This window comes from Leucoraja erinacea, unplaced genomic scaffold (assembly GCF_028641065.1).
Source record: "Leucoraja erinacea ecotype New England unplaced genomic scaffold, Leri_hhj_1 Leri_1093S, whole genome shotgun sequence".
Lineage (NCBI taxonomy): Eukaryota > Metazoa > Chordata > Chondrichthyes > Rajiformes > Rajidae > Leucoraja > Leucoraja erinaceus.
The window spans coordinates 1-53,731 of NW_026575334.1; the positions used below are offsets into that span (position 1 = coordinate 1).

At 48.3% G+C, this 53,731-nt stretch overlaps 2 protein-coding genes across 2 annotated transcripts; one reads left to right on the forward strand and one right to left on the reverse strand.

Annotated features, from left to right (window-relative positions):
• Positions 1-8,692: 8,692 nt before the first annotated feature.
• On the forward strand, positions 8,693-16,899 carry LOC129715280 (nucleoside diphosphate kinase homolog 5-like). The gene is made up of 5 exons (XM_055665142.1): positions 8,693-8,895; positions 9,743-9,948; positions 11,607-11,707; positions 14,589-14,725; positions 16,843-16,899. Exons 1-5 carry the CDS (start codon positions 8,758-8,760, stop codon positions 16,897-16,899), a joined length of 639 nt encoding a protein of 212 aa, XP_055521117.1. The 5' UTR covers positions 8,693-8,757.
• Positions 16,900-20,144: 3,245 nt separating this feature from the next.
• Positions 20,145-29,510, reverse strand: LOC129715281 (carboxy-terminal kinesin 2-like). Its single transcript, XM_055665143.1, has 8 exons — positions 29,502-29,510; positions 25,749-25,922; positions 24,678-24,845; positions 24,041-24,179; positions 21,650-21,789; positions 20,771-20,844; positions 20,615-20,690; positions 20,145-20,280 (listed from the first exon to the last, which is right to left on the reverse strand). The coding sequence occupies exons 1-8, from the start codon at positions 29,508-29,510 to the stop codon at positions 20,227-20,229; spliced, it is 834 nt and encodes a 277-aa protein (XP_055521118.1). The 3' UTR covers positions 20,145-20,226.
• Positions 29,511-53,731: the final 24,221 nt, after the last annotated feature.

Below are 53,731 nucleotides of genomic sequence, written 5' to 3' on the forward strand. Positions count from 1 at the left end.
TGGGCTTGTTCGGCAACTCAACGTCCAGGAGCGGAAAAGAATGCAGAAAGTTGTGACCACTGCCCAGTACACATCATCGGCTCTGACCTCCCCACCGATCGAAGGGATCTATCGCAGTTGCTGCCTCAAAAAGGCTGGCAGCATCATCAAGGACCCACACCATCCTGGCCACACACTCATCTCTCCACTGCCATCAGGCTATTAAACTCAACTCAAACAAACTCTGAACTATAACAGCCTATGGTACTTTATCTGTTTATTTATGTGGTGTATATATGGTCTATGCTATAAAGGCACACTGAACTGTTCTGTATTTATGCTTACTATATTCTGTTGTGCTACAGCAAGCAAGAATTTCATTGTCCTATCTGGGAGACATGACAATAAACTCTCTTGACTTGACTATATATGTGTGTGTGTGTGTGAGTGTGTGTCTAGGAGGGGGACCAGTGGCTGAGGGTACAGCAACGGATGGAAGCTGGCAGAGAGCACAGTTGCAGAGTGAAGGATGCAGTTTCACCTCACTGTTGTTACCATCAGTGTGTGGAGAGGGAACACACACGAGGTGTCCACGGGGACTCTGGAGACCGTCCGTGAATGCTGGTCGCCGCGGGAGGTCGTGTGTTTGTTGATCAAGTTGGCATCATATTAATTTGATGAACTGTCAACATAGGCAGCCTTTGATTGTGTTAATACTGTATCTTTATTTGTAGTTTTTGAATAAAAGTATTTGTGTAATAAAAAATAAAAATATATAAAAACCCACCACCCCGTGTGCGCGCGCGTGATTACCACCTTAAATAACCCCAGGGGCACCCGTGACCACCACCTCTGGTCAGGACATGAAGGGCCGAATGGCCTGGACCTGCACCTGTTGTCTATTGTCTACCCAGAGCCGAAGGTTATGTACAGTGCGTGGCTCACCACCAGGGGTCGCCACAAGAGCTTTGTTGAGACTAGTGTAGATGGGACATGTTGGCTGGTGTGGGCAAGTTGTGCTAGGGCCGAAGGGCCTGTTTCCACACTGTATCACTCTGTGACTAGTGTAGCTGGGAACATTGTTGGCTAGTATGGGGCAAGTTGGGCCGAAGGGCCTGTTTCCACTCTGTATCACTAGTGTGATTAGTGTAGTAGCTGGGCTGAAGGGCATTGTTGTGACTAGTGTAGTATTGGCTAGGCAAGTAGGGCCCAAAGGGCCTGTTTCCACACTGTATCACTCTGTGACTAGGGTAGATGGGGCATGTTGGCTTCTATGGGCTAGTTGGGCCGAAGGGCATGTTTCCACACTGTATCACACTAGTACTGCGCCGCAGAAAGCATTTTATCTGTAGGAAGGAACTGCAGATGCAGGTTACATTGAAGAAGGACACAGAATGCTGGAGTAACTCAGCGGGACAGGCAGCATCTATGGAGAGGAGGGATGAGTGACAGTTGAGCACTGTGCACACAGCCCAGACCATCGCGCAAACCAACCTCCCCTTCCATTGACTCTTGGTCATAGAGTGATACAGTATGGAAACAGGCCCTTCGGCCCAACTTGCCTACACCGGCCAACATGTCCCATCTACACTAGTCCCACTTGCCTGCGCTTGGTCCATATCCCTCCAAATCTGTCCTATCCATGTACCTGTCTAAATGTTGCATAAACAATTGGATAGTCCCAGCCTCAACTACCTCCTCTGGCAGCTTGTTCCATCCACCCACCACCCTCTGTGTGAAAAAGTTACCCCTCAGATATCTTATCTCTTTCACATTGAACCTATGTCCTCTGGTCCTCGATTCCCCTACTCTGGCCAAGAGACTCTGTGCATCTACCCGATCTGTTCTTCTCATGATTTTGTACACATCTACACTTCATGCTGCCTCGGCAAGGCCACATTTACATTCCCCCTGGTTTTATTTCCGCGCTCACTGGGGTTTGTTTCACGACGCGGAATTTGGGAATTAAATGGGAGCCGTTCGTTCAGCGCCGACCTGTTGTCCACCGGGTTTCTGCCCCACAGCCCCTGAGCCCCGCTTCTGACGCCGGTCCCGGGACCCGACCCTTTTACACACCCGGAGCGGAACCTGAGCAGATTCTCAGCCACTTGTTTAAATCCCAATTCCTGAAGAAAGGATAAAGTTTCTCTGTGAATTTATTCCCAGTGAAGGTGTGGAGATGGGACTTGGTGTCCGCGTTGTAAAATGAAACTGTCCCAGACTCGTAACTGAGATAAACTCCCACCCTCCCGGGGATGGGACGGGCGGGGAGAGGGAATGGAGGGGTGGTGAATGCATGAAACCCGTCACCCCACTGCTCGATGCTCCAGACTCCAGTCTCCGGGGTCAGTGGGACCCGTCTCTTCCTCTCCACAGACTCTGCGGCGACTCCCAGCCTCCAGCGCCGACTCCCCGCCATCTCCACCTCCCAGTAATGTCTCCCCGATGTGAATCCCTCCGATCCCAGCACACACGGCCAGACTGTAAACCTCTTCCCGGTGTCAGGGAGACTCCTCCCGGTCCAGGTCCGTCTCACCCTCTTCCGATCCTCAGACACCTCGAGCTCTGGATTCGCTGTTTCCACATCCAGGGTGACGGAGACTGGGGGGAGAAGCAGAGAATCAGAGAGTCCCCGGGAGTCGGGGGGAGACTCGGGCAGCGCGGCCCCGGGACCGGGGGAGAGGCCGCTCAGCCTCAGGCACAGGCGGGCGGATAACTGGACGATATCCCGGCGTTTTCCCACCCACCAACATCCCATGGACTAAAACATGTTTCATGGAGTTTCCTAATTGGGGTGGAAGTGGACGGGAAGCGGGTAAACGGTGAGAAATAAAAACAAACTGCTGGAGGAAGTCCGTGGGTCAGGCAACACACGTGTAAGGAAATGACAGAACACGTCTAGGGTCTGGACACTTCTTCATTCTCATGCTTCCCTCTGCTCCCTCCGTAGAAAGAGACAGGGGAAGGGGTACAGCAAAATACTCTACTCGTAATATACATATACATACGGGGGCGTGCGGGGATATGGGGGGGGGGGGGGGGGGTGGTGGTCGGAGTGTTGAGTGGAAGGGTCGGAGGAGGGGGCGGGGGTTCGGCTGTTTGACACCCTTGCCCCCCCCCCCCCCCCCCCCCCCCAGGCCTAAAGCTGTTCAAGGAGCCGAGCACCAAGTCCAACCGGCTGATCCTGCACAACGCGCTCACCTACTGCTGTCTGGCAGGGAAGGTGAACGAGGCCCAACGGGACCAGGTCATCGAGGTGAGTCCCCCCTCCCACCGTCTCCCACTCCCCCTCCTCCCTTCTCCCCCCTCCCCGCTCCCCTCCTCTCTCTCTCCCTCCCCCCTGCCCGGCCCACTCCTTACTCTCCCCTCCCCCACCCTGACCTCTCCTCCTCCCCTCTCACCATCTCCCCCTCCCTTTCCCGCCAACTCCCGCGGACCAGCCCCCACCCCTCTCTCTTCCTCCCCCCCTCCCCGGCCCACTCCCTACAAACCCCCTCTCCCCGCCCATTTCTTCCCTTGGGGTGCGAGCGATGGGGGGGGGGGGGGGGGAGTTAAGGGGGGGATTGGGATTGGAGGGGGATGGTTCAGGTTGCTGGGCACTGGGTGCTGGGCCGGGTTGGGGTTACTGGCCGCTGGACCAACTCTCCCAGTGACCGCTCCCCTCTCCTCTCCTCTCCTCCCCACAGGAGCAAAGATTATAGAGAAGCAAGATAGACCACTCCTGGAAAAACGCGTAGTATCACGTGTGTGATCGTCGACGCCATTTTTTGAGGCATTTATTGGGCTTCCCCCACACTGTCATGACGTCCTTATCTAAATTTCATCTCACTGCTCTGCTATCAAGTATTCTAATCGTAAATCTAAACAACCCGACCTGTCATTCTTTAGGTTCCCGCTATAAAAAAGAAACGTGAGAAAATATTTTTATTATTTTCAGTCGCTATTCTGTGGTGAAAATGTTATTTTCTGTTCTCCCCTCAACGGCCTTTGGGAAACTGGGTTTGTTGGTACATTAGAAAGTTATTAGACTTATTTTTAATATATCTTTACTCACCACAATAATAAAGACAATAATTTTAACACTTCTGTACGTTTTTGGTTTTGATCTTGTAAGGGATTGGTCTCCACAATATGGCCCGCGGGACACATTAGGCCCAGTGACCAGGAGATTTTTCGAGCTCAGATTCGTGTCCGGGAAGGAAGGCGGTGGCTGTTACCCGTTATGTCCCTCGAATTGTCGAGACATCACAAGCAAAGATCACAAGCCCGCCATGAAGAAGGGTGCAATCAAATATTATATAACTCTGCTCTATCATCTTTGGGTGCAATGGTGGGTCGGGGGGTTCGGTGGCGGCGGCCGCAATCAAAGATACTAGTGGAGCTCTGCTCCATAATCTTTGGTCGTAATGGGACGGCTGTGCGTTATAATGTGCTATCGTTCCACTCTCCCTCTCCCCCTTCTCCCTCTTCCACTCTCCCTCTCCCTCTTCCCCCCTTCTCCCTCTCTCCCTTCTCCCTCTCCCCCTTCTCCCTCTCCCCCTTCTCTCTCTCTTCTGTCTCCCCTCTCCTTCGATCTCTCTCTCCCCTCTTTGCTCTCGATCTCTCTCTCCCCTCTCTTCTCTCGTTAGCTCTCTGTCTTCCCTCCCTTCCCTCTCTCCCTCCCTTCCATCTCTCCCTCCCTTACCTCTTCGTGAGAGTTGGCAGCTCTGCTATGCCTTGGGTCCAAAAGAGGATAGATAGAAAATACTTAATGGTCTTTGTAAGAAGATTTTAATAAGCTCTTCTACATTTAAGGTAAATTGACATATTAGAGGCAAAACGCATTTTCAATATACAGGTCTCTCCACACAACTGAAAACAATTGCATTTAAGTGATATATCATCCATTGTTCAGGCAAGTAGCACTAGGTTACAATAAACTTCCTACATATTCCAGGAATTCATCTCATAAAAATGGGAGAGGCTTAAATGCATTGTAAAATCATAAATCCATGTTGACTTGGACTAATCCTTTTACTGCTATCCAAATGCCCCATTATTACATCTTTAATAATTTACTCCAGCATCTTTCACACCACCAAAGTCAGGCTAACTGGTCTGTAATTCCCCGTTTTCTCTCTCGCTCCTTTCTTGAAAAGTGGGATAGCATTAGCTATCCTCCAATCCACAGGAACTGATCGTAAATCTATTGATCGTTGGAAAATAATAGAAACATAGAAACATAGAAATTAGGTGCAGGAGTAGGCCATTCGGCCCTTCGAGCCTGCACCGCCATTCAATATGATCATGGCTGATCATCCAACTCAGTATCCCGTACCTGCCTTCTCTCCATACCCTCTGATCCCCTTAGCCACAAGGGCCACATCTAACACTCTTAAATATAGCCAATGAACTGGCCTCGACTACCCTCTGCGGCAGAGAGTTCCAGAGATTCACCACTCTCTATGTGAAAAAGGTTCTTCTCATCTCGGTTTTAAAGGATTTCTCCCTTATCCTTAAGCTGTGACCCCTTGTCCTGGACTTCCCCAACATCGGGAGCAATCTTCCTGCATCTAGTCTGTCCAACCCCTTAAGAATTTTGTAAGTTTCTATAAGATCCCCTCTCAATCTCCTAAATTCTAGAGAGTATAAACCAAGTGTATCCAGTCTTTCTTCTTCATAAGACAGTCCTGACATCCCAGGAATCAGTCTGGTGAACCTTCTCTGCACTCCCTCTATGGCAATAATGTCCTTCCTCAGATTTGGTGACCAAAACTGTACGCAATACTCCAGGTGTGGTCTCACCAAGACCCTGTACAACTGCAGTAGAAACTCCCTGCTCCTATACTCAAATCCTTTCGCTATGAAAGCTAACATACCATTCGCTTTCTTCACTGCCTGCTGCACCTGCATGCCTACTTTCAATGACTGGTGTACCATGACACCCAGGTCTCGCTGCATCTCCCCTTTTCCTAGTCGGCCGCCATTTAGATAATAGTCTGCTTTCCTGTTTTTTGCCACCAAAATGGATAACCTCACATTTATCCACATTATACTGCATCTGCCAAACATTTGCCCACTCACCCAGCCTATCCAAGTCACCTTGCAGTCTCCTAGCATCCTCCTCACAGCTAACACTGCCCCCCAGCTTAGTGTCATCCGCAAACTTGGAGATATTGCCTTCAATTCCCTCATCCAGATCATTAATATATATTGTAAATAGCTGGGGTCCCAGCACTGAGCCTTGCGGTACCCCACTAGTCACTGCCTGCCTAATGAAGAACTCAACCATATTATGGTAACTCTTGCCCAAGGGGGCACGTACAACAAGATTGCTAACTAACCCTTCCTCATTACTCAATACCCAGTCTAAAATAGCCTGCTCTCTCGTTGGTTCCTCTACATGTCAATCATATGTATAAATATATATATGTATGTGTATATATATGCATGTATGTGTATATATGCATGTATATGTATATGTGTGTATATATATGTATATATATGTTTATATGTGTGTATGTATGCATATAAATGTATCCATATGTATGTGTATTTATGTGTGCATATGTATGTGTATACGTATGTATGTATGTGTATATATGTGTGTGTATATATGTATGTGTATATATATGTGTGTATAAATATATATATATGCATATATATATTATTACTATATAATTATATATATAATTGCCTTTATGGTTTATGTATATCATCTTACAAGACAAATAAATTAATAGTGATTATTTAAATCAAAGTTGCTTCTGATCCATGAGAATAAACTTAATTATCTCTAACTTGCCTCTCACACACAGACACACATTCATATAAATATATATAATATGTATACGTTAAATTTAATTTTGTGCAGTGTGTGTTAAAGCAATACAATGCAAGGGAAACTACGCAAAGGAGGGGGCTGTTCCCGCTACAAGATACTCGAGGATCTTTGCTTTGGATCAAAGATTATAGCGGAGCTCTATAATCTTTGCTTTGGATCACAGCGGGTGGAAGTCGCGTGTCGCATTGAAAAATGGCGGCCGTGACGTTCTGTCACGTACTACACGCCAGTCCATTGGATTTCGAAGGAGTGGTCTATCTTGCTCCTCTAGGATCTTTGATTGAAACTGCACCAACAGTGACAGGCCTGGATAGAGTGGATGTGGAGAGGATATCTCCAACAGTGGGAGAGTCTAGGACTAGAGGCCACAGCCTCAAGATTACATTATGATCTTTTCGGAAGGGGAATTTCTTTAGTCAGAGAGTGGTGAATCTGTGGAATTCATTTCCACAGAAGGCTGTGGAGGCCACAAGTCAGTGGGTATGTTTATAGCAGAGGTTGATAGGTGGATGGTCAAGGGAAAGGGGCGGAACGTGGGCAGGAGGGACTAGTGTAGATGGAGCATCTTGGTCCTCCATGGGCAAGTGGATGAATGAATGAATGAATACATTTATTGGCCAAGTATGTACACATACAATGAATTTGCCTTGGTGCTCCGCTCGCCAGTAACAACACCACATGCAGTGACAATTAATGAATGAATCATTGTAGTTTAAACATGTGAATTAAATAAAATACCAGAATGCGACAATTGGGCCGAAGGGCCTGTTTCTGTGCTGTATCATCCAAGGGAAGAGAATGGGATTGAGAGGGAAAGGTAGATCAGCCATGTTCGAATGGTGCAGCAGCGCGATGGACCGAATGGCCTAATTCTGTCCCATGTCTTATGGTCTCACAGAAGGAGATGGGAACTGGAGATTAAACCCAGATCCATGAATGACCGGTATCTCCTTGGCTCCCAGACCAGAGAGTGACCGGCACCCCCAGACCAGTGAGTGACCAATACCCCAGACCAGTGAGTGACCAATACCCCAGACCAGTGAGTGACGGGTACATCCCAGACCAGTGAGTGACCAATACCCACAGACCAGTGAGTGACCAGGGTACCCAGATCCCAGAATACCCCAGTGAGTGACCAATACCCCCCCCAGACCAGTGAGTGACCGGTACATCCCAGACCAGTGAGTGAGTGACCAATACCCCCAGACCAGTGAGTGACCAGTACATCCCCAGACCAGTGAGTGACCAATCCCAGACCCAGACCAGTGAGTGACGTGAGACCAGTGGTGACACATCCCAGACCAGACCAGTGAGTGACCAATACCCCCAGACCCAGTGAGTGACGGTACATCCCAGACCAGTGAGTGACCAATACCCCCCAGACCAGTGAGTGACGGGTACAGTCGGGGTACATCCCAGACCAGTGAGTGGTGACCAGCTCTGTGGGGGGGAGACGGGAAGGTCTGGACCCAGGGTGAGGGTTGGGGGTCACTCGGGTCCAGGGGGGGGACTCAGGGGGTTGGGGGTCACTCGGGGCGGGGGTCCAGGGGGTGGGGGGGGGGGGGGGGGTCACTCGGGTCCAGGGGGGGGGGGGGTGGGGGGCCATTCTCGGGCACCGCCATTCACACTCGGGTCCAGGGGGGGGTTGGGGGTCACTCGGGTCCAGGGGGGGTTGGGGGGGTCACTCGGGTCCAGGGGGGGGGGGGGTTGGGGGGGGGTTGGGGGTCACTCGGGTCCAGGGGGGGGGGTTGGGGGTCACTCGGGGGGTGGGGGTCACTCCAGGGGGGGGGTTGTTGGGTCCAGGGGGGGGGGGGTCACTCGGGTCCAGGGGGGGGTGGGGGGGTCACTCGGGGGGGGTTGGGGGTCCCCGGGGCCAGTGCGACCCCACCCCGGACTGTCGTGTTTCCGTGGCCGGCAGGTGGACGGACGGACGGACGGACGGTGGTCAAGGCGCGATGGCAGCCGAGGCAGTGGACACGGAGCTGATCCGGGTGCTAGTGGAATGCACCCTGGCCATCATTAAACCCGACGCCGTTCACAAGGAGCTGGAGATCGAGGAGATCATCCTGCAGTCCGGTTTCCTCATCGTCCAGGTGCCGCCCGGACCCGACCCGACCCGACCTGACCCTTCCCTCCAACCTGCCCCCCTCTCCACGGAGCCACCTCCACCCACTCACCAACCCGCCCCGCTCAAATATTCTAGCAGCAAAATGAGACCATTCGGCCCCCATCAAGTCCACTCCCCCATTCAATCATGACTGATCTATCTCTCCCTCCCAACCCCATTCTCCTGCCTTCTCCCCATAACCCCCGACACCCGCATTAATCAAGCATCAATCTATCTCTGCCTTAATATTATCCACTGACTTGTGGCCTCCACAGCCGTCTGTGGCAATGAATCCCACAGATTCACCACCCTCTGACTCAATACATTCATCCTCATCTCCTTCCTAAAACAACGCCCTTTAATTCTGACTCTCCCATGAGTGGAAACATCCTCTCCACGTCCACTCTATCCAGGCCATTCACTGTTCTGTATGTTTCCATACAGAGTGATACAGTGTGGAAACAGGCCCTTCGGCCCAACTTGCCCACACCGGCCAACAATGTCCCATCTACACTAGTCCCACCTGCCTGCACTTGGCCCATATCCCTCCAGACCTGTCCGATCCATGTACCAGTCTAAACGTTTCTTAAACGTTGGGATAGTCCCAGCCTCAACTACCTCCTCTGGCAGCTTGTTCCATACACCCACCACCCTCTGTGTGAAATAAATACTCCTTAGGTTCCTATTAAATGTTTCCCCTGTCAACATGAGCGTATGTCCTCTGGTTCTCGATTCCGCTGCTCTGGGCAAGAGACTAAGACTCAGGTAGGGAGGAGGTTGCCGGCCAGCCGGGGGTCGGGAGCAGACACTGACCAGATCTCTCTCACCCCCAGCGGAGGAAGCTGCACCTCAGCCCCGAGTTGGCCAGCGAGTTCTACAGCCAGCAGAGCGGTCAGCTCTCCTTCCCCAGCCTGACCGCCCATCTCTGCTCCGCGCCGCTGGTCGCCCTCCTCCTGGCCCGAGACTCCGCCGTGCAGCGCTGGAGAGAACTACTGGGACCTGTCGACAGTCAGCGCGCCCGGGAGACCCACCCCAGGAGGCGAGTGTGTGTGGGGGGGGGGGGGGGGGGGGGGGGGGGGGGGGAGATGGGGGGGAGAGAGATGGGGGGGGAGGGGGGAGAGATGGGATGGGGGGGGAGAGATGGGGGGGGGGAGATGGGGGAGAGATGGATGGGGGGGGAGAGATGGGGGGGGGAGAGAGGGGGGAGAGAGATGGGGGGGGAGAGAGATGGGGGAGAGAAGGGGGGGGGGAGAGGGGGGGAGAGATGGGGGGGGAGAGATGGGGGGGGGGAGAGAGGGGAAAGGGGGGGGGGAGGAGATGGGGGGGGAGGGGGGGGAGAGAGATGGGGAGAGATGGGGGGGAGAGATGGGGGAGAGATGGGGGGGGAGGGGGAGAGAGATGGGGGGGGGAGATGAGAGGGGGGGGGAGAGAGATGGATGGGGGGAGAGAGAGAGATGGGGGGGAGAGATGGGGGGGGGGAGGGGGGGGGGAGAGGGGGGGGGGGGAGAGGGGGAGAGGGGGGGGAGAGAGATTGGGGGGAGAGATGGGGAGAGAGGGGGGGGAGAGATGGGGGGGGGGGGGGGGGAGATGGGGGGGGAGAGATGGGGGGGAGAGGGGGGAGAGAGATGGGGGGGATGGGGGGGGGGAGGGAGGGGGGGGAGAGATGGGGGGGGAGGAGAGAGGGGGGAGAGATGGGGGGGGGAGAGGGGGAAGGGGGAGATGGGGGAGAGAGAGAGGGGGGGGGAGAAAGAGAGAGAGAGAGGGGGGGGAGGGATGGGGGGGGGGGAGAGATGGGGGGGGGAGAGAGATGGGGGGAGATGAGAGATGGGGGGGAGAGATGGGAGGGGGGGAGAGATGGGGGGGAGATGGGGGGGGAGATGGGGGGGAGATGGGGGGGGAGAGGGGGAGGGGGGGAGGAGAGAGATGGGGGGGGAGATGGGGGGGGGAGAGATGGGGGGGAGAGGATGAGATGGGAGGAGAGATGGGGGGGGAGAGGGGGGAGAGATGGGGGGGGAGAGGGGGGGGAGAGAGGGGGGGGAGAGATGGGGGGGGGAGAGATGGGGGGAGATGGGGGGGGGGGAGAGGAGGGGATGGGGGGAGAGAGAGATGGGGGGAGAGATGGGGGGGATGGAGATGGGGGGGGGAGAGATGGGGGGGAGAGGGGGGGAGATGGGGAGAGATGGAGGGAGAGATCTTTTATAGAGCGAATGTCCATATTGTCCATCGTCAGAGAACGCAGTGACTTAGAGAGAGAGATGGGGGAGAGAGAGATGGGGGGGAGATGGGGGGGAGAGATGGGGGGGAGAGATGGGGGGGGGAGAGATGGGGGGAGAGAGGGGGGAGCAGAGATGGGGGGGGAGATGAGGGGGGGGAGAGAGATGGGGGAGAGAGATGGGGGGGGGGGGGGGGAGAGATGGGGGAAGAGATGGGGGGGGGAGAGATGGGGGAGAGGGGATAAGAGAGAGAGGGGGGGGGGGGGGGGGAGAGAGTATCGGTGGTGGCCGGAGCAGGTGCGAGATGGGCTGGAAGGGGCGGGTAGGGGGTGTGTGTGTGACCAGGGGCAGGAACGTGCTTCTGGTCAGTGTGAGTCCGGCCATGGTGTCCGGGCTGTGGGGGGGTCAGTGGGTCCGGAGGGTAGAGGGAGGGGGGTCAGTGCGAGTCCGGCCACGCTGGTACTCACAGCCACCTCTGCTCCAGTCTCAGGGCGATCTATGGGACGGACAAGATCAGGAACGCGCTGCACGGCAGCGACTGCTTCACCGCGGCCGAGCGAGAAATCTCCTTCATCTTCCCCAACAGTGAGTGTCTGGGCAAGGGCAGGGAAATACATTAAAGATGGACCCCAGGCCAAGGACCAGCGCTGAGGGTGATCGGCATCGGCAACCAGCTGCCACACGAAGATACAGATAGAAACATAGAAAATAGGTGCAGGAGTAGGCCATTCGGCCCTTCGAGCCTGCACCGCCATTCACTATGATCACGGCTGATCATCCAACTCAGTATCCCGTACCTGCTTGCTCTCCATACCCTCTGATCCCTTTAGCCACAAGGGCCACATCTAACTCCCTCTTAAAAATAGCCAATGAACTGTGTGGCCTCAACTACCTTCTGTGGCAGAGAATTCCACAGATTCACCACTCTCTGTGTAAATTTTTTTTTTCTCATCTCGGTCCTAAAAGATTTCCCCCTTATCCTTAAACTGTGACCCCTTGTTCTGACTTCCCCAACATCGGGAACAATCTTCCTGCATCTAGCCTGTCCAACCCCTTAAGAATTTTATAAGTTTCTATAAGATCCCCCCTCAATCTTCTAAATTCCAGCGAGTACAAGCTGAGTCTATCCAGTCTTTCTTCATATGAAAGTCCTGACATCCCAGGAATCAGTCTGGTGAACCTTCTCTGTACTCCCTCTATGGCAAGAATGTCTTCCCTTAGATTAGGAGACCAAAACTGTACGCAATACTCCAGATACAATTACAACTTACAGATAAATACAGGAAGGGTTTAGAGGGATATTATCCAAATGTTAAATATGATGTCTTCAAGAGAGAGTTAGATTTAGCTCTTAGGGCTAACGTAGTCAGGGGATATGGGGAGAAGGCAGGAACGGGGTACTGATTGGGGATGATCAGCCATGATCACAGTGAATGGCGGTGCTGGCTCGAAGGGCCGAATGGCCTCCCCCTGCACCTATTGTCTATGTTTCTATGATTAGATTCATAACTTACTGAACAACAAACATCTTAATCCCTGGACAGTCGCTGTGTTAAAAATCTGAGCTCAGCAAAAAGCATTTGAGCCAGAGAAGTTGGCTTAGTGTGTGTGAATGTGTGTATGTGTTTACGAGTGCGTCTGTGTGTTGTGTGTGTGCATGTGTGTATATATATATATATATATATATATATATATATACCATATTATGCTTATATATATTATCAGAGATAATATATATAAGCATCTGGATAAACAGGGTCTGATTAGGAACAGTCAACATGGATTTGTGCCTGGAAGGTCATGTTTGACTAATCTTCTTGAATTTTTTGAAGAGGGTACTCGGGAAATTGATGAGGGTAAAGCAGTGGATGTTGTATATATGGACTTTAGTAAGGCCTTTGACAAGGTTCCTCGTGGAAGGTTGGTTAAGAAGGTTCAACTGTTGGGTATAAATGCAGGAATAGCGAGATGGATTCAACAGTGGCTGAATGGGAGAAGCCAGAGGGTAATGGTGGATGGCTGTTTATCGGGTTGGAGGCAGGTGACTAGTGGGGTGCCTCAGGGATCTGTGTTGGGTCCTTTGTTGTTTGTCATGTACATCAATAATCTGGATGAAGGTGTGGTAAATTGGATCAGTAAGTATGCAGATGATACCAAGATAGGGGGTGTTGTGGATAATGAAGAGGATTTCCAAAGTCTACAGAGTGATTTAGGCCATTTGGAAAAATGGGCTGAAAGATGGCAGATGGAGTTTAATGCTGATAAATGTGAGGTGCTACACCTTGGCAGGACAAATCAAAATAGGACGTACATGGTAAATGGTAGGGAATTGAAGAATACAGTTGAACAGAGGGATCTGGGAATAACCGTGCATAGTTCCTTGAAGGTGGAATCTTATATAGATAGGGTGGTAAAGAAAGCTTTTGGTATGCTAGCCTTTATAAATCAGAGCATTGAGTATAGAAGCTGGGATGTAATGTTAAAATTGTACAAGGCATTGGTGAGACCAAATCTGGAGTATGGTGTACAATTTTGGTCGCCCAATTATAGGAAGGATGTCAACAAAATAGAGAGAGTACAGAGGAGATTTACTAGAATGTTGCCTGGGTTTCAACAACTAAGTTACAGAGATAGGTTGAATAAGTTAGGTCTTTATTCTCTGGAGTGCAGAAGGTTAAGGGGGGACTTGATAGAGGTCTTTAAAATGATGAGAGGGATAGACAGAGTTGACGTGGATAAGCTTTTCCCTTTGAGAATAGGGAAGATTCAAACAAGGGGACATGACTTCAGAATTAAGGGACAGAAGTTTAGGGGTAACATGAGGTGGGACTTCTTTACTCAGAGAGTGGTAGCGGTGTGGAATGAGCTTCCAGTGGAAGTGGTGCAGGCAGGTTCATTGGTATCATCTCAAAATAAATTGGATAGGCATATGGATGAGAAGGGAATGGAGGGTTATGGTACGAGTGCAGGCAGGTGGGACTAAGGGAAAAAAGTTGTTTGGCACGGACTTGTAGGGCCGAGATGGCCTGTTTCCGTGCTGTAATTGTATATGTGTGCGCGTGTGTGTGTACGCATGTGTATGTGTGTTTTTTTGTGTGCGTGTGTGTTTTTGTTTGTGTATACATGTATGTATGTGTATATATTTGTGTGTCTATATATGTGTAGGTGTACATATGTGTGTACATGCGTATGTGTGTGTGCGCGTGTGTGTGCGCGTATGTACAAACACACACACACACATATCTGTAGGTTACGATTAAAGTTTTTCCCGCACCTCCTTCTACCGAGGGAGCAGATAAAACATATTGTGTATGTTTCTAAATACAGGCTGTCCTGTAGCTGGTTGGGCCATGGCCTTGTCAGCACGGCCAGGGTGGGCCGAAGGGCCGGTTTCTGTGTTGTGCTTCTCGGTCGGGGTGGGGGGGTGAGTGAGGCCTGTGTTGACCCGGCTTTGTCCGTCCTGCAGCCACTATCGAGCCGTTCCCCAGTAGACAGGCGGCTGAGAACTATCTGAGCAAGTACGTTAATCCCACCTTGCTGAAGGCGCTGACCCAGCTGTGTAAACTCAAGCCCACCAACCCTGTGGTAAGTGGCGCCTGGCAGGCGGGGGGGGGGGGGGGGGGGGGGAAAGAGAGAGGGAGGGGAGTGTGGGGAGAGAGGGGAGTGTGGGGAGAGAGAGGGCTGTGGGGAGAGGGGAGTGTGGGGAGAGAGAGGGCTGTGGTGAGAGAGGGGAGTGTGGGGAGAGAGGGGGGTGTGGGGAGAGAGGGGGGGGGGGGGGAGAGGGGGGAGTGTGGGGAGAGAGGGGGTGTGGGGAGAGAGAGGGGGTGTGGGGAAGAGGGAGGGGAGTGGGGCGTCACAGCGGTAGAATGCTGCCTCACAGTGACAGAGACCCAGGTTCGACCCTGACTACGGGTGCTGTCTGTACGGAGTTTGCACGTTCTCCCCATGATCACGTGGGGTTTCCCCGGACATTCCGGTTTCCTCCCACACTCCAAAGACGTGCGGCTTCATTGAGTTGTAACTTGTCCCAAGTGTGTGTAGGGTTGTGCTTAAATGCGGGGGATCGCTGATGGGTGCGGACTCGGTGGGCCGGAAGGCCCCGTTTCCCTAAACTAAACCAACAGACCTAAACCTGCCTCGTCCCTCTACCCTCACCCTGGCCCTCTCCTTGTTCACAGATCTGGTGGTGTTAGGTAAATTGATTGGATTAAAGGCCGATAAATCCCCAGGGCCAGATAGGCTGCATTCTTCTTCTTGGTTCTTGGGTCCTCCAAAATATTCCAACTGGAATTTAAACTGGAGGTGGTGAAGGGAGGGATTAAGCCAGAAAGGGTATAAAGAACACACACTATAGAATTTGACATAAAACATCCCCATACAGCAGAATCAAAGTTTCCTACTGTGTGGGAAGGCACCAAAGTCAGTCTCTTCCTCCACTGTTCCTCGTGGTCAGGGCCTCCCCAAGCCCTCCGCTGTTGCAGCTACGGGCAGCCCGATGTCCAGGACTCTCCCCCCTCAATCTCCTAAATTCTAGAGAGTAGAATCCAGAGCTCCACGATGTTTGAGCAGCGGCCCAACACTCCGGAGCTCCAAACTGCGACCCAGGTAGGCATCGCCCGCTCCGCGGTGACTCCAGCGCTGTGCCCGCCGCTGCAGCAACCCTGGTCCGGTTCCCGGTCCCCGGCAGGAAAGGCCGCTCTGATCCAGCTGGTAGGCCACGAGGTGGGGGGCGAGGATGCGACTTGGAGAAATAGTCGCGTCCCCGCCAGGAAGAGACTGGGAAACGGTTTCCCCCCTTACCCTGCCCCCCTCCCCCACATAGAAAAGTTAAAGTTTCCCCCAACACAAAACTTAAGACTTAACTAAAAATAAAAAAGATTGAAATAACACAGGCTATAGGTAGAGGCTGCTGCAGTGCAGCGCCCCCTCCGGTTCCCCAGAGTACTTAAGGAAGTAGCCCCAGAAATAGTGGATGCATTAGTGATAATTTTTGAAAACTCATTAGATTCTGGAGTAGTTCCTGAGGATTGGAGGGTAGCTAACGTAACCCCACTTTTTAAAAAGGGAGGGAGAGAAAACGGGGAATTACAGACCAGATAGTCTAACGTCGGTAGTGGGGAAACTGCTGGAGTCAGTTATTAAAGATGGGATAGCAGCACATTTGGAAAGTGGTGAAATCATTGGACAAAGTCAGCATGGATTTACAAAAGGTAAATCATGTCTGACGAATCTTATAGAATTTTTTGAGGATGTAACTAGTAGCGTGGATAGGGGAGAACCAGTGGATGTGGTGTATCTGGACTTCCAGAAGGCTTTCGACAAGGTCCCACATAAGAGATTAGTATACAAACTTAAAGCACACGGTATTGGGGGTTCAGTATTGATGTGGATAGAGAACTGGCTGGCAAACAGGAAGCAAAGAGTAGGAGTAAACGGGTCCTTTTCACAATGGCAATCACAGTGACTAGTGGGGTACCGCAAGGCTCAGTGCTGGGACTCCAGCTATTTACAATATATATTAATGGTTTGGACGAGGGAATTGAATGCAACATCTCCAAGTCTGCGGCAGTCATACATATAATACAATACAATAAAACAACAATAAACACATATTAACATCCATCACAGTGAGTCCACCCAACAACTCCTCACTGTGATGGAGGCAAAAGTCTTAGATCTGCAATCTCTTCTCCTCTCTGCGCTGGTGCGATACTCCCCAGGGCGATGTTAAAAAACAGTCCCGTGGCTCAAAAAACACCGTGGCCCGGGGTGGTTGAAGCTGCCGCCCACCAGTTCTGCAGACGCAGCCGCTGGCCCGCGGCCGAACCCCGGACTCAGGCCACCGCCGCCAGAACACCGTCCCAGCCACCCTCACGTGAGTACCGCACCGTCTTCAGCCTCGGGGACATGGGCGTCGCTTCTTCCCCGGGCTGGGCTGCACTGACTTGGGCGCCGAACCTCCCTCGGGCTGCGAGCGCCGCACCTCCCCTAGCTCGGCCACTCCGATGGGAGCCTCGTTCCACCCTCGGACTGGCCGCCCTCACGGGAGCGTCCCAAACTCTTCCAGCCCTGAGCCCTGAGCCGGACCACCCTCACGGGAGCGAGCTCAAAGCAAGTCCTGGCGGGCTCTGCCTCCGGAGCCTCGAGGTCGTCAGCTCCATTAGACCTCATCGCAGACGGAGGCAGAGAAGGGGAATACGACAAAAAGGTCGTATTCCCCCGCAGGGAGAGACTGCAAACCCCGTTTCAACACCCCCCCCCCCCCCCAAAAACACAAACTAAAACCAAAAAACTAGACTAACCAAAACAAAATAAACAACATAAAAAACACAAAACAACGGGACTGCCGGTAAGCCGCTGCAGCCAGAGCCGCGCCGCCACTCCAATTTTGTTCAGACTTCGGTCTGAATGACAATAAAAGGCTATCTATCTATGACACGAAGCTGGGGGGCAGTGTTAGCTGTGAGGAGGATGCTAGGAGGCAGCAAGGGGACTTGGATAGGCTGGGTGAGTGGGCAAATGCATGGCAGATGCAGTATAATGTAGATAAATGTGAGGTTATCCACTTTGGTGGCAAAAACAGGAAAGTAGACTATTATCTAAATGGTGGCCGATTAGGAAAAGTGGAGATGCAACGAGACCTGGGTGTCATGGTACACCAGTCATTGAAGGTAGGCATGCAGGTGCAGCAGGCAGTGAAGAAAGCGAATGGTATGTTAGCTTTCATTGCAAAAGGATTTGAGTATAGGAGCAGGGAGGTTCTACTGCAGTTGTACAGGGTCTTGGTGAGACCACACCTGGAGTATTGCGTACAGTTTTGGTCTCCTAAACTGAGGAAGGACATTATTGCCATAGAGGGAGTACAGAGAAGGTTCACCAGACTGATTCCTGGGATGTCAGGACTTTCATATGAAGAAAGACTGGATAGACTCGGCTTGTACTCGCTAGAATTTAGGAGATTGAGGGGGAATCTTATAGAAACTTACAAAATTCTTAAGGGGTTGGACAGGCTAGATGCAGGAAGATTGTTCCCGATGTTGGGGAAGTCCAGGACAAGGGGTCACAGCTTAAGGATAAGGGGGAAATCCTTTAAGGCCGAGATGAGAAAAACATTTTGCACACGGAGTGGTGAATCTGTGGAACTCTCTGCCACAGAGGGTAGTTGAGGCCAGTTCATTGGCTATATTTAAGAGGGAGTTAGATGTGGCCCTTGTGGCTAAAGGGATCAGGGGGTATGGAGAGAAGGCAGTTACGGGATACTGAGTTGGCTGATCAGCCATGATCATATTGAATGGCGGTACAGACTGGAAGGGCCGAATGGCCTACTCCTGCACCTATTTTCTATGAAACACAAACAGAAGCAGGATGAGGCCATTCGGCCCTTCCACCAACACTGCCATTCAATATGATTATCCAAAATCAGTGCCCCGTTCCTGCTTATCCTCCATATCCCTTTAGCCCTCAGAGCTAAATCTAACTCTTGAAAACATCCAGTGAATTGGCCTCCACTCCCTTCTGAAGCAGAGAATTCCACAGATTGACAACTCTCTGGGTGAATAAGTTTTTTTCCACATCTCAGTCCTAAATGGCCAACCCCTTATTCTTAACCTAATTCTATTTGTGTAAACCAGCGATCGCTGCCCTTGCACGGACCTGGCAGAATCCTCTCAGCCTGCTGCTTCTTGGCTTGGGTCACCACCAAAGATACCAGAGGAGCCTTTGGTCACCACTAACTGACCATAGTTTCTCACATGGCAATCTGCAAAGCCACACACACACAGAAATCCAGTCCAGTCCTAATGGCCTCTGGGAAGAAACTCCTTCTCAACCTCTCCGTTCTCACAGCATAGCAACGGAGGCATTTGTCTGACCATAGCAGCTGGAACAGTCAGTTGCATGGATGGAAGGTCTCCCATAATCATATTGGCTCTGGAGTTGCACCTCCTGATGTATAGTTCCTGCAGGGGGGCGAGTGAAGTTCCCATAGTGCGTTCGGCCCAAAGTACTACTCTCTGCAGAGCCTTCTTGTCCTGGGCAGAGCAGTTCCCAAACCAGATGGTAATGTTCCCGGACAAGATGCTTTCCACCGCCACTGAGTAGAAGCACTGGAGGATCCTTGGACACTCTGAATTTCCTCAATTGCCCGAGGTGGTAAAGGCGCTGCCTTGCCTTACTCACGAGTGCGGAGGCGTGTGATGCCCATGTCATATCCTCAGAGATGTGGACTCCCAGATATTTAAAAAGTTCACCTTATCCACAGGATCCCCATTTATCCTCAATGGAGTGTACGTCCTCGGATGATGTGCCCTCCTAAATTCCATGATCAGCTCCTTCGTTTTTTTGATGTTCAAGAGGAGGCTGCTATCCTGGCACCAGAGTGCGAGATCAGCCACCTCCTCCCGGTAGGCCTTCTCGTCGTTGTCTGAGATCAGGCCCACCACCATAGTGTCATCAGCAAACTTAATTATTGAGTTGGAGCTGAACCTAGCCACACAGTCATGTGTGTACAAGGAGTACAATAGGGGGCTGAGGACGCAACCCTGGGGCGATCCTGTGCTCAGGGCGAGGGACTTCGATGTATTCCCTCCCATCTTGACTACCTGGGGCCTGGTGGTGAGAAAGTCCAGGACCCAGGCACACAGGGGAGTGTTGAGCCTCAGTTCCAGCAGCTTCCCGGCCAGTCTGGTGGGGACTATCGTGTTGAAGGCTGAACTGAAGTCTATGAACAGCATCCTCATGTAGCCCCCCTTCTGGCTGTCAAAGTGAGAGAGAGCGGGGAGCAAAACCTGGGAGACTGCATCGTCCGTGGATCTGGTCGAATGGTATGCGAATTGTAACGGGTCCATGTTGCGAGGGAGGAAGGCGCAGATTTGTTTCTTCACCAGCATCTCAAAGCATTTCATGACTACCGAGGTAAGGGCCACACACAGGAGACGGTAGTCATTCAGACAGGCTGGGGCGGTATTTTTAGGTACCTAAAAATGGTACCTTTAATAACACTTTATTAGATTAAAAAAACCCAGATTAAAGCGATAGATACAAAGACATATAAATACGAGACTGGATCAGCAGCCCAGCTGGACACAGGACGGCTCCTCTCCCCCTCATAGGACACGTTTACGATTCATTTGTGCTGTCCCGATGGTACACTCGTTCACCTGGACAAGGACAGAGAGCAGTTAAGTCAGTAACCTGCTTGTTCCCTTGCTGCACCAACTCTGAGATCAGAGATAGATGGTAGTAGTCACACAGCCGCCGCCAGTGGCCACACACACAAAGCAGCCAGTGGCCACACACACACACACAGTGGCCACACACACACACACAGTGGCCACACACACAAAAGCAGCCAGTGGCCACACACACACACACACACACACACACAGTGGCCACACACACACACACACACAGCCAGTGACGACACAGCCATGTTGCAGCCCTGGTACAGCTCACTGCCGCCCCAACAACCACACATTGTCACACTCTGCCTACCTGACTGGCAAACCGCAAAGTGTTGAGGGATTCATGGAAGTCTTCTTCCAGCGGCGACACGTTGACAAACATCAACCTGCGGGACAGACGGGTCAGTTACAAACTAGGTAGCGTCCCAGGGCACAAGTTACAGTAGAGGAGGAGATGACTACTCACGTCTTTGAATTTCCTCCCAAGCTGTTCTGCAGCAGGTGGGTCAGCTTACTATTGCGGTAAGGGATGTGAGCTTCCTGGAAGAGAGAAGGGAGAGAGGGGTCAGTCACACAGGGTCCCCCTCACAGACCCACAGGGGTCCGTCACACACAAGCCCCCCCCCCACCCACACACAGGGCCAGGAACATGGTGAGCATCTCGGCAGTCCGCATGGAGCGGCTGGTACAGAGCAGCCTGCCCAGCCCTGCTCCCACACGCAGATCCGTTGACACAACCGTCCCCTGCCCACAGCCCCGTAAGACACCTCACCCACACACTGGCACAGTGCAGTCCAGCATTGTGTAGCTCCACACCCCAGCACAGTGCAGTGTGTACCTCCACACCCCAGTACAGGGTACAGTGTACAGTGTACAGTGTGTAGCTCCACACCCCAGTACAGGGTACACAGTGCAGTGTGTAGCTCCACACCCCAGTAGAGGGTACAGTGTACAGTGCAGCAGTGTGTAGCTCCACACCCCAGTACAGGGTACAGTGTACAGTGCAGCAGTGTGTACCTCCACACCCCAGCACAGTGTACAGTGCAGTGTGTAGCTCCACACCCCAGTACAGGGTACAGTGTACAGTGTGTACCTCCACACCCCAGTAGAGTGTACAGTGTACAGTGTGTAGTCCACACCCCAGCACAGTGCAGTGTGTAGCTCCACACCCCAGTACAGGGTACAGTGCAGTCCAGCAGTGTAGCACAGTGTAGTGTGTCACTCCACACCCTCACCACAGGGTACAGCCTGCACACACAGGTAAACGGCAAACACGGTTGCTAAGGCAAGCCAGCCAGCAGTAGGTGTGAGCACAGGCCCGTCCCACTGGTGTGCTGGGCCTCACCTTGTTGGACAGTGACAGAATGACGAGTCCGAGGCAGGACAGGCTGGTGTTGATGGCCTGAGCCTCCCGCAGACGGTCCCCAGTCGAGTGAGATTTATCCAGGTGCTCGCTGCCCGCCAGGTCCACCAGGCACAGGGTTGCTAAACAAATGTAACAGGGGCGTTAGTCAATTATTGCACAGGACCCTCGTGTAGCAGGGCGACTGCTCTGGACAGGGAGCGGGCAAGCTCTCTGGTCCTAATAACAGGGGCATTAGTACTTTACACACGGCTCTCATGGAGCCAGGCGACAGTTCCGGACAGTGGATATTTTGAAGGCAGAGATAGATAGATTCGTGATTAATGTGGGTGTCAGAGGTTATGGGGAGAGAAGGCGGGAGAATGGGGTTGAGAGGGAGAGGTAGATCAGCCGTGATTGAATGTTGGAGTAGGGCCGAATGGCCTCATTCTGCTCCTATCACTTATGAAGGGGTCACAATTTAAGGATAAGGGGGAAATCTTTTAGGACCAAGATGAGAAAAACATTTTTCACACAGAGTGGTGAATCTGTGGAATTCTCTGCCACAGAAGGTAGTTGAGGCCAGTTAATTGGCTATATTTAAGAGGACGTTAGATGTGGCCCTTGTGGCTAAAGGGATCAGGGGGTATGGAGAGAAGGCAGGTACAGGATACTGAGTTGGATGATCAGCCATGATCATATTGAATGGCAGTGCAGGCTTAAAGGGCCGAATGGCCTCCACTCCTGCACCTATTTTCTATGTACCTATCTAAATGCTTCTTCAACATTGCGATAGTACCTGCCTCAACTATCTCCTCCAGCAGCTCGTTCATATACCCAACACTCATTGTGTATAAAAGTCACCCTGTATTTGAAGAAGGACATTCTTGCTATGGAGGGAGTGCAGCGTAGGTTCACCAGGTTAATTCCCGGGTTGGCGCGACTGTCATATTCTGTAAGAGAATGGAGGGGCTGGGCTTGTATACTGGAGTTTAGAAAGATGAGAGGGGATCTTATTGAAACATATAAGGTTATTAAGGGTTTGGACACATTAGAGGCAGGAAACATGTTACCGGTGTTGGGGGAGTCCAGAACCTGGGCCCACAGATTAAGAATAAGCCATTTAGAACGGAGACAAGGAAATACTTTTTCTCACAGCGAATTGTGAATCTGTGGAATTCTCTGCCTCAGAGGGCAGTGGAGGCCAGTTCTCTGGATACTTTCAAGAGAGAGCTTAATAGGGCTCTTAAAGATAACAGTCAGGGGATATGGGGAGAAGGCAGGAACGGGGTACTGATTGGGCATGATCACATTGAATTAGCCAGCCCCAGATCATAATGTGTAGGCCTCGACACAACCCCTTACCACCTGGCCCCCAGGAGCTTCACCTGCTCCCTGTCATATAGACAATAGACAATAGGTGCAGGAGTAGGCCATTCGGCCCTTCGAGCCAGCACCACCATTCAATGTGATCATGGCTGATCATCCCCAATCAGTACCCTATTCCTGCCTTCTCCCCATATCCCCTGACTCGGCTATTTTTAAGCGCCCTATCTAGCTCTCTTGAAAGCATCCAGAGAACCGGCCTCCACCGCCCTCTGAGGCAGAGAATTCCACAGACTCACCACTCTCTTGAGAAAACGTGTTTCCTCGTCTCCGTTCTAAATGGCTTACTCCTTATTCTTAAACAGTGGCCCCTGGTTCTGGACCCCCAACATCGGGAACATATTTCCTGCCTTTAGTGTGTCCAAACCCTTAACAAACTTATATGTTTCAATGAGATCCCCTCTTACCCTTCTAAACTCCAGAGTGTACAAGCCCAGCTGCTCCATTCTCTCAGCATTTGACAGTCCCTCCCATCCCGGGAATTAACCTTGTAAACCTACGCTGCACTCCCTCAATAGCAAGAATGTCCTTCCTCAAATTAGGGGACCAAAACTGCACACAATACTCCAGGTGTGGTCTCACTAGGGCTCTGTACAACTGCAGAAGGATCTCTTTGCTCCTATATTTGATTCCTCTTGTTATAAAGGGCAACATGCCATTCGCTTTCTTCCCTGCCTGCTGTACTTGCATGCTTACTTTCATAGACTGATGTACAAGGTCCCCCAGATCCCGTTGTACTTCCCCTTTTCCCAACTTGACACCATTCAGATAGTAATCTGCCTTCCTGTTTTTGCTACCAAAGTGGATAACCTCACATTTATCCGCATTAAACTTCATCTGCCATGCATCTGCCCACTCCCCCAACCTGTCCAAGTCACCCTGCATTCTCATAGCATCCTCCTCACAGTTGACACTGCACCCAGCTTTGTATCACCCACATTGGTTCAGCCAGGTGGGACTGTTAGCTCACAGTCGGTGCCAGCCACTCACAATGATGCAATTACTCACATCTACACACCAGGCCGTTGGCAGAGTTACTCCCTTCTATGTAGAGCTGGAAGACACTGTGGCTCCTTGATGATTGATGGTTGCTGGCTGTCGCTGCCACTGAGCGGTTCGTTTTGGCAGTGGCAATCAACTTGTTGACCTATGGGGAGAGCACAAGCACTCAGTCCAAACCCAGAAGCTCAAACTAACACTGACCAAAAGGGAAGACAGAGTGCTGGAGTAACTCAGCGGGTGTCAGGCAGCATCTGTGGAGAACATGGATAGGTGACGTTTCACAGAGTGCTGGAGTAACAGCGGGTCAGGCAGCATCTGTGGAGAACATGGATAGGTGACGTTTCACAGAGTGCTGGAGTAACTCAGCGGGTCAGGCAGCATCTGTGGAGAACATGGATAGGTGACGTTTCACAGAGTGCGTGAGTAACTCAGCGGGTCAGAGTGAGAGAACATTGATAGGTTTGTATGCGTGAGTGAGAGCGTGGGGGGGCAGGGCAGGATAAAATATGGTATTGCTTTATAAATGGCACTGTATTCAGTGAGGGGGATGGAGGGGAGGGATGAGGAACAGTGGAAAGTGGGCCTGTTCCCACGGATCTGTGGGCAGGGCAGGGAATAACGTTTACTAGGGGCGGGTACCCACCTCCTCCACTGTGCCGACAGTGATGTACTTCAAGTTGGTGACGTATAGCTCCTCACTCTTATTACTGCGTTGCTTGATCTCATACACGACAGCCTTCTGTGCTTTGGTCACCAACAGGTCACGGATGTTTTCGTTGTAGATCTCCAGAAAGCTGGCCGTGAACTTGTACTGAAACCAAAGCAGAGCAAGCTGAGGGGAACAGCAGAGCTGCCGGTCACTCCCAGGAATATTTAACTCATAACCAGACAACAAGAAACAGTGCTGGTGCAGCTCCCACAGGGCAGCAGCCAGAGCCCAGACAAGAGGCTGCCACAGGGCCCAGAGGCAGAGGCTGCCACAAGGCCCAGAGAAGGTGCTCTCACAGGGCCCAGACAAGGGGCTGCCACAGGGCCCAGAGGCAGAGGCTGCCACAGGGCCCAGAGCCCAGAGCCTAGAGATGGGGCTGCCACAGGGCCCAGACAAGGGGCTGCCACAGGGCCCAGAGAAGGTGCTCTCACAGGGCCCAGACAAGGGGCTGCCACAGGGCCCAGAGATGGTGCTCTCACAGGGCCCAGACAAGGGGCTGCCACAGGGCCCAGAGGCAGAGGCTGCCACAGGGCCCAGAGAAGGTGCTGCAACAGAGCCCAGAGCCTAGAGATGGGGCTGCCACATGGTCCAGAGGCTGCTACAAGTCTCCAGAATCCAGACAAATGCTGCCACAGGGCCCAGAGAAGGGGCTGCCACAGGGCCCCAGAGGCAGAGGCTGCCACAGGGCTCAGAGCCCAGAGGCAAGGGGATCACTTGTGTGTGCAGTCAGGCGGTGGTGCCTGCAACAAGCTACTAGTGGGAAAGCTGTGCCCAAGGCAGAGGGGCAGACAGGGACATCATGTAACAGCTGCACCAGGCCACTCCAGGCCTGACAGCAGTGAGAGCTTGCACTTAGCCAGATACCAATCTCAGGGTCACAGGTACAGAGATGGAGATGTCCGTTTACACAGGAACAGTGGGTTGGGATAGAGCTAGAAGGCTCCCACCAGTTGTGAAGGGTTCGTGTCTAGACTCCTGCCTGCTGGCTACACTGCAGATACTCACCAGCCATCCCATGGTCTCGAGTCTACGTGCAGTGGCGAAGATCTGATCGACTGCGCGTGGAATCATCCCCTTGGTGTCACACGTCAGCTCATCAGGCCCCTCCATGGTGTAGGTCTTGCCACTGCCTGTTTGACCGTAGGCAAAGATACAAACGTTGTAGCCATCCAGGGCAGACTGGGAAAAGAAAGGCAGGCAGTGTCACGACAGGAGAGTCTAACCATTCATAATGCCCACAACCTCTTTGATGCCCATGTCAACCATTCCAAGACAGTGGTGACAAGACAGCATCCGTTACCCACCCACCTGACAAAGGCTGGGAGCTGAACATCCAGGGATATTCAATATTCAGGAGGGATAGAGAGAAAGGAAAAGGAGGTGGCGTAGCGTTGCTGATCAGAGAGGAGATTAACGCAATGGAAAGGAAGGACATTAGTTTGGAGGATGTGGAATCGGTATGGGTAGAGCTGCACAACACTAAGGGGCAGAAAACGCTGGTGGGTGTTGTGTACAGGCCACCTAACAGTAGTAGTGAAGTTGGAGATGGTATCAAACAGGAAATTAGAAATGCGTGCAACAAAGGTAAAACAATTATAATGGGTGACTTCAATCTACATATAGATTGGGTTGAATCAAATTGGCAGGGGTGCTGAGGAGGAGGATTTCTTGGAATGTATGCGGGATAGTTATCTAAATCAAAATGTAGAGGATCCAACGAGAGAGCAGGCTATTTTAGACTGGGTATTGAGTAATGAGGAAGGGTTAGTTAGCAATCTTGTTGTACGTGCCCCCTTGGGCAAGAGATAGAGTGGACCATAATATGGTTGAGTTCTTCATTAGGATGGAGAGTGACATTTTGGGTGTATTCAAACAAAGAAACAATGGTTCTGAACTTAAAGAAAGGTATCAACTTTGAGGTGTATGAGACGTGAACTTGGCCCAAGATTGACTGGCAATTAATTCTAAAAAGGGTTGACGTTGGATTATGCAATGGAAGACACTTTAAAGACTGCATGGATGAACTACAAAATTTGTTCATCCCAGTTTGGCAAAAGAATAAATCAGGGAAGGTAGTACATCCATGGATAACAAGGGAAATCAGGGATAGTATCAAAGCGAAGGATGATGCGTACAAATTAGCCAGAAAAAGCAGCATACCGGAGGACTGGGAGAAATTCAAAGACCAGCAGAGGAGGACAAAGGGCTTAATTGGGAAAGGAAAAATAGATAATGAAAGAAAACTGGCAGGGAACATAAAAACTGACTGCAAAGGTTTTTATAGATATGTGAAAAGAAAGAGATTAGTTAAAACAAATGTAGGGTCCCTTGCAGTCAGAAACAGGTGAGTTGATCATGGGGAAACAAGGATATGGCGGGACCAATTGAATAACTTACTTTGGTTCCGTCTTCACTAAGGAAGATATAACTAATCTGACGGAAATAGCAGGGGACCGCGGGTCAAATGAGTTGGAGGAATTGAGTGAAATCCAGGTTAGCCGGGAAATGGTGTTGGGTAAATTGAATGGATTCAAGGCTGATAAATCCCTCGGGCCAGATAGGCTGCATCCCAGAGTACTTAAGGAAGTAGCCCCAGAAATAGTGGATGCATTAGTAATAATCTTTCAAAACTCTTTAGATTCTGGAGTAGTTCCAGAGGATTGGCGGGTAGCAAACGTAACCCCACTTTTTAAGAAGGGAGGGCGAGAGAAAACGGGGAATTACAGACCAGTTAGTCTAACATCGGTAGTGGGGAAACTGCTAGAGTCAGTTATTAAAGATGGGATAGCAGCACATTTCGAAAGTGGTGAAATCATTGGACAAAGTCAGCATGGATTTACGAAAGGTAAATCATGTCTGACGAATCTTTATAGAATTTTTCGAGGATGTAACTCGTAGCGTGGATAGGGGAGAACCAGTGGATGTGGTGTATCTGGACTTTCAGAAGGCTTTCGACAAGGTCCCACATAAGAGATTAGTATACAAACTTAAAGCACACGGCATTGGGGGTTCAGTATTGATGTGGATAGAGAACTGGCTGGCAAACAGGAAGCAAAGAGTAGGAGTAAACGGGTCCTTTTCACAATGGCAGGCAGTGACTAGTGGGGGTACCGCAAGGCTCAGTGCTGGGACCCCAGCTATTTACAATATATATTAATGATCTGGATGAGGGAATTGAAGGCAATATCTCCAAGTTTGTGGATGACACTAAGCTGAGGGGCAGTGTTAGCTGTGAGGAGGATGCTAGGAGACTGCAAGGTGACTTGGATAGGCTGGGTGAGTGGGCAAATGTTTGGGCAGATGCAGTATAATGTGGATAAATGTGAGGTTATCCATTTTGGTGGCAAAAACAGGAAAGCAGACTATTATCTAAATGGTGGCCGACTAGGAAAAGGGGAGATGCAGCGAGACCTGGGGGTCATGGTACACCAGTCATTGAAAGTAGGCATGCAGGTGCAGCAGGCAGTGAAGAAAGCGAATGGTGTGTTGGCTTTCATAGCAAAAGGATTTGAGTATAGGAGCAGGGAGGTTCTACTGCAGTTGTACAGGGTCTTGGTGAGACCACACCTGGAGTATTGCGTACAGTTTTGGTCTCCAAATCTGAGGAAGGACATTATTGCCATAGAGGGAGTGCAGAGAAGGGTCACCAGACTGATTCCTGGAATGTCAGGACTGTCTTATGAAGAAAGACTGGATAGACTTGGTTTATACTCTCTAGAATTTAGGAGATTGAGAGGGGATCTTATAGAAACTTACAAAATTCTTAAGGGGTTGGACAGGCTAGATGCAGGAAGATTGTTCCCGATGTTAGGGAAGTCCAGGACAAGGGGTCACAGCTTAAGGATAAGGGGGAAATCCTTTAAAACCGAGATGAGAAGAACTTTTTTCACACGGAGAGTGGTGAATCTCTGGAACTCTCTGCCACAGAGGGTAGTCGAGGCCAGTTCATTGGCTATATTTAAGAGGGAGTTAGATGTAGACCTTGTGGCTAAGGGGATCAGGGGGTATGGAGAGAAGGCAAGTACGGGATACTGAGTTGGATGATCAGCCATGATCATATTGAATGGCGGTGCAGGCTCGAAGGGCCGAATGGCCTACTCCTGCACCTAATTTCTATGTTTCTATGATAGAACGGGCTCATAGACCAGGGTGGGTCTACGTTACTGTCATGCCCATCCACTGTGGAAGGGTGACACTAAATGGCCTGCAGTAACTCAGCGGGTCAGGCAGCATCTCTCGGGGAGAAGGAACAGGCGATGTTTTCAGACCATTCTTCATCAGAAGAGAGATCTCGAGCTGAAACGTCACCCATTCCTTCTCTCCAGAGGACACAGCCCTTCCCGCTGAGTTTACCAAGCTTTCTATGAATATCTTGGGTTTTAAACCAGCATCAATCTGCAGTAGACAAAAAAGTGCTGGAGAAACAAAATCACAGTGGGTGCAGCTAGCATCACTATGGAGCGAAGGAAATAGGCGGACGTTTCAGGGCCGAAAACCTTTCTTCAGACTGAAATGTTTCGGGGGGTGGGGAAAGGGAAGAACCAGGGAAAAAGGAATAGGAGCCCGAGGGCCACTGAGGGGATAGTGGGGAATTGGGACCAGGCACAACAGGAAAGATGGCTACACCTACAGAAACAAGCGGCAGGGCTACATAGGTGAATTCGCAGCTAGTATCACTAGCCGACGCGGAGGTGGTAAAATTAAACCCAAGCGTGGAGCATGGAGGTGCTGCTGCTCACAATTTCCGGTGGTGCTCACTCTGGCCATGGAGGCGGCCCAGGGACCGGAAAGTCGGAGTTCGGAAAATGGGAGGGTGGAAGCGAAAGTTGAAGTGATGAGCCACCCGGACAGGAGATCATTGTTGGTGATGAGAACTGATGGTAGGTGTTGTGCGAAACGCGATCGTCAAGCCTGCGGGGTTGAAGTCTCACTGAGGTGGATCATACGCCTGAATATAACCCATCTTTTTTGTGTGGAAGTGGAAAAGACCGATAATAGAAATGGCATTCACTTGGCAAACGTGGTTTTAAAAAAGAGGTGAAGATACTTGATTTAATTCTTGGAAGCAGGTCATTGTGGGTCTTATATTATGTCCTCTTGATTGGTATAAATAGTTTTAGTGTGTGGCTTTGATTTGAAGGCAGAAAATAGATATCCGTGAGGAGTTCATGTGACACATTAGTACCGGTACCGAATTGGGAGAAACTACGCCACTTCGGTACAAGCCACATTAATCGTCTAAACGTGTGATGCAAGCCAATCTTAAAATGACCCCCTAAAACTGTGATTTGGAAATCCTAAACAAACCTGGACCGAGGTTGCCCAGGACTGGCCACCCCGACGGGGGCGGAAGAATGAGAAAAAAATGAGATAGACTCTGACTAAGGCGCAGGACCCTACTACTCGGTCACTGCATTGTAAGTGCACAAAATTATCTGTCAGCCTGGAAAAGCGGGAGAAAAACACTACCTGTCCATATTTCACAGCGAAAATTGAAAAACATACCACCTGGTCCACAAGCCAAGAGATAGGCCATCTATGCGAAAAGCAAATGGGATACTGACATGTTGTACGCTAAACAGGACGGGGATCCGTGGGGACATTGTCCTCCCCCCCGTAACCATTTAGGTAAACCCGGAAACCTCCCGCACTAGCGGCACAGAATGCAAATGTGACGTTTGGAAGGAAGGCACTAGGGAACAAGTTTGGGCGTTGCTATCGGTGTGTTCTGGTCATAATTCTGTCAGTTCCATACTTCTGTTTAAATTCTTGTCAAGAATTCCATAAATTTCACACTCTCTGGTAAGTGTCTTTTTTAAGGTTTTCTTAAAAATTCATTTCTTTTCTAAATGGGCTTGATCATAGGGCGTGGTGGAGTTGATTTTAGACCGCTAAGACCGGCCCCAAACCTACCTGCCCTGCAGTGTAATCCAACGTTGCAGGGCAGATATCCAACCCAGCTTTTGGTGCGTAAACTAGTGGTTTAAATTCATCATTCTCGGTGAGGTTCATAATTCTGGTAATTCTTGTACCCAGTCAAAAAGTACGTTTATCCATAAAAAAACATACATGAAAGTGCACCATAAATGTCATATCTAATCAAATAACCGACACAAAAACTGTATAAACATGGATTCTGATTTTGAATATGCAGAAGAAGCACTTTAATTTCAGGAACTAGAGTGGGTGAAACTAGTGACTACGTGATGAAGGCAATTATCCAGAGCGCGAAACGCACGGCATGCGATAAATCTCAGTAAGCATGCGTTGTGGACCACTGTAGGAGGATGAACCTCCAAGCGGATTTGAGTGACAAAGAAAACCCCTGAAGGTTTGATTCTTTATTTTTATGAGGGAGTTTTACGTCGAGGGGGAACGTACGTGCCCCTCCGCTACACAGTCCTTAATCAAGATCACTCAGATAAATGTTATGTTGTATCACGTAGCTTTACTAATTAATGCGTCGGAGTAGTAGATCAGCTGTGATTTTCACACCGCTGGCTTTGAAATCCGTTTGGACACGCACTGCCACGTAGAACGTTCATCCGCAAACTTCATGGTAGTTCCCCGAACCTAAACTCCATCTTAAACATCATAATACCCCCAATAACCAATGCTCTAATGTTAGTCACTAGTCTCCCGTGCGGGACTTTATCAAAGGCTTTCTGAGAAGTCTAGATACACCATACTAGGGTACCTTCAGGCCAGTTGAATAATTGGCCTATATTTAAAGGGATTTTTAAATATGAAGCCCCCTAGTGTCGAAAGGGTATCACGGGTAATGAATGAGAAGGGCATGGATGTATAAAATGTAATGGGGGTGAGGGGCTCGTAAGAGACGGTTGACAGATTGATGGCGCGACGGCACGACTTTTCATATGAAGACATGACTAAGCTGAATTGAAGATAATGTATTTGATTTAAAAGTGCGCCTTTCAAAAGGATCATTGGATACCAATCAACCATTTTGAGCAGGTAATTAAGGTGGGAAACATGTAAGGGCAAAACCATAAATAGTAGAGACATGACTAGTAGCCAAGTAAAGACATTGAATCAATACCATAGAACAACCCCCTTCTGAGGCAATTATGCACAGATGGAAAAGGGAGGGGCGTGTGGCTAAGGATAGGCAGAGAGTGAAATCTAACCTTCACAATTAAGTATAGAACATTTTTTTTATTAAATCAATTTTTACAGGATACCAAGTTGGATGATCAGCCATGATCATATTGAATGGCGGTGCAGGCTCGAAGGGCTGAATGGCCTACTCCTGCACCTATTTTTTCTATGTTTCTAATCTTTATTGTATACATAACTAATATATTAAAGGCCTGTTATTTTATTACATTATTATTGTATATATACAAAAATACTAAAAGGCATATATATATTAATAAATAATATAAAATATGTAAATTCTAAAAAATAACACATGAATTTGAAAATGACAAAGCCAAAACACATCTTGATGAAACAATAAATACTCTGAATGAACAGTACATGCGTTGTTTCTTTAGGAAGAACAAGCCCCGCGCCTTGCTCCCAAAACGCGATTCTTCTCATCGTTCTTGTTATTATTGTTAACATACAAATAATATACAAAAAGGCATAATATATATGAATAAAAAATGAAATATGGGGATCTTATAGAAACTTACAAATCTTAAGCGGTGGACCAGGCTAGATGCAGAAGATTGTTTACGTGATGTGGGGAAGGCCAGAACAGGGGTCCATTTTAAGGATCGGGGAAGTTTTTAGGACCATGATGAGACAAAAAAATGCACACAGAGGAGTGGTGAATCTGTGGAATTCTCTGCCACAGACAGAAGTGTAAACCACGCAGCAATAAGATGTCCTGAATACAATCAGCCAGGCTTTTTCCACAGCAGCTACGACTAATTGCAAGGAATAAGCACATTCACAACATATTCATCTCGAGCCAAAAGTAATCATGCAGTTCAGCCATAGAAACATAAAGAGATTTTGTTTCAGACCCTCTTGGGTTTAGCAGAACTTGAACAAGGAAGTGACATTAAACCCTGTTTTTGTATTCTAGCCCTCATGAAATAAATACTGAGCAATGCAATTCCCTTCATTTCTACTGATTCAACTTGCAAGTTAACTCTCTGGAATCCCTGCAACCAGCATTCCCAGAGTGCCTTTGCACCTCCGATTTCTGGATTCTCCTCCCCATTAATTAAAAATAGTCTAAGCCGTTTAGTCTGCCGACACAAAAATGCCATGACTCCACCGCTTTTGCTACACAATACTAACCTCTTGCACGTACTCTGCGCCACTCTCAGCACCATGTCCCACTCCTTCTGCAGAGTCCCAGCGACTCCTCCTTTTTCAGTGCTCCGTCCCCCCCCAGAATGTTTGATTCCCATACTGTAAATGTTTGTTTTACAACTTGTGAATTGAGCGACCAGTGCATTTCGTCGTTGGGTTGTATGACCAGAAAAACATCAAGGAGGCCTTGGGACGATCACCTGTGATACGATGTGGCCTTGGTGGTATACTGTGTGTTGGTCTTGTGACCACCTGCACAGACTAACAAACGTCAGTCGAGCAGGGATCAGCCACAAAGTAATCAATCTCACAGCCAGGACGTCCTCCATCCCCATATTGACCCACAACTACTGAAGCTTCATAGCATCACCGTAAAGCCCTCAAGTCAAATGCTACTGATTTTGAAATCTTACCTGGTTTGGATTTTCGGCAGCTTAAATCCCTGCACGGGAAGCCTCCCACTGGCCAGCTTGCGAGCCACCACAACCTCCTTTACCTCTCCCCAAAGTCTTAACTTTCCTATAAAACAAAATGAGTACTTTATAAGGAGGCATAATTAGTCAATGTGAAGGTTTTCAAATGCAGTAAGAGTCAAAATTAAACACATTCATTATGAATACCAGGTACTAGCAGATTACTGTCATATGATTTTTAATACGTCCTTAACAGAAACAAAAAAAGGTTTTTCAGGAGACTTGATGCTCATAATATAAGTGTTCAGATCAAGATAAACTTATCATTGGTAAATGTGTCAACACGAGCCTATAAATTTAAATGAATTTACTAACAAGTGGAATTCAGGAATGTTGCTAAACAATTTGAGGCGACCTCATTTGAGGCCAACCTGCCCAAATAACCATGGTAAAGCAATACCCAACATGTTTCCAAATCATTTGCAGATACTATCGCGACATTAAAGAAACATTTAGACAGGCACATGACATACGTAGGCAGGTAGCACATTTTATTTAGTGCGGGCATGTTGGGCCAAAGGGAGTTTCCATACTGTACGACCATAGAAACATAGATAGAAACATAGAAATTAGGTGCAGGAGTAGGCCATTCGGCCCTTCGAGCCTGCACCGCCATTTAATATGATTATGGCTGATCATCCAACTCAGTATCCCGTACCTGCCTTCTCTCCATACCCTCTGATCCCCTTGGCCACAAGGGCCACATCTAACTCCCTCTTAAATATAGCCAATGAACTGGCCTCAACTACCCTCTGTGGCAGAGAGTTCCAGAGATTCACCACTCTCTGTGTGAAAAAAAAAAAGTTCTCTCCTCATCTCGGTTTTAAAGGATTTTCCCCTATCCTAAGCTGTGACCCCTTGTCCTGGACTTCCCCAACATCGGGAACAATCCATGACCACATTGACCTCAGTGATCAGTGCTATTCAATCCTTTCCAAATGCCGAAGGTTCCAATTGAACATTAACGGTCAGATGCACTTTTCCTGCAAGTTGTAAGCAGAACTATACAACCTCCCATAAAAATTAAATTTCAGGTAAACCGACCTAGATGGGGTCCCCATTCATAACCCTGATGGTTTTTAAACAGGTTCTCTCTCAAATTTCAAAAGTGCCAAATCCCACAAAAAAGTTGGTTCTACATTCATTAGACGAGAAATGAATCAAATTAAGAACAGGGAGGAGATGTCCGGAGAGTGGTAGCACCAAAATCCTTCTCCACTTAAGGAATCACAAGAAGGCACTCCCATTACTACAGGAAGTCTGCAGACAACCCTTACCAAGGCAACCGTCACTGCTCTTCAAAAGGCTCTGCTGGCCCTCGGTCCCCTCCGGGATGATGCCAACCCACAAAATTAAACCCACCAAAAGTAACATTGACTACTGGAAAAAGGTAAATAGATTCAAATACCTTAGAAATGTTGTTTCAATGCAGATTCCATTATAGCTTTAACTAAATTAAGTGAATCATGTGGTGCCCTATGTGGGATTCTAGAATCCTAAATAACGACCCACTTTAGCAATACGCTTACTCTCTGACCTCAAGATAATCTATCCAACGGGTCACCTGAAGAAATGCATACCAACCTGTGGCTGTAGGGGAGAGGTCGACGCAAACTGGCTTGCAGATCAAAACTTTTAATGGCTCCCCATGTAACACTCGTGCAGACTTGAATGGAAACCGGTTGAAGGGCAAGCCTTGAAGCACAAAAAATGTTAAATGGAACACTGCAACATAATCTTTCAAGTTTTTACTGGTTTTTAGGGATTAAAATTCTGCAGACAGAAATTCACTTAAGAGCCCTAGTATCTGTAATAGTTTATTCCCCAATCTGCTGCAGCTGAATATCCTCCCCCTCCAGTCTACCCTCTCCACTGAAATTACTGTCGCAAGGTAAAGGTCGAGAGTCCCTCGCTGCTGCCATATCACCTTGTGCGCATCAGGACACAAAAGACCATAACCACTCCTCTTCCAGCCCCGGCCAGGGAATAACTACTCAACTATTCCCAAATTATTTTATTTAAATGATAAAAAACGAACCCTGCCCCCCCCTCCCACCCACCAGCCTTCCCCCACTTTGGATCAACTGCTTCCATTCCACAAACACAAGACTACCACTTCCCCTCCTGAAGTAAAGAAGTTTTTTCCCCCGCCCTCATGTTACCCCCTAAAACTTTCAAGTCCCCCCCCTTAATTCTCCATATGGTCATGTTCCCCCTTGGGTTTGTTTTGAATCTTTCCCCTACTCTCAGTGGGAAAAAGCTTTTTCCACGTCAACCTCTGTCCCCCATCTATCCCTCTCATCCATTTTAAAGACCTCTATCAAGTCCCCCCCCCCCCCTTTAACCTTCCTGGCTGACCTTCCAAAGAATAAAGCCCCTAACTTGGTTCAACCTTTCTTTCTCCTCTGTAAACTTAGTTGCCCTGAAACCCAGGCCCAACATTCTAGTAAATCTCCTCTCTGTACTCTCCCTCTATTTTGTTGACATCCTTCCCTATAATTAGGCGACCAAAATTTGTACCACCATACCTTCCCCCCCCAATTTGGCCTTCACCAATGGCCCCTTGTACAAATTTTTTTTAACATTACTGATCCCCAAACTTTTCCTATACTCAATGCTCTGATTTTATAAAGGCCAGCACGACCAAACGCTTTTTCCCTTTACCACCCCTATCTCTACATGAGATGATTCCACTCCAACTTTCAGGGGAAACTGTTGGCACAGCAGTACATTCCCAAGATCCCTCTGTTTCACCACCTACATTTTCTTCAATTCCCTACCATTTACCATGTACGTCCTATTTTGATTTGTCCTGCCAAGATGTAGCACCTCACACTTATCAGCATTAAACTCCCATCTGCCCATCTTTCAAGCCCACTCTCTTTTCCAACTGGCCATAAAATTCTCTCTGTAAGACCTTTGAAACAAAATCTACTTTCATTAACCACACAACCCCACCCTATCTTTAAGTATCATCTGCATAACTTTTTTACTAATCCAATTTTTTAGCCACACCATCATCCAGATTCAAATTGATGTACATGAAAACAAACAACAGTGGACCCTAACACACCAGATCCCCTGTTGGGGACAACCCCCACTTCCTCTACTATTGGCCCTCCCTCCAACCTGACAAACCACAACACCATTACCCATCTGGCATCTCCCCATTCAAACAATCGGTTGTCCCTCCCCATTTCAGCCCCCACGGTTTGTCTGAGACCCAACATTTTTTTTAAACCTTTTGACCTCTCCACCATTAAGTAACCTTGTCAACCCCAATTTTGACACCCTTCCCCTTTAACCAACCTCCAATGAGGACAACCATTGAGGAACCTGTCCCCCCCCATAGGCCTGGCTGAAAGTCCATATACATCAACATCCACTGCCTAGTCCTAATTTTGTTTTTCTCCCCTCAAAAAACAATTTCCACCCCTGAGTCCAAACACCCCTTTCAAGAAAAAATTATCCCCCCCCCCCCAACTTGGGCACCGTTTTTCAAAGACACACGAACTCCCTTCTTTCCCAGGCACAGAGCGTTCCCCATGTTTTGACCTGTCTTTTATGTTTCCTTATCTCACATTATTCAATATGTTTAACCCTTGGTGCATGTATATCGCAAATAAAAAAATGAAACTGTTCAATAAATTCCCCCCCCAGTTTTTAATTCTGCCCCCACTGTGGTCCACTCTGACGTCCCCCAAAACTACCGTTCCCCCTAATAATTTTGACTATAAGTGTTTAGGTTGAGGTTATACCTTTATAGACCCCTTTTTTTTAAACAATCCAAAACCACAACCCCAATAATTTGCTCGCATTAAAACGGGTTCATACGATACAACCTTCAGCATTCAACACTATGACCCCATTGAAAACTGATTTTCAAACGGCCCTGTCCCCTTAATTGGCCGCATTTGACCACTACCTTTTTTTCAACCCTCGATGGTAGACGAATTCCCCCCCTAGACCCCAGATTTTCACCCCCTGGTGAGGTACCCTAAGCTACACCTAGCTCACCTTGTCAACCCCACCCCACCTGAACCCCACCCCCCCCGCGCCCACCCCCCGACCCCTCCTCCCCCTCGGGGCCATGTGTGCCTGGAAAATCTCCTCTACGCCCCTCTTCACCTATGACTACTCCACAACTTTTTACTTTTACTAACCACTCTTCAATTATGTTGGTCATGTTACCTCTTGCCCGCTGGCCTTATAATTTCAACTCAGATTCCTTTTTTTCCTTCCCCCCCGAGGGAGGTACAGCTTAACCTTAGCAGCACCCATGGGTTTTGATGCTTACAACCTAAGGCAATTAACTCCAAGAAGACCAAAGTATCTCTTGTAGACTCCTGAAGTCCAGGTGAAGGCACGAAGACCCCATCAACATAACGGGAGCCAAGTCCAGACTAAAGGTGGACACCCCACAGATTCTTTTTTTGGCCCTTCTGCACGTAGTTTATCCCACAACAGGTTATGTAAAACGAATCGTCTAACATAAACCCGATGACCTTCGGATGGAACACAAAACCTCTGCTCCTACAAGAATAGGCGCATCCCCTCAAATATCTGCTTTTTAGGCATAGCGAATAAGTCAGGTATTCTGTTTTTCTCAGCATATCCTTTTTTACACGCTCCTTTTTACCTTCCTTGCCCAAGACCCTTACCCCTGCCATCATAGTATGATCCCTTAATTTGTTTTTTTTTTATTTTTTCGAATTTTGTATTATCCTTAATGGCATTCCCCCTTTTTGTTTTCCAAAAGGCATTGCCACGAGGTTGCAATTTAAATTCCCCCCAACCAACTCCAACGGTGCCAGCTCCCCATGAGTCATTTGCCTTAGCAATTTTTGGAGGGCGTTAAGAACCAGGACTGACCTTCACCCCAAAACATTTTTCTTTTCCCTCCTAACACCCAAAGGGGGAACAGGTCTCTCAAATTTCCCTTGAAAAAACCCAATGGGGTTGTCGAGGAACAGCTTCGTAAAAAAAAATTTTTTATAATCCACGATCGTTTCCTTTTGACTGCCAAATGTAACCCCACCCCCCCGACGACCCTGTAAAATTTTTTTCCAATCTCCCTATCCCACAGCCTTCTTCATAGCCATAAATGCAAACACTGTTTCCCGCCATTAATTGTACACTTCCCCAATAAAGCCCTGTTGTCCCCAATCAGATCTTCCTCCTCAAAGTTTTTGGTAGACTCATCCCCCCCTTTGTTCCGAAGCCAATGTCACCAAATCCCCCCTTGAATAAAATGGTCCTTTTTTTTTTTTCACCATCTTCCTCACAATAGGTTATATTGAAAAGGGACCGTCAAAGTTTCCCCAAATCCTAAAGGTCCCTTTAACCCTGGGTTTTTTTTGTTCCACATTCCCCAGGAAACATAACCTTCCCATGTACAACCTTTAAACCCCCATTCTCCTCAAGTGAGTTTTTCTTCCAATCAAAAAATCTCAACCCTAGGTCCAGTTCTGTCCCATCTCCATAATTTATATTGAAACTAATGGTATTGGTGATCACTGGCCACCCGAACTGTTTCCCCCACGCGCATACCTCTGGCCACCTGACCCTGAACATCTCATTTCCTAACAGGAGGTCCAGCCCACCCAGGCCCCTTTTCTAGTAGGTACTTCTTTTGTATTGCTTGCAAAAAACTATTCCTGCACACATTTACATACACTCCCACCCTACCCAGCCCATTTACACGAATGTGTTTCCCCGTCTATGTGTGGAAAATTGAAATCTCCCACAATCACTACCTTGTGCTTACTACTAATATCTGCAATCTCCTTACATATTTGCTCTTCCAATTCTCGCTTTCCCATTTGACGGTCTATAATACATCCCGTTACGTTTTTCCTATCCTAACAACCCCTTTCCCCATTTCTCAGTTCCCACCCAAAATAGCCTCCCTAGATTAGCAAACACTCCAACTCTATCCTGCCCAAAGCACTGCTGCTGTTGTAATATCTTCCCTGATAAAAGCAATGCAACACCTCCTCCTCTTGGCCCCTTTCCCATTCTATCAATCACCTGAAGCAACGAACAATCCTGGGAATTTGCTTGTTCCTTGTCCCCCCCAAAAAGGGAGCGATATGGGAACCCAACTTGTCCCATTAATAAGTCTTAAATAGCAAAAGTTCTGAGATATTTAACACTGCTGAGATGTTACATGCAATAAAAAAACACACATTATCCTTGTTACCACAACCACCCCGTTCCAGGATTTTTGTCGTGCCTGTTTCCGGGGATTTTGTTGATTACGAAAGACAATCCAAGCTTTCATGCAAGAGAACATATAAACATAAGTTGGTAAGTGCCACAATATAGCCATGCAATAACCATCTCCAGAGTCTAACCACCTATCAAAAATGTGAGTAAGTCCCCTTAATGTTGTTTTGAAAATGAAGATTGGTTCGGTGAGGTTGGAAGTAAAAAGAAGCATCTGCCTGCAAATGGGGGTTGTTGGCATTGAGGTAAAAAAGGCACATGGTCTCCGATCTCTTTCTCCCCCCCTCCCCATGGCTGTAACAATACTCCCCCCGTCTCTCTCCACTATCACTCATCTCTCTGCCGCCCTCCTCTCCCCCCACCCCCCCCTGCTCCTCATCCCCATCCCGCTCTTCCTCCCTTCCCCTACCTTCTATCATCCCCTCCCCTCCCCACGCCTCTCGTCTCCCTTGTTATGATTTTCTCTTATGTTGTTGGTAGGTGGGTGGAGCTACCCTAACCCCCCTTCCCGTCCATTTAACCACCGTCCACGACCCCTTAGTTCCAAACCCCCTTCCCTCCCACCCCTCCCTCCGCACACCCCTCCCCCTGCTCCCTTCAACTCGTGGATCCCTCTGCCCAACCTCTCCCTACACTTAAGAAACCTCCACCTGGCTACCCCCCTCATTCCCTTCCACACTACCCATAACCCTCAACCCCTCCTCATCATTTCCCTGCTCCCCCACCTTTTCACACCCCTCTCGTTTTTTGTCTATCCACCCACTTCTCTCCGTTTCTCTCTCCTCCCTCCTTCACTCTCACCCTCTCCCCTCTCTCCTCTCTCCCCACCTTTTCCCCCACTCACCCACCCCTCCCTCTTCTCTCCCTTGCCTCCCCTCTCCACCCCCTCCCACTCTTGCCACCTCTCTCTGTTGTCTGTCCTCTCTCTCTGCACTGCCCCTTCTCTCCTCTTCGATCTATGCCCTAACTCTCTACCCCCACCTGCCCCCCCCCCACTCCGCCCTCTTCTATGATGTGGACTTGCAAGTAGGGGGCTATGCGTCAGGATGTAGTGTGGTCCCTATGGGGGTAAAAGGAGCAAAAGTTAATTAATACTTAATATATCATCATGGGGTATATTAGCGTGAGTGGGGGGGGGGGGGGGGGGGAGAAAGTTAGTGTGTGTGATGCTGGCAATGCCAGCTCCCCCCACAACCGCACTTGGTCTAAGTAATATATATGTGTGTGTCCCTGGAGAGAAGTAAATGGAGCACCTTCAGTCGAGATCTAATAGTCTTAATGTCACCCTGAAAGGGTCACCCGTAATGTTACCCATTCATGTCTCACCAGAGATGCTGTCTGTCCCGCTGAGTTACTTCAGCATTTTGTGTGTATCTTCGGTTTAAACCAGCATCGTAGTTCCTTCCTACACAGCGCGGCGTTAAAATTGTTGCTGAATGTTGCGTGGCAGCAGGGCATGGTTCACGGCTGCACATGAACCCAATGTTTTGTGCTTGAATTTCCACACATCGTTTTGCATCTCTCTTTTTTTAAACACAGGCAGATAAGATCATAAAACCTCTGAATGATAAGTCATCGATCGACATCACTGAACGATGGGACAATGGTAAATCAAACTTGTTTTGGTTAATTTTAAAAGAAACATTGCTCTTTAAAATTGACAAAGTGATCCGAGACGTTGTAAACGGTGTACGCCAGGAATGGAACACGAAAATATACTTATGGATAGGTTACTAAACCCCCATATTTGTTATTTTATTTGGAAAAAAAGATTAGCAAATGACTTTAAATCTCATGCAGAAATTAAAAGTTGTAATCAAACCATCCATGCTTTAAATTCTTACCTAAAAGCAGAAATGCATTTTCAAGATTCTAATTCAAAATAGCCAAAGTTCAATTTTAAACATTGCTTTTCTGTTCCACGACTCTTCCATGCTGGTTCCATGTAGTTTCTCAATTCTCTGATCTTTGTCCTTGTCTAGTGTAACGATTCAAATCAATAGAATATGAGCTCCTATTAAGTAGCTTCTAAGTTATTAGTGATATAAATACAGATTTCTAGTATGTGTGTATCCTTGGCAAGCATACCTTTAATTTTCCATCTTTGATGAGCCTCAAAGGTGACCTGAGCAATATTCTTGCAGTGCTTTTAGGATTTATTTTGACCCAGAGTTAATAAATATATTTCCACGACAGGGTGAATGCCGGGTGCCAATCCCACACATGAAAGCGAACGTGCTGGTAACAAGGGTAATGTGTTTTTTTAATTGCATGTAACATCTCAGCAGTGTTAAATATCTCAGCACTTGCTATTTAAGACTTATTAACGACAAGTTGGGTTCCCATATCACTCCTTTTGGGCGATCTTGAAAAGGGGCTCTGTCAAATGAGCTGTTGGACCTGCCTTTACTTGCGACAGTAATTTCAGCGGAGAGGGTAGACTGGAGGGGGAGGATATTCAGCTGCAGCAGATTGGGGAATAAACTATTATAGATACTAGGGCTCTGTGGTGTATCTGGACTTCCAGAAGGCTTTCGACAAGGTCCCACATAAGAGATTAGTATACAAACTTAAAGCACATGGCATTGGGGGTTCAGTATTGATGTGGATAGAGAACTGGCTGGCAAACAGGAAGCAAAGAGTAGGAGTAAACGGGTCCTTTTCACAATGGCAGGCAGTGACTAGTGGGGTACCGCAAGGCTCAGTACTGGGACCCCAGCTATTTACAATATATATTAATTATCTGGATGAGGGAATTGAAGGCAATATCTCCAAGTTTGCGGATGACACTAAGCTGGGGGGCAGTGTTAGGTGTGAGGAGGATGCTAGGAGACTGCAAGGTGACTTGGATAGGCTGGGTGAGTGGGCAAATGTTTGGCAGATGCAGTTTAATGTGGATAAATGTGAGGTTATCCATTTTGGTGGCAAAAACGGGAAAGCAGATTATTATCTAAACGGTGGCCGATTGGGAAAGGGGGAGATGCAGCGAGACCTGGGTGTCATGGTACACCAGTCATTGAAGGTAGGCATGCAGGTGCCGCAGGCAGTAAAGAAAGCGAATGGCATGTTGGCTTTCATAGCAAGAGGATTTGAGTATAGGAGCAGGGAGGTTCTACTGCAGTTGTATAGGGTCTTGGTGAGACCACACCTGGAGTATTGCGTGCAGTTTTTGGTCTCCAAATCTGAGGAAGGACATTATTGCCATAGAGGGAGTGCAGAGAAGGTTCACCAGACTGATTCCTGGGATGTCAGGACTGTCTTATGAAGAAAGACTGGATAGACTTGGTTTATACTCTCTAGAGTTTTAGGAGATTGAGAGGGGATCTTATAGAAAACTTACAAAATTCTTAAGGGGTTGGACAGGCTAGATGCAGGAAGATTGTTTCCGATGTTGGGGAAGTCCAGGACAAGGGGTCACAGCTTAAGGATAAGGGGGAAATCCTTTAAAACCGAGATGAGGAGAACTTTTTTCACACAGAGAGTGGTGAATCTCTGGAACTCTCTGCCACAGAGGGTAGTTGAGGCCAGTTCATTGGCTATATTTAAGAGGGAGTTAGATGTGGCCCTTGTGGCCAAGGGGGGATCAGAGGGTATGGAGAAAAGGCAGGTACGGGATACTGAGTTGGATGATCAGCCATGATCATATTAAATGGCGGTGCAGGCTCGAAGGGCCGAATGGCCTACTCCTGCACCTAATTTCTATGTTTCTATGTTTCTATGTTTCTTAAGTGATTTCTGTCTGCAGAATTTATCCATAAAACACTCACTTCTGTTAAAAGAGTAAAAACATGAAAGATTATGTTGCACTGTGCCATTTAACTTTTAAAGCCCCTTACCAGTTCAGCGCTAAACGGGGAGCAAGATTTGATCTCAAAGCCAGCTTGCGGAAGACTCTCCCATATATACCACATTTTGGTTAGTATGCATTGCTACTGGTAACCCGTTGGATAGATTATCTTGAGGTCAGAGAGTAAGCGTATTGCTAAAGTGGGTCGTTATTTAGGATTCTAGAATCCCGCATAGGGCACCACATACTCAAAATCAATTCAATGTCATTACCACTTTCTAAATGATTCACTTAATTTAGTTAAAGCTATAATGGAATCTGCATTGAAACAACATTTTTAAGGTATTTGAACCTATTTACCTTTTTCCAGTAATCATTGTTACTTTTGGTGGGGGGGTTTGATTTTGTGGGTTGGCATCATCCCGGAGGGGACCGAGGGCCAGCAGAGCCTTTTGAAGAGCAGTGAGCCATCGTATCACCCTCAGCAGAGGAGAGCGTTGGCGACCAGGACCGGGCTGGTGAAGTACAGGGGTCACTGGCTGACCTATCACCCAGAGCTGTGGAAGAGGTCCTGGACCCTATCCCCCATACGCAACACCGGCCAATCACCATAACTATCCGATCCGCTCTCCAAGCAACAACCGTCCCCTTCCGCAGAAGGTTCAATCTGCAGAAGGCCGACTGGCTGTCATTCCACCCCCCCCCCATATCAGACGATCCATCGTCGCCCAAGACGAGCGGAGAGCACAGGAGATCGATACCAGGCACCCCCTGCACGGACAAACACCACCTCCACCCCGACTGAAATCTAGAGCCAGTTTCTTGCAGACAGTCCCACCTCTCCAGACAACCAAAGAAACAGCAACTACCAGGCAGAAGACACATGCAGCTGTGGAGCAGTACAGACAATGTCCCACCTACTGGAGTGTGACGACGCCCCCCAGTGCAGCCCCCAGGACCTGGCTGAACCGACCCGACCCGACCGACTGTGACCTGCGCCAGACACTTGCAGAACGACATCTGAGATTGCAACGGACTCGAAGAAGAAGACTGGCTGAAGAACACCCTAGATCCTGTGATCTACAGCGGCTGAGATAGTGACCTACAGTGGCTGAGATAGATACAGTGACCTACAGTGGCTGAGATAGATACAGTGACCTACAGCGGCTGAGATAGATACAGTGACCTACAGTGGCTGAGATAGATACAGTGACCTACAGTGGCTGAGATAGATACAGTGACCTACAGTGGCTGAGATAGATACAGTGACCTACAGCGGCTCGCGAAGAGGTGTGGCATTTCGCTGGGATAGAAACAAAGAGCTGAATTTTCCACTCATCTTTTGCATCTCTCTTTTTTTAAACACAGGCTGTGAGAATTATTAAAATGTTGACTGACAAGTTATCAGTGGACACCTTTGGTCGATGGGACATGGTAAATCAAAACTTGTTTTGGTTAATTTTAAAGAAACATGCTCTTAAAATTGCAGTGATCCGAGACGTTGTACGGTGTACGCCAGGAATGGAACAAGAAAATATACTTTATGGATAGGTTACTAAACCCATATTTGTTATTTTATTTGGGAAAAAAAGATTTGCAAATGACTTTAAATCTCATGCAGAAATAAAAGTTATAATCAACCATCCAGGCTTTAATTTTACTTCGGAGTCACGTGAGTGATTCCGTGAAGATCCCAGCCCAGTGCGCAGGTGCGGCATTATCGCACAGCTGTGCAAACTGCGGCCAGCGGGAGTCGGGCGCTCCCGCAACCAAGGACGTGAGGTAAGTACTTACCTTTATCGGGCCTTGTGGTTTTTTGCTCCAGGGGGAGCAAAGTAGCAGAGGAAGCGACCCCCGTTCGACTCCAGCGAAGGAGCCGACAGTGGAGGGGGATAGGCGCAAACTGGACCGCACAGGCTGCGGACCGCTGCAGGGAGCTGCGCTGATGCCGGTCCGCTGAACAGCTGTTCGGTTAACAGCAGCGGACCGGAGGGAAATTTAAAAACCCGACCGGCAGCCCTGCAGACTCCTGACAAGGAGAATCGCCGCCCGGGAACCGCTACAATGCCGCCTGAAAAACGGCAGGCAGCCTCTAAATACAGGTAAGACAAAAACCTTACCAATTTACAGGTTCTATAGGAATCAACTTCCTCCAACACTGGAACAGGCTGGAGACAGCAAAAATAAGTATGTCTGTCTCCCCAAGCCAGAGGAGGTCATGGAGTTCAAAACCTCCAGGAGAAAAGGGGCACTGGCTGAATGCCAAGGGAGCTGACACTCCTACCCCAGTGCTATTGCACTAGCCATCTCCCTTGTCGAGGGATTGATGCAACAGCGGAGTTTGAGCTATGCCTCCTCCAATTTATAGCACACCCTTTTGCTCCCTCTTTTTGAGGCTAGCTAAGGAGGCAGGCCCAGGGCTGGGCTGGCTTAAACGCTGGGCAGGCGGACGAGGAACGAGACAGCAGTATGCCAGGGGAGCAGGATCAGGAAGAGCTACTGGGTGTCGTGGGCCACTACATGGCTCCTCCACGCGACCATCTTCCCAAACAAAGCCCTGCAGGAGTAGGCCTTTTCTAGAGGCAAATCCGCAGGCAGCTGGGTCAGCAGACTCGCAGACAAGAGCTAAAAGCAGCGAATTCTGAAGCTCCTAACAGAAGGGTCAAGATGTTACCGCCTTTGCTCGTTTTTTCCACGGATCGAACCACCTTGGGGATCATGGCGTCTCGCCTGCCAAGATGAGTATGATCCGTTGCACTACGAGTGTGCTGACGCCTAAGATGTTCCCAAATTTGGGATACTCGACTGACATTTGTGCATATAAGACCTGCCCGCAACCCCAAATATACGGGGCTATACAAACCGCTGCTGCGGGAAGAGAGAGGCAGCTAAACCTGTGCGCCTCATGAGGGCAGGCCATGGAACGAGCAGGACATCGCATCCAACACCCAGCTGGCAGCACCCCTCGGCATCCACCAGTCGACACCCACATCCAAGGACTGGTGAAAGCTCGGGGACCGCTGCTTATTACCCCCATAGGTCTTTTTAGACATGGGCTCAGAGCGGAACTTTTTGAAGGTTAGGCGCCCCACCGACAGCACCAGCATACCAGCAAAACTAGGCCTTCATGAAAAAAAAACAATATAAACATGGAGGTAGGTAGTCTGGTTCCTCCCAGTTTACACTAAATAAGAGGTGTTCTACTAACTGCGGGGGGGGGGGGGGGGGGGGGGGGGGTGGGGGGGGGGGGGGGGGGGTTGATAAAGCATGGGGGTGCTGTCACAAATAACTAAAATATACTCAACAGTATTAGTGGATAAAAACTTGAATTCAAATTGGGGCATATTACCGCCAGTTCAGCAATGCGCCCAAAGGGCATTTTCTCCCTCTAAGAAAGAGAAGTGAGAAGGTCAAGCTGAACTAGAAAGGCTCATTACTAAACGGATCATGGGAGTAAACATGAACCATTGGAATTTGTATCGAATATATTCACCAAAACTACAAAAGATGGTGAATGTAGCATCATCATTGATCTAATATCACTAAATAAATCTGTTGAGTATATACACTTTAAGATGGAGACGGGTTTTTTGTCACTGCCAGACATCTGATCTCCAAAGGATACCTATGGCGAGCATTGATATGGAAGATGCTAACTATCTTATACCCATACACTAGGATCATTATTGGTTCCCAAAAAAACTTTACCTGGATAATGGATATCCCGGTTAGGGCAAATATGGGAGTATAGAGCATTCCCAATGGTCTAACCTCAGCCCTAAACTATTATAAATATTAAAAATGACCATGAAAATATTAAGAAAACAAGCATAATCATGGCATATATTGGATGATATCCTCATATTAGGGGAAACAAAGGAATTAGCTGTGGCAGCAGTTCTAGCTACGAAACAGCTCCCTAAACCTCTGAGGTTCATCCCACGCCCAGATAAACCAGAATTGAAGCCGTTAACTACCATGGATTATCTGGGCTTCAATAACAATTCCATCCATATGACTGTTACTTTGCCAAGGTATTTGGGTCACTATAATCAAATCATTAATGTACCCACTGAAGCTATATCACAATTACAGTGGTGGGCAGACATATATTTGGCATAGTTTTCAGCCCTATTATCATCACCAATCCCAACTTGGTTATTAAAAACCGATGCCAGTACTTTAGGCTGGGGAGCAACTAAACTCCATATCCAGCACAGGTAACAGATGGACCAATTCACAAACATCGTTACTACACACACCGGGCATCAACTACTTGGGATTGGTGATCGCCTATTGGGCTAAAAAGCATATGCATTTCAAATGCAGCGTGTACATCTGTGGTTACGGATTGATAATACTATGGTGGTGGCTTATATCAACCATATGGGGAGCATAAAATCATTATTGTGCAACAAATTGGTCAAACAGATCTGGCAACGTTGTGTCAAAAGACATTTTAAACTATCAGCTTGCCTATGTCCCTAGGAAGCTAGAACACAGTGGGAGACACCACGTCACGGGGGTAAAAATTTATGATAACATTGAATAGATGTCAAACCCAAAAATATCTGCTAAAGGTATTAAGCAGTTTGAAAGCCAGATATCAATTTGGTTGCACAAGACGAAATCACCAGTAACCTATGTATGTGACTTAGGAACCAGATCAGAGGCAGCAGCGATAGATGCCTACAACGCTGGAAGGATGGGAATTTTTCTGCTTTGCCTTCCTCCCTTCTGCCTCATCAGTCGGGCACTTCGCAATACAGATGGAATCTGTCTCCCCGAGATATTGAACGTGCCCGACCGGCCTACACAGCCATGGTTCCCATTCATCACGACATGGTGGGCGAGTCACCTATGGATTTCCCTAGTGGACCATGGTTGCTGACTCAACCCAGTATCAGGCATAAGCCACCCATGCCAGAAAAACATCAAACTCCTGGGTGGCAGGTTTTGAATAGACCTTACCAGGGACTGGGATTATCCAAAGGAACCATTACCACCATGTCGGCATCCCTGCGAACAGTCACCAAGAGCTAACATGGGTAAAATACTGCCACGACGCGGCAGGGGACAACATACCAAAACTATTCAACCACTGACGTATTGGAGTTCTGGAACATCTACACCATGACTAAAAGGTGAGTTTACAGTGCCGTAAATACAGCATGGAGCGCCTTGTTCTGCTTATCTAAAACAGCAGGACAGCAGACCATGGAGGTATACCCATGTATGGGATATCGGTGTGATATTGACATATCTCAGAGAATGGCACCAGCCAGATCCCTCAGTCTTGCTCTATCTATGTTAAAAACTCTCTTATATATACGCTCACACAGTCCCAGTCAACTCCATAAAACTAGACTGGATAACATGGTGATTACCCCAGACGCATCACGTTCATCATTCTAGGTCTGGTAAAAACCCAACTCGCAGGTATATGGGACTAGGCGAGATTATGAGTTCGGTACGGACTAGTAGGTCGAGATTGGCCTGTGTTTTTCCGTGCTGCAATTGTTATATGGTTATATGGACCAGGAACGCCCTATTCACTGGTGGGGATTCCGGGCCTACCCACCAGAGTCCAGGTTGAGTGTGGGGACCCATCTACTACAATATATAGACACAACCCACAATCTTAGAGGGGAGAGGAAAGCCTATGGGTCAACCACAGAAACCCCAAGACGGGGTACGAGCCAAACCACTCCAAGGTGGCTCAAACAGGTACTGAAAGCTGCCGGAATAGATGATAATACATTTTTCCCATCCCATTCCACTAGGGCAGCATTGATATCAGCGGCTGAACGAATGGACATCCCGGTTGACCACATTCTCAATACGGCAGAATGGTCAAGGGAACGACGTGTCAGAACATTTTTTATTGTAAACCGTTGATAACCTGATTTAATTGCAGAAAGAATATTACAAACTGCAATATTAATTTAAGCTCAGGGGAGCTCTTTATGTTGTTATTGTTAACAAATACCTTTCTGTTTCTTGTGAAAGCAGATCCATTGGTTGATTACGATACCACTTCCTCCCTCAAAAACTTTGGCAGCGAGTGATATAGCTGTTACACGGTTTGAAATCACAGACCTTTGAAGTCTTCACGGAATCACTCACGTGACTCCAAAGTAAAATAGTAAGATTAAACGAGTACTTACCAGTATGAAGTTTGATCTGTATTTTATGAGGAGTTACGATGAGGTATTACGTGCCCTCCGCTCCCCACCCTCAATATATAGATCAAACTAATAAACTGATGTCTCATGATCTTTACTATCTTACTTCAAATATTGTGTCTATCCTGTGATTTCACACCGCTGCTTGCTTCGAAGTATATCGCAACTCGCACTGGGCGGGTTCTCACGTAATCCCTCATCGTATACTCCTCATAAAATACAGATCAAACTTCATACTGGTAAGTACTCGTTTTAATCTTACTATTAAATGTGTTTCAAAGAGAACTTACTTAATTACGGGGCTAATAATGGGAAAAAAGCTTTATACTAAATTTTGAGAAAATGCTCCAATACCAACCAAAAATAACGTTTCAAACATGTTCGAAACATACAACCTGGAAGCAAAGATCCTAGAGGTGCAAGATAGATCACTCCTCCAAAATCCAATAGGCTGCCGACACAATTGTAGTACGGTGATGGAACGTCACGCCCTGCCATTTCCACAGTTTATGCTCCCCGTCTGTGCACTACACTCTATCGTCTGGTGTCATCAGTGTTGTAGGGAACAGTGTTTGGTTTAGCGCATCTATCACATCACATATTTTAAGTTAATTTTATTGTCAATGTTTTCCACGTTCCCCCGTTACCCCTCCCATCTTTCCTCCCAGCCGCCACCTTTGGCGTAGTTTCCCTTGCATGGTATTGTGCAGTTACCCTTCTATTGCTTTAACACACAGTGTGCACAAAATTAAATTTAACATATATATATTTATATGAATGTGTGTGCCTGTGTGTGAGAGGAAAGTTAAGGGTCTGTGTAATGCACCACAGGCGATTGCATGCATCCTAGCGCTACCAACGTGGGTCAGCTTGAAAAAATCTTGTCACTGATCTATAATGCGCGAATAAAAGTGATTCGACTTGACATATTTCTCTGATGCGGTTTCTTTCTTTCAAATTTTCACTTGACTTTCTTTTCTCTAGTTCTTTCAATCTTAGGGTGAACCTCCCCATATTTGTTTTAGCCCACCTATTTCTTTTCAATCTGTGTGTATGTATGTTTATTATATACACATTGACACATACACACCCACATACACACACACACAGATTGAAAAAATATATATATACAACATTTCTTTTTATCTGTGGTGGTGTACCTATTATATACACACACACCTACATAGTTACACCACCTCTGTGAAATTTGACAACATCTGGATTATATAGTTCTTTGCCGGCGGCTGTGATCTACTCAACTAATTATCTCTCCTAACAATCAAAGGAGTGACGCGCACACCAGACCGGCCCTTGCAATGCTATTGTTTCTGATATCAATCGTGATCTATAAAAACGCCTCACAAGGGATATAATTAATATATTTATATGTCACTGTACTGTGTACACTGATAATACCAAGTTCACACCGATACTGCATCAGTCTCTGGATATACATGAAGCACACTACATATATATACGCACCACCTTAGCGACAAGATATCGTGAGATATAAACATACACCTTCACCAAGTATAAGATAGCTAGTGACATACATCGTCACTAACGCCCAATAGTGCATGACACACACATATAGATAGACACATACATCTATATACACACACCCATAATATATATCTACATACACCTATATATACATATATATTTCACATAATACATATACCAATATAAGCTAAAGCAACATATTATAGGTATATATTATCCACACACATACACAAGACATATATATATCTAGTGGAAAAAACATAAGCGTCCTAATATGTGTGAATAAGGCATCCACTGCTCGACGCGTACAAATATTTTCCCCATCCTCTCCCCACTACTTCAGGCGTAACCACAATGCTAGTGAACTATCACTCATAGTTAAATTCCAGTCGAAGTTTAAAGTTGGTCAAAAATATGGGGATCTTCTTGCTTTTTTTTGAGACATGGATTTTTAAAAATGTGAATGTCTCATAATGACACATTTGTGGGTCAGCCGTATGTTGCACCAACCCCCACAATTTCAAATAACTCTAAATTGAACTTTATAAACAAGGAAAAAAAAAAAAACTTATATTTCCTCATTTATGGTAATATTTACATAATTCACCATCATTTTGTGCACGACAAATACAGGGGGTGCAGGTGTTTTTGAAAGTAAAGTAAAAGTACAACAAACATATTCAGACAATGATAGCCCCAAACCCCTTGCTTACCCCAAAGAAACAAAAATTTCACCAAATTTATATACCATAATAAGCTAAATCGTCATTTGCACAATTTTGCGAGAAGTGTGGATAACGGGAGGTTCTCAATACTTCCTACTTGAGTAACCTCGCTGTTGGAATATAGAAACCAACAGAATTTCGGACGTGTGCATCCAGAGGACGCAAATAGCGTTGGAACTGCATGAAATTTAGCATCTCGAATTGGCAAATTGCTGTTGGAAAAAATAGTCAGAGTTCAAAAGTGTTCAGAACAAAGAAGGCAAAGTGGTTCGACAAAGGTACACTACGCTTTGGTGGAGGAGATCTTGTCGACGAGTATTACTGGACCCGCTGAAATTAAAGAAAATCTCCCTAATATTACTAAGAAGGAAAAAATGTAGTTATAACTACATATCTGCAGAATGAATGATATATTATTGAAGTGCAATTGTTCAGTTGTGGGGAATACCTGTATATTGAAGATGCAAAATTGCCATAATAAGAGACAATTTACCTTCAATGATAGAAGGGAGTATTTTAAAACTTCTAATGTAGAATGAGAGAGCGGGGAGGAAGAGATGTGAAAACGGCAGATGGGAAAGAGACCCGATAGAGAGAAACAGGGAGAGGAGGAGAGAGAGAGGGAGGAGAGAAGCAAAAAAAGAGAGAAAATGAGATAGAAGGGGAAGAGAGAGGAGAGGAAAAAGAAAGGAGGGGAGAAGAGGAACGATGGCAAGGTTAAGACGTACAGACCACCCATTTGGACAGCCGGAGGAACACCGGCACCGTATTTTAGTGAGAAGAACTATAAATAAAGCGGCCAGATTGATGGTCATCGGGGATGGAGACCTCGAGGGAGAAAAAAGGTAATAGGAGAGGACTAACCACAGGGGGAGGGAGAAGGGGGGTAGAGGGAAAGGGGAGAGTGATTGTCTCCTACTGGGTCTGAATGTGGTTTCTCTAGGGTAGACTGGTCCCTGGAGATCCTCTCTCAACTTCGACTTAAATGGGGGATACGAAGCACAACACTCTGAACTTCACGACCTCTACTGCACGTCATGCTTGTGCACACTATTTTATATTCTTAAAGCATGGAGAGGGAGAGGGGGGAGAGGGGGGGTAGAGGAGAAAGGGGGAGAGAGGGGGAGGTAGAGGGGGAGAGGAGAGAGGGGAAGGGGAAGGAGATAAGGAGAAGGGGGAGAGGGAGAATAAGGGAGGTAGAGGGGAAGGGGGGAGGGAGAAGGGGGGAGAGGGAGAAGGGGAGAGGGAGAAGGGAGCGGAGAAGGGCAGAGGGAAGGGGGAAAAGAGGGTTGAGTGAGGGCGAGGGACGGGGGGAGAACGGGGCAGAGGAGGGGTCAAGAGGGGAGGAACAGCGGGCAGAAGGGGGGCGGAGGAGATGGTGGGGGAATAGGACGTAGAAGGGAGAGGGGAAGCGCCAGGGTGGGGACGATAGCACTCATAAAAGCATCGTACACGCCGTGTCTGCACGCACTCATGTGGGCCAGTCCCGTCATGGCATCGCAGCATGTGAAGACGCTAGACGCTCTCCACAGCTGTGCCGCCATTGAACTCTGTTCGTGTGGCCGCCCGCCAACCGCCAGAAACGGGCCCCACCTTATCCTATGTGCCCGACCAACGAGATGATATATCGCAGCAGTTGTTATAGTTACCACTTGACTTGATATCTTGATCCGCGTCTTGGCGGGTTGAGACTTAGCTCGTTGGGATTGATCGACAACTTAGTCGCGGGAGCTTGACACAACAACACCGGTAACGCCACCGATACACCTTCGCACGGATCACGAATCGGCTCCGAAAA

What these genes read in the sequence shown, in the direction of transcription:
- LOC129715280 (XM_055665142.1), top strand. Translation starts at nt 8,758, where the DNA reads ATGGCAGCCGAGGCAGTGGACACGGAGCTGATCCGGGTGCTAGTGGAA. An exon ending in CCGGTTTCCTCATCGTCCAG is followed by an intron (nt 8,896 to 9,742) that starts GTGCCGCCCGGA and finishes TCTCACCCCCAG; the next exon opens with CGGAGGAAGCTGCACCTCAG. An exon ending in CTCCTTCATCTTCCCCAACA is followed by an intron (nt 11,708 to 14,588) that starts GTGAGTGTCTGG and finishes TCCGTCCTGCAG; the next exon opens with CCACTATCGAGCCGTTCCCC.
- LOC129715281 (XM_055665143.1), bottom strand. An exon ending in CAACGGCCTGGTGTGTAGAT is followed by an intron (nt 21,790 to 24,040) that starts GTGAGTAATTGC and finishes ACATTTGTTTAG; the next exon opens with CAACCCTGTGCCTGGTGGAC. An exon ending in TTGGGAGGAAATTCAAAGAC is followed by an intron (nt 20,691 to 20,770) that starts GTGAGTAGTCAT and finishes TCTGTCCCGCAG; the next exon opens with GTTGATGTTTGTCAACGTGT.